The following is a 72089-nucleotide window of genomic DNA, read 5'->3' as shown; positions in this document are numbered from 1 at the left end:
GTGTGTGTGTGTGTGTGTGTGTGTGTGTGTGTGTCTGTGTGTGTGTGTGTGTGTGTGTGTGTGTGTGTGTGTGTGTGTGTGTGTGTGTGTGTGTGTGTGTGTGTGTGTGTGTGTGTGTGTGTGTGTGTGTGTGTGTGTGTGTGTGTGTGTGTGTGTGTGTGTCCATGCATGTATGAATGCTTGTGTATGTATGTGTGTGTGTACTTCAGTCATGTTTATCTTTCCATATGGAAGCAGAGACACAAGAATAGACACAAGAAGAGACCAGGCAGGCACAAGAAGAGACACAAGAAGAGACCAGGCAGGCACAAGCGGATACTAGTGCTCCAGTGGACCTGCGTGCTCTTATAAACTCCCCAATAAACTCCACAATAAACTCCACAGCTGGCAATTTAGAAATTCATGCTAGTGATGGAACAATTCTTGAAAGTGTTGATTGTTTGAAATATCTGTGTTGGAGGATAGATACTGAATTATCTTCTGGAAAACATATTTATTATATTACAAAAGCAATTAACTATAAGTTTGGGTTACTTTACAGATCTAATAATTGTTTTACTGTATCCATTAGGAAGACCTTAGTAAGCCCACTGCTGCTTCAAATACCAGACTATGGTGACATCATCTGTCAAAACACAACCACGACATTACTTGCAGATAAATTTTTGTGTTGCATTATAAGACATCATTGCACAATGTGGAAGTCACTAAATTGTCTGTCACTCCCAAGCAGAAGACAAATGCATTGATAGCAATTTATTTTTAAATATATCAACTTAAATTTCCCTGTATACATTAAGGAACAGCTAACTTTCTAAGACTCACAGAACTCCTTTTGACAACAGCAGCAATTACAAATTCCAAGGGTACATCATGAGGTTGGAGTAAGACCTTTCAGATACAAAGGCCCAACTGACTGAAATAATTTACACACAGAAATAAGGGCATTAAAATCACACTTTGATATTTAAGAAAGGCCTTTTTCAAATGTTAAGATCAAACTGTTTGTGTTTTTAACTAATAGAAACATCACCAAGTGAAAGTATTTCTGAATATGTATATATGTATACTGTATATTATAGGTACTAAGGTATATTAGTTATAATAGTAGTTGCAACAGTAGTTTTTATTAGCTGTAGGCCTATTAGTAATTGCACAAAAGGTTTTCATGCTGTTAATGTGCGTTTTATTATTATGTCATTGTTATTATTAGACAGTAGTTGCCGTATTATTCTTGTTATTAAGTATCATCCAGGCTGTATCACAACCGGCCGCGATTGGGAGTCCCATAGGTCGGCTCACAATTGGCCCAGCATCGTCTGGGTTTAGCCGGTGTAGGCCGTCATTGTAAATAAGAATTTGTTCTTAACTGACTTGACTAATAAAATAAAGGTTCAATAAAAATACAAATAAAATAAAAACGTTTTTTCTTTTTTGGACACAAATAGTGCATCTTAAGAGGCTTCATCCTGCAAAATGCCTAATAACTAAATATACTGAACAGAAATATAAACACAACATGTAAAGTGTTGGTCCCATGTTTCATGAGCTAAAATAAAAGATCCCAAAAATATGTTTACATCCCTGTTAGTGAGCATTTCTCATTTTCCAAGATAATCCATCCAGCTGACAGGTGTGGCATATCAAGAAACTGACGAAACAGCATGATCATTACACAGGTGCACCTTGTGCTGGGGGCAATAAAAGGCCACTCTAAAATCTGCAGTTTTGTCACACAACACAAACCACAGATGTCTCAAGTTTTGAGTGAGAGTGCAATTGGCATGCTGACTGCAGGAATGTCCACCAGAGCTGTTGCCAGAGAATTGAAAGTTCTTTCTCTACCAATGTCGTTTTAGAGAATTTGGCAGTACGTCCAAGGGTTCTGACAACGGCAGACCACTGGTAACCATGCCAACCCAGGAACTCCACATTGGCTTCTTCACCTGGGCTGAGAAACATATCTACCCGTGAATAAAGCACTTTTTGTGGGGAAAAACTCATTCTGATTGGCTGGGCCCTTCCAGGCCCACCCATGGTTGCGCATGTCATGTGAAATCCATAGATTAGAGCCTAATTTATTTATTGAAATTGACTGATATCCTTCTACGAATTGTAACTCAGTACAATCTTTTAAATTGTTGCATGTTGCGATTATATTTTTGTAGTTGTACATTCATAATATACTGTAGTCCAGCCAGAATGTGGGGAGCAAACTTTTATGTAACAGTGCTGTAGAACTGTTCCGTGCATGGAAAGTGGCTCATGTGGACCACTGCATTACAGACGATGGCTTTAAAAAACATCCATTATAGTTCTCTTTTATGCTAAAACACGACATGCCTTGCATAATCAAACACAGCCTCTCCTGGAGAACCAATCGGCTCCTTTTCAACAGCATAAAATCTTTTGACAAGCAAGATGTTCAGATGATTCAAGGAAAGGGGAAATCAGATAATTTCACAAATGTGGAGCATGTCTGTCAATGTGGCTTTTCTCTCCGAGCTTCCCAGGTCCAACAGGATGAATACATGAAACCCTCTCATCTGCTATTAATGGTGCAGTACTCCCACGTCTGACTCAACTCCACACAAAGGTCAGGAAGGAGGGTGGTGAACATCAAGCAGCCGTTAATTGAAAACACGTACAGCTCTCGAGTGGCGTGAAGAGTGAACAGAGATTCTACAAAACAATTTCGATATGTAGGTTTAATTCAAATAAGGGGAGAATTATGAATATATACAGTGCCGTGAAAAAGTATTTGCCCCTTTCTATTCTTGCATATTTTTGATACTGAATGTTACCAGATCTTCAACCAAAACCTAATATTAGATAAAGGGAACCTGATCTTACAAATAACCAAAAAATTGTAATGATGTACGCTGAGAGTCAGGAAGCAGGTTCAGGGAGAATACATTTAATAAATAAACGAACACAACAAGAAACACGAACAGTGCACCAACATGACACAGATACAGAAACAACGATGACTGTGGAAGAAACCAAAGGGTGTGACATATAAAGGGCAGGTAATCAAGGAGGTGATGGAGTCCAGGTGAGTGTCATTATGCACAGATGCAGGTAACACTGGTGACAGGTGGGCACCATAATGACCAACCCCGTGACCTAGAGGCAAGGGAGCACACGTGACAGTTCCCCCTCCCAGATGCGCGGCTCCGGCCGCAGGACGCTGACCAAGATGACGATCCCGGGGATGAGGAGCGGACTGGTCACCTCTGCTAAGGCGCGGGAACCTGTCGATCCGGCTGAGGCGCGGGAGCATGACAACCTAGAGTGCTTCAGAGAGAGCATTTGTGACAGTACCCCCTCCCCGGGGCGTTCGGCTCCAGCCGCAGGACGCCAACCACAGGGATGATCCGGGGATCCGGAGCGAACCGGTCGCCTCTGCTGAGGTGCAGAAACCTGACGAACAGGCTGAGGAGTGAGAGCATGATGAGCCGGCTGAGACCTCCCTGGTTGCCTCGGTTGAGGAACGGGATCCTGTTCACCCAGCTGAGGCATGGGAGCCTATCGAACCCGCTGAGCCCTCCCAGGTAGCCCCGGCACCAACACCTGGACCCGACATCACCTCCAACACACACAAAGAAAACACTCCCTGATGCTTCCCTTTGTTGAGTCGTCATGCTTTAACGATGTACTCTGAGAGTCGGGAAGCAAGTACAGGAAGTGAATACATTTAATAAGTAAACGAACACAACAAGAAACACGAACAGTGCACCAACATGACACAGATACAGAAACAACGACAACTGGGGAAGAAACCAAAGGGTGTGACATATAAAGGGCAGGTAATCAAGGAGGTGATGGAGTCCAGGTGAGTGTCATTATGCGCAGATGCGGGTAACACTGGTGACAGGTGTGTGCCATAACGAGCAGCCTGGTGACCTAGAGGCCAGAAAGGGAGCACAAATATTAATTGTATTTATTTAATTAACAAAGTTATGCAACACCCAATGCCCCTGTGTGAAAAAGTAATTGCCCCGTTACGCTCAATAACTGGTTGTTCCACCTTAAGCTGAAATGACTGCAACCAAATACTTCCTGTAGTTGTTGATCAGTCTCTCACATCGCTGTGGAGGAATTTTGGCCCAATCTTGCATGAGGAACTGGCTTTAACCCAGCGACATCTGTAGGTTTTCCAGCAGGAATGGCTCTTTTCAAGTTCTGCTGAAACATCTCAGTTGGGATTGGGTCTGGACTTTGACCATTTCGAAAACTTCAAATGGGTTGCTTTTGAAAATGTTTTCAGGTAGATTGTGTGTTTTGCATCATTGTCTTGCTGAATCACCCAGCTGCGCTTCAGCTCCCAGATGGATGGTCTGACATTCTCCTGTAGAATTCTCTGATGCAGAGCAGAATTATTGTGTCTTTCTATTAAGGCAAGATGTCCAGGTCCTGGGCATCCCCAAACCATCACGCTTCCACCACCATGCTTGACCGTTGGTTTGAGGTTCTTACTGTGAAATGCAGTATTTGGTTTTTCCCAGACATAATGGGACCCATCTCATGCAAAAAGTTTAATCAAGTTTGCCAAAAAGCACCTGGCATATCATCAAGACTTTTCTAAGAATGTTCTATGGACAAAAGTACAACTTTCTGGATGACATGGGTCCTGTCATGACGTTGGCCTGGGGGTAGGTTTATGACAGTCATAAATACCTCTCCCCCCTTTTTCCTCTCTCTACCCTACTGATGTTACATTTGAAAACCCCTTGGTTAACATAGAGATTCTGGAAACATCAGAAGGTGGGGGAAATGAACTATATTCTGGTAATCCGACCAATTGAACATATGCAGTGGTACTTAATGAATATGATGTTCGGTTGTCATCTGAGACATTCTCATCAATTATAAAATGACAAACTCTACCGAAGCGCAGCTCAGAGTAAATATTTGTTGCATTTTCCTTTTCCAAATGGGCGGTAATTTAGAATGCATAAAATACTGTATTTACGATAGCACAGCTTCTTCCTTTGGTCCTCAGTCTTCCCGCTCTTTCACTCAAACCCAGACCTTTTCTTTTGTGCAACCAGCTGTCATATCTGTTCCGCCCGCTAGGAATGTTTTCCTTTATGACGTATTTTGTAAACAAGGTATGATTAATTCTGTGTATATGTAATTCTGTGTGATTAGTTTGGAATTTAGTAAATAAATAATGAACCCAATTTTGTATTGCTGATTCAACTTGTTAGCCAGGGTTCGTGAAAATAACCAAGAATTTACAACTTTCAGATGAGACTGAATTAAGGTGACGATTAATATTGACTGCTATTGATGTAAAATATTACTAGGTCTTTAAGAGTTTATTCGGAAGATAACAGCTCTATAAATATTATTTTGTGGAGCCCCGACTCTCTATTTAATTACATTTACATGATTAGCTCAATCAGGTAATATTAATTACGGAGAAATAATTTTATAGAATAGCATGTCATATCACTTAATCCGGCATAGCCAAAGACACGACAGTCCCAACAAACAGTTCCTGCTTAAAAAGCCACAAATGTCGCTGAGTTAAAGCAGTGGGCATGCAAGAGTGGGCCAAAATTCTTCCACAGCGATATGAGAGACTGATCAACAATCACTAAGCGCAACATAGCTTCTGCGTGCATATCAGCTAGAAAGATGTGTCGGCATCGAGTAATTGTCTCTGGCCCCCTCCCAGTTAGGGGGAGTGATGAGCTCTACAGCAGAGTCTCACAACTCAATCGCTGGTTGAAAACTGTTTTCTGCCCCTCCCAAAAGTTAGAATTTGTAGATAATTGGCCCTCTTTCTGGGACTCACCCACAAACAGGACCAAGCCTGACCTGCTGAGGAGTGACGGACTCCATCCTAGCTGGAGGGGTGCTCTCATCTTATCTACCAACATAGACAGGGCTCTAACTCCTCTAGCTCCACAATGAAATAGGGTGCAGGCCAGGCAGCAGGCTGTTAGCCAGCCTGCCAGCATAGTGGAGTCTGCCATTAGCACAGTCAGTGTAGTCAGCTCAGCTATCACCATTGAGACCGTGTCTGTGCCTCGACCTAGGTTGGGCAAAACTAAACATGGCGGTGTTCGCCTTAGCAATCTCACTAGGATAAAGACCACCTCCATTCCTGTCATTACTGAAAGAGATCATGATACCTCACATCTCAAAATAGGGCTACTTAATGTTAGATCCCTTACTTCAAAGGCAATTATAGTCAATGAACTAATCACTGATCATAATCTTGATGTGATTGGCCTGACTGAAACATGGCTTAAGCCTGATGAATTTACTGTTTTAAATGAGGCCTCACCTCCTGGCTACACTAGTGACCATATCCCCCGTGCATCCCGCAAAGGCGGAGGTGTTGCTAACATTTACGATAGCAAATTTCAATTTACAAAAAAAAAAATGACATTTTCGTCTTTTGAGCTTCTAGTCATGAAATCTATGCAGCCTACTCAATCACTTTTTATAGCTACTGTTTACAGGCCTCCTGGGCCATATACAGCGTTTCTCACTGAGTTCCCTGAATTCCTATCGGACCTTGTAGTCATAGCAGATAATATTCTAATCTTTGGTGACTTTAATATTCACATGGAAAAGTCCACAGACCCACTCCAAAAGGCTTTCAGAGCCATCATCGACTCAGTGGGTTTTGTCCAACATGTCTCTGGACCCACTCACTGTCACAGTCATACGCTGGACCTAGTTTTGTCCCATGGAATAAATGTGGTGGATCTTAATGTTTTTCCTCATAATCCTGGACTATCGGACCACCATTTTATTACGTTTGCAATTGCAACAAATAATCTGCTTAGACCCCAACCAAGGAACATCAAAAGTCGTGCTATAAATTCACAGACAACACAAAGATTCCTTGATGCCCTTCCAGACTCCCTCTGCCTACCCAAGGACACCAGAGGACAAAAATCAGTTAACCACCTAACTGAGGATCTCAATCTAACCTTGCGCAATACCCTAGATGCAGTTGCACCCCTAAAAGCAAAAAAAATGTCTCATAAGAAACTAGCTCCCTGGTACACAGAAAATACCCGAGCTCTGAAGCAAGCTTCCAGAAAATTGGAACGGAAATGGCGCCACACCAAACTGGAAGTCTTCCGACTAGCTTGGAAGGACGGTACCGTGCAGTACCGTAGAGCCCTTACTGCTGCTCGATCATCCTATTTTTCTAACTTAATTGAGGAAAATAAGAACAATCCGAAATTCCTTTTTAATACTGTCGCAAAGCTAACTAAAAAGCAGCATTCCCCAAGAGAGGATGACTTTCACTTTAGCAGTGATAAATTCATGAACTTCTTTGAGGAAAAGATTATGATTATTAGAAAGCAAATTACGGACTCCTCTTTAAACCTGCGTATTCCTCCAAACCTCAGTTGTCCTGAGTCTGCACAACTCTGCCAGGACCTAGGATCAAGAGAGACGCTCAAGTGTTTTAGTACTATATCTCTTGACACAATGATGAAAATAATCATGGCCTCTAAACCTTCAAGCTGCATACTGGTCCCTATTCCAACTAAACTACTGAAAGAGCTGCTTCCCTGTGCTTGGCCCTCCTATGTTGAACATAATAAACGGCTCTCTATCCACTGGATGTGTACCAAACTCACTAAAAGTGGCAGTAATAAAGCCTCTCTTGAAAAAGCCAAACCTTGACCCAGAAAATATAAAAAACTATCGGCCTATATCGAATCTTCCATTCCTCTCGAAAATTTTAGAGAAGGCTGTTGCGCAGCAACTCACTGCCTTCCTGAAGACAAACAATGTATACGAAATGCTTCAGTCTGGTTTTAGACCCCATCATAGCACTGAGACGGCACTTGTGAAGGTGGTAAATGACATTTTAATGGCATCGGACCGAGGCTCTGCATCTGTCCTCGTGCTCCTAGACCTTAGTGCTGCTTTTGATACCATCGATCACCACATTCTTTTGGAGAGATTGGAAACCCAAATTGGTCTACACGGACATGTTCTGGCCTGGTTTAGATCTTATCTGTCGGAAAGATATCAGTTTGTCTCTGTGAATGGTTTGTCCTCTGACAAATCAACTGTAAATTTCGGTGTTCCTCAAGGTTCCGTTTTAGGACCACTATTGTTTTCACTATATATTTTACCTCTTGGGGATGTTATTCGAAAACATAATGTAAACTTTCACTGCTATGCGGATGACACACAGCTGTACATTTCAATGAAACATGGTGAAGCCCCAAAATTGCCCTCGCTAGAAGCATGTGTTTCAGACATAAGGAAGTGGATGGCTGCAAACTTTCTACTATTAAACTCGGACAAAACAGAGATGCTTGTTCTAGGTCCCAAGAAACAAAGAGATCTTCTGTTGAATCTGACAATTAATCTTAATGGTTGTACAGTCGTCTCAAATAAAACTGTGAAGGACCTCGGCGTTACTCTGGACCCTGATCTCTCTTTTGAAGAACATATCAAGACCATTTCGAGGACAGCTTTTTTCCATCTACGTAACATTGCAAAAATCAGAAACTTTCTGTCCAAAAATGATGCAGAAAAATTAATCCATGCTTTTGTCACTTCTAGGTTAGACTACTGCAATGCTCTATTTTCCGGCTACCCGGATAAAGCACTAAATAAACTTCAGTTAGTGCTAAATACGGCTGCTAGAATCCTGACTAGAACCAAAAAATTTGATCATATTACTCCAGTGCTAGCCTCTCTACACTGGCTTCCTGTCAAAGCAAGGGCTGATTTCAAGGTTTTACTGCTAACCTACAAAGCATTACATGGGCTTGCTCCTACCTATCTCTCTGATTTGGTCCTGCCGTACATACCTATACGTACGCTACGGTCACAAGACGCAGGCCTCCTAATTGTCCCTAGAATTTCTAAGCAAACAGCTGGAGGCAGGGCTTTCTCCTATAGAGCTCCATTTTTATGGAACGGTCTGCCTACCCATGTCAGAGACGCAAACTCGGTCTCAACATTTAAGTCTTTACTGAAGACTCATCTCTTCAGTGGGTCATATGATTGAGTGTAGTCTGGCCCAGGAGTGGGAAGGTGAACGGAAAGGCTCTGGAGCAACGAACCGCCCTTGCTGTCTCTGCCTGGCCGGTTCCCCTCTTTCCACTGGGATTCTCTGCCTCTAACCCTATTACAGGGGCTGAGTCACTGGCTTGCTGGGGCTCTCTCATGCCGTCCCTGGAGGGGGTGCGTCACCTGAGTGGGTTGATTCACTGTTGTGGTCATCCTGTCTGGGTTGGCGCCCCCCCCCCTTGGGTTGTGCCGTGGCGGAGATCTTTGTGGGCTATACTCAGCCTTGTCTCAGGATGGTAAGTTGGTGGTTGAAGATATCCCTCTAGTGGTGTGGGGGCTGTGCTTTGGCAAAGTGGGTGGGGTTATATCCTTCCTGTTTGGTCCTGTCCGGGGGTGTCCTCGGATGGGGCCACAGTGTCTCCTGACCCCTCCTGTCTCAGCCTCCAGTATTTATGCTGCAGTAGTTTATGTGTCGGGGGGCTGGGGTCAGTTTGTTATATCTGGAGTACTTCTCCTGTCCTATTCGGTGTCCTGTGTGAATCTAAGTGTGCGTTCTCTAATTCTCTCCTTCTCTCTTTCTTTCTCTCTCTCGGAGGACCTGAGCCCTAGGACCATGCCCCAGGACTACCTGACATGATGACTCCTTGCTGTCCCCAGTCCACCTGGCCATGCTGCTGTTCCAGTTTCAACTGACCTGAGCCCTAGGACCATGCCCCAGGACTACCTGACATGATGACTCCTTGCTGTCCCCAGTCTACCTGGCCATGCTGCTGCTCCAGTTTCAACTTCCACCTGACTGTGCTGCTGCTCTAGTTTCAACTGTTCTGCCTTATTATTATTCGACCATGCTGGTCATTTATGAACATTGAACATCTTGACCATGTTCTGTTATAATCTCCACCCGGCACAGCCAGAAGAGGACTGGCCACCCCACATAGCCTGGTTCCTCTCTAGGTTTCTTCCTAGGTATTGGCCTTTCTAGGGAGTTTTTCCTAGCCACCGTGCTTCTACACCTGCATTGCTTGCTGTTTGGGGTTTTAGGCTGGGTTTCTGTACAGCACTTTGAGATATCAGCTGATGTACGAAGGGCTATATAAATAAATTTGATTTGATTTGATTTGATACAGGAAGGGTTTGGTTGGAGTCACTGCAGCTAAATGTGCTACAACCAGTTATTTATTGACTGTAAGGGAGCAATTACTTTTTCACACAGGGGAATTGAGTGTTGCAGAACTTTGTTTATGAAATAAATAAAATAATGAGTATGTAATTGTTGTGTTATTTGTTCACTCAGGTTCCCTTTATCTAAAATCAGGTTTTAGTTGAAAATCTGATAACACTCGTTATCAAAATTATGCAAAAGTGGAGAAAATACTTTATCACAGCACTGTATACTTCGAAGCGACAACATGCCAGGTTTCAAAGGATCCAATGCTATGAGGACAACAGCACCCACAACACAGCACTGAAACAACCAAAAACGTACCCCTTGTCTCCTCTGTGGGTCTGGTATTCCTTAGTCATGCCTCACAACCCCAGCCTGATTAATTAAAGTAAATCCAGAGCCTGTCCTAATTACAAACACACGACCTCAATTTGTGTTTATTACTGCCTTGGTATTTCAAAACCAGTCATTAGAGCAAATTGAAATCGGTCACGCAGGCAAAGGACTTGGAGGTCAGCCCTTTTGTGTCAAATGGCCCTGGTCTGTTTCCTTGTTTCCCCCTGACCATCTCCGGGGGATTGGACATCTCCTCTCAGGGGCAGAGGGAGGAGAAACCTACACTTTTTTGAGCAGTGTATATTATATATTTGAGATTCTTCAAATAGCCACCCTATGCCTTGATGACAGCTTGCACACTCTTGGCATTCTCTCAACCAGCTTCATGAGGTAGTCACCTGGAATGCATTTCAATTAACAGGTGTGTCTTCTTAAAAGTACATTTATAAAATGTATTTCCTTCTTAATGCGTTTGAGACAATCAGTTGTGTTGTAACGAGGTAGGGGTGGTATGCAGAAGAGAGTTCACAGAGTTCAAGTAACAGACACATCTCAACATTAACTGTTCAAAGGAGACTGTGTGAATCAGGCTTTCATGGTTGAATTGCTGCAAAGAAACCACTACTAAAGGACACCACTACTAAAGGACACCAAGAGAGACTTGCTTGGGCCAAGTCACACTATCAATGGAGTCCAAATTGGAGATTTTTGGTTCCAATCAATTGTGTCACCTTTTTGTCTCACATTTTTTACAGTATTACTTTAGTATTCTGTACAGGTTTCCTTCTTTTCACTCTGTCAATTAGGTTAGTATTGTGAAATAACTACAATGTTGTTGATCCATGGTAAGTTGGTGGTTGAAGATATCCCTCTAGTGGTGTGGGGGCTGTGCTTTGGCAAAGTGGGTGGGGTTATATCCTTCCTGTTTGGTCCTGTCCGGGGGTCAGTTTTCACCTATCACAGCCATTAAACTCTAATTGTTTTAAAGTAACCATTGACCTCATGGTGAAATCTCTGAGCAGTTTCCCTCCTCTCCGGCAACTGATAGAGGAAGGAGGCCTGAATCTTTGTAGTGACTGGGTGTATTGATACCATCCAACGTGTAAATAATAACTTCACCATGCTCGAAGGGATATTCTTTTTTTTCTTTTTTTTACCCATATACCAATAGGTGCCCTTCTTTGTGAGTTATTGGTAAACCTTCCTGGTCGTTGCAGTTGAATCTGTCTTAAATTTACTGCTTGACTGAGTGACCACTATTATTGCATCGAGTGAGTCCATGCAACATATTATGTAACCTGTTAAGCACATTTTTACTCCTGACCTTATTAAGGCTTGCCATAACAAAGGGCTTATATACTTATTGACTCAAGACATTTCAGCTTTTCATTTTTTATTAATTTGTAAACATTTAACATAATTCCACTTTGACATTGTGGGTTATTGTGTGTAGGCCAGTGACAAAATATCTGAATGTAATCCATTAAATTCAGGCTGTAACACAACAAAATGTGGAAAATGTCAAGAGGTGGAATACTTTCTGAAGGCACTGTATGTTTCTCAGTTAAAAAGGCTAATTTGGTCCAACCTGTTCATAGATTACACTGACTTGTGGGGATTGGATGCCAATTAGATAGTAACAAATAGTAACATACGTATTTCAATGAGCCTTGACCAAAACCAGCACGTCTCTCTTCCCACTTGCTCAGATCAGCATGGTTTCTAATTGCGTAATAACGACATATCAAGTAAAATAGAGTTATGGATTCTAGATTCCTATTCCGCTCCAGCCATTACCACAAGCCTGTTCTCCCCAATTAAAGTGCCACCAACCTCCTGTGCTGCCAAGACACAACAACCAACATGAGGTCACACAATGACCTCACTACTGCCACAGTCATATTGCTCATCATCTCTGTCAGCCCTTCCCATTGGTGGTTTAACTGTCAGCATTCCATCACATTTGATATGGGTCATTCTACAGAAGTACTGTAGTGCAAATTGGGGGCTAGAATTTTTTTTCTAATTTTCAGCACATGTCTTCCAACATATGTCAGGTATATACTGCTCACACACTTTGTATTGCATATTTGAAATATTTACCTGAATTCGACACCCCCCACAAAATGTGTCACTACTGAAACATAGTTTTAATGGCTGTAACTGGCTTATAAATCAAATCAATCAAATTGTATTTGTCACATGTGACAAATACAACAGGTATAGATTTAACTACTAACTTACTCATGAGCACTTTGCCAAAAATTCAGAGTTAAAAAGTAAGAACTGATGCATCCTTAAATAGCCCAGGGCCATATTTCAGGCACGAATGGTGAACTGATGCAGAATTCAGCACTAGTAGAAAAGTAGTTTGGAACTAGGGAAATATATTATCAGTGCCTTCCAGCATCTTGAAAAGGCTGCTGTGAAATAGCTTCAAGCACAATAGACAGATATTCGCAACCATCTACAAACACACACTGTTACACACACTCAGACTGGAAGCGGTAAACATGGGTGTGCCAGTTTTCGCGCAAAAGTTGCCATTTATAAAAATGAAACTACCCTCCCGCAAACTTTAGAACATACGTACACACAGTTTCTAGTGGTTGAAGTATTGCATTGCAAGGAGCCTAGTATTTGGGGAAAATGGGCGGTTATGATGAACACGCTTATTCACAACATAAAGCAGGTTCATCTTCACCTCTCTGACATTTTCTCCTGAGGTGCTGACCTGTTGACCTTCCATAACCACTGATTTTTATTGGACTTGGTTGGTCATCTATGAACATTTTAATACATTGAAGAACGATATAGCCTTAATGGACATGTACTCTTTTAATATCCTCTCTATGTTTCTTTCTAGCCACCATGGTTCTACATCTGCATTGCATAAGTGTATAAGTGTATATGCACTTTGTGACATCTGCTGATGTGATTGATTGAAAAGATGCAATCATTTGCCGTTAGTGAGAAGAGAGATTTTCTTTATCTTTGCATTCTAACATAATTAGAAATAAGTATCTATGGCCAGATTGTTCTTCAAGATGTTCAAACATTCATAGATGACGAGCAGGGTCAAATAATAATCAGTGTTTGTAGAGGGCGCAATAGGTCAGGACCTCAGGAGTAAATGTCAGTTTGCTTTTCATAGCCGAGTATTCAGAGGTCGAGGCAGCAGCAGTGGTAGAGAGAGCGAGAGACAGTCGAGAAAAGCAGGTCCGGGAAAAGGTAGCACGTTTGGTGAACAGGTCAGGGTTCCCTAGCTGCAGGCAGAACAGTTGAAACTGGAGCAGCAGCACGACCAGCTGGACTGGGGACATCCAGCAGTCATCTGGCCAGGTAGTCCTGAGGCATGATCCTAAGGCTTAGGTCCTCAGGGAGGAGAGGGGGAGAGGAAATTAGAGAGGAGCATAATTCAATTCACACCAGACAACAGATAATACAAGAGAATTACACCAGATATAACAGACTGACCCTGGCCCCCCAGCACAGACTATTGCAGCATAGATACTGGAGACAGATAGCGGCGGGTCGAGGGACGCTGTGGCACCGTCCGATGATACTCCCAGACAGGATATAACCACACCCACTTTGCCAATGCACAGCCTCCACACCACACCAAACAGACCCCCAACTTACTACCCTGAGACAAGGCTGTGGATAGCCCACAAAGATCTCCTCCAACACACGAGCTAGAGTAGGAACAAAACCGGACAGGAAGATCACATCTGTGACTCAACCCACTCAAGTGACACACACCTCCTGGGACGGCATTGAAGAGCACTAGTAAGACAGAGAAAGCCCTGCCTCCAGCGGTTTGCTTAGAAATTCTAGGAACAATAAGGAGGCCTGCATCTTGTTACCGTAGCGTATGTGTTAGGCACTAACTGAAGTTTATATATTATATATTATGATAAAGACATTCTAAAGATTGATTCTATACTTCGTTTGACATGTTTCTATGAGCTGTAATATAACTTTTCGCCCCAAACTTTCGCCTGGACTTGCCTGTGCGTCGTGAGTTTGGATTGTGTACTAAACGCAGTAACCAAAAGGAAGTATTTGGACATAAATGATGGACTTCATCGAACAAATCAAACATTTATTGTGGAACTGGGATTCCTGGGAGTGCATTCTGATGAAGATCATCAAAGGTAAGTGAATATTACTAATGCTATTTCTGACTTGTTGACTCCACAACATGGCGGATATCTGTATGGTATGTTTTGTTGCCTGAGCACTGTACTCATATTATTGCATGGTGTGCTTTTTCCGTAAAGCTTTTTTGAAATCTGACACAGCGGTTGCATTAAGGATAAGTTTATCTAAAGATCCATGCATAACACTTCTATTTTCATCAACATTTATGATGAGTATTTCTGTAAATTGATGTGGCTCTCTGCAAAATCACTGGACGTTTTGGAACTACTGAACATAACGCGCCAATGTAAACTCTGATTTTTGGATATAAATATGAACTTTATCGAGCAAAACATACATGTATTGTGTAACATGAAGTCCTATGAGTGTCATCTGATGAAGATCATCAAAGGTTAGTGATTCATTTTCTCTCTATTTCTGCTTTTTGTGACTCTTTGGCTGGAAAAAATGGCTGTTTATCAGTGAGTTGGTACAGACCTAACATAATCGTTTGGTGTGCTTTCATCGTAAAGCCTTTTTGAAATCGGACACTGTGGTGGGATTAACAAAGTTTATCTCTAAAATGGTGTAAAATACTTCTGTTTGAGGAATTTTAATTATGAGATTTCTGTTTTGAATTTGGCGCCCTGCACTTTCACTGGCTGTTGTCATATCGATCCCGTTTTAATCCCGTTTTAATCAGCAGTTTTAATCAGCAATTGAGTTGTGAGACACTGCTGTAGAGCTCATCACTCCCCCTAACTGGGAGGGGTTTCTGTGTTTAATTTTCCGTTATTTCGCAAGAGACAATGTACACCAAGTTTACAAAAACGTTGCTAATATTGAGTTCCACCCCCTCTACTCCGAATAGCTCGTTCCATCTCATCCCACTATTTGCAGATGGATACACTGCTGTCATGAAGGGATGCACCTTATTGGAAATTATGTTCAAATATCCTGTGACATTCAAACATTTGTCACTTTTATCAAGGGACCCAATGTGTGGCATGAAAACACACCACCACCAGCCTGCAATGTTGACATGCTGCATGATGGATAATTGTACTCGTGTGGTTTCATCCAATCAGCTTGAAACAGCAAGAACCAGGAGTAATCAGACCAGGCAATGTTTTTCCAATTCTCCAAAGTTCAATGTTTTCGTTCATTAGCCCAACCATTAGCATACTGCATAAGCATCGAATAGCCCAAGGGATATGCACATTTTCAGGGAAGTTAGGAACCACTATACACAGGCAGTCAAGAAAGCAAAGGCTAGCTTTTTCAAACAGAAATTTGAATCCTGTAGCACTAACTCCAAAAAGTTCTGGGACACTAACGTCCATGGAGAATAAGAGCACCTCCTCCCAGCTACCCACTGCACTGAGGCTAGGAAACACTGTCACCACCGATATATTCGCAATAATTGAGAATTTCAAGAAGCATTTTTCTGCGGCTGGCCATGCTTTCCACCTGGCTACCCCTACCCCGGTCAACAGCCCTGCACCCCTCACTGCAACTTGCCCAAGCCTCCCCCATTTCTCCATCACCCAAATCCAGATAGCTGATGTTCTCAAATGACTGCCTCGCCTGGTTCACCAACTACTTCTCAGACAGAGTTCAGTGTGTCAAATCGAAGGGCCTGCTGTCTGGACCTCTGGCAGTCTCTATTGGGGTGCCACAGGGTTCCATTCTTGGGCCGACTCTTTTCTCTGTATACATCAATGATGTCGCTTTTGCTGCTGGTGATTTTCTGATCCACCTCTACGCAGACGACACCATTCTGTACACTTCTGGCCCTTCTTTGGACACTGTTAACTAACCTCCAGACAAGCTTCAATGCCATACAACTCTCCTTCCGTGGCCTCCAACTGCTCTTAAATGCAAGTAAAACTAAATGCATGCTCTTCAACCGATCGCTGCCCACACTTACCCACCCTTCCAGCATCACTACTCTGGATGTTTCTGACTTAGAATATGTGGAAAACTACAAATACCAAGGTGTCTGGTTAGACTGTAAACTCTACTTCCAGAGTCACATTAAGCATCTCCAATCCAAAATTAAATTCAGAATAGGCTTCCTATTTCGCAAAACAAAGCATCCTTCACTCATGCTGCCAAACGTACCCTAGTAAAACTGACTATCCTACCGATCCTCGACTTCGGCGATGTTATTTGCAAAATAGCCTCCAACGCTCTACTCATCAAATTGGATGTAGTCTATCACAGTGCCATCCGTTTTGTCACCAAAGCCCCATATACTACCCACCACTGCGACCTGTATGCTCTCGTTGGCTGGCCCTCGCTTCATATCCGTCGCCAAACCCACTGGCTCCAGGTCATCTATAAGTCGTAGCTAGGTAAAGCCCCGCCTTATCTCAGCTCACTGGTCACCATAGCAGCACCCACCCGCAGCACACACTCCAGCAGGTATATTTCACTGGTCACCCCCAAAGCCAATTCCTCATCGGCCGCCTTTCCTTCCAGTTCTCTGCTGCCAAAGATTGGAACGAACTGCAAAGATCACTGAAGCTGGAGATTCATCTCCCTCTCTAGCTTTAAGCACCAGCTGTCAGAGCAGCTCACAGATCACTGCACCTGTACATAGCCAGTCTGTAAATAGCCCATCCAACTACCTCATCACCATATTGTGAGTATCGTTATTTCCACACTCATCTTCTGCATATCTATCACCACAGTGTTCAATTTGCCAATCTGTAATAATTTTGCCACTATGGCCTATTTATTGCCTCACCCCTTTTCCTTCCTCATTTGCACACACTGTATATAGACTTTCTCTATTGTATTATTGACAATGTTTTTGCTGAAAGAATTGGAACTCTAAGATCGTCAGCTGCCATACCCTTTTGTGTCAAAGTGTTTGTGTCAAAGTACGATGAATTGTGCATTATTTTATGGGTCTTTGGGGACCAGTGTTGTACTGGACTATCAGTTGACTAACTGCAGCCCGTCTGTTGCTCTGCACAAATCGTGTCAGCCTCCTTTGTCATTTTTCATCAATTACCTACTGTATATTCAACCACTGGCCTGCCATTGGCTGGATGTCATTTGGGTGGTGGACCATTATTGATACACAACTGTTGAGCGTGAAAAACCCAGTTCTTGCAGTTCTTGACACTCTCAGATCAGTGAGCCATACCTCATTCATATGGGCCATCATGTTATGGACACACACACACACACACACACACACACACACACACACACACACACACACACACACACACACACACACACACACACACACACACACACACACACACACACACACTTTACAACCATTCAAAATTATATTTTCCCTAACCCTAACCCTAACCTTAACCCTAATGTTGACCTGCAAACATGACCCTAACCCTAAGCAACAGTCATTCAGCAATCAAGCAATCGATCAAACATCATCCAGGAATCCTGGACAAATACATCGGGAAAGACATAAATATAAAAACAATGGAAATATTGCACATCCCAATGAACTAGAAAACTACAAAATACAGGATTAACGGCCTTTGAATGACTGGAAAACCCATAGAAAATGGATATGATGTTTATTTGATTTTTTTCACAGGCAACATAGCACAAGATTGAATTGTCACCATGTCACCCAAAAAAATGAGACCCTTACCTCAGATCATACAAAATACTACAAATATTGCAATGAAATCTATTTAAGTGAATCAACACCAAATATCAAATTGTCTACTGTTTCCCTCTCCTATTCTGAATCTTTACTGTGATGATGGTAATACAATTACTGTCAGGTAATGCTTTAAACATTTATGTTCAAACTCAACTTTGATAACTGTTCAAATCAAATATTTACAAAAACACAATGCTTATAGGGCAGCCTAAAAGGGTCCAACGATGCCCCAAAAATACTATAAAATCAAATAAGCAGCTTTCAAAACCTTAACATAAAGCCATTCATGTATCTATTTCTTATTTATCTTCCATTGAGAAATTGATTAGACCATTCATAATAAGAACATTATAACACCTCAAATAACGCTAAACTAATGAAAAGAGCCTGCACTATAGCCAGGGTTCTATAATACCCCAAAAGTACTGTACACTCAAACAAGCAAACAGGCACATTTCTAAAGCTTGACAAACTAATTCACTCATTTGTATAGTTAATTAACAGCTCTCACAACTGAAACATATAAATAATTCATAGGTTATTTATGTGTAATTACCATTTTACCATGTACTTGCAAACACGTAGGAATTTAAATAATAGTAAATACTAGCACCTAGTAATGTCTATAAGTGTAAAATAAAGTGTTACCAACTTGGTAAGTCTACCTTAGTCTGATCTTAAAGTTTAATCGTAAACCCTAGCTGTACTGTATTGTACCGTATATCAGCGGTTCACAACCTTTTCTGTTCTGGGGACCACCAAATCATCTTCAAAAGAACTACCATTTGCGGAGTCACAGAATTCTTTAACTTAAAATATCTTATCAGTCAAATTTAGAGTACATTTTATCTTATCAAAGAATGTAACAGATTACAGGACTATTATTGCAGATGTATGTTTGTAAAGCTCTTATACTGGTGGGAATTGGCCTATATGGATAGCGCTAAATTGAATTTGTTTTTTACAGAAGAAAATGGAAAGCATATGCATAACCATGGTAGCAAATATAAGGGAACAGTTAGGAGATTTTGGGACAATTATTAGACTAAAGGTAAGGAGACAACAGTTCACCTGACAAGAGACTGAATCCAAACATTACATTTTATGTGCATTTTACATTTGCCATACTTGTCGCAGCATTTGTTATTAACAAAATCTGAAAATACTCTGGATACATTCAGTAACATGACAAGAATATTTGTGGAAAATTTGGGGTAGGTGCAACACAAGACAAAAAAAATACAAGGGTTTAAGGTAGAGGTCTAACTGGTGTTTCCAAGTGGCCACACACCTCTCCAAAGTGTGCACAGTTCCTAAATCATTTCAATGCACTTTTATGACTCAAAGAAGAGCTCCTAGCTCTGCCATTGAGCCCTGCATCCCCTCCTTTTCACATTAACCCTGCAAACAAAAAACTTGTCGTTAGAATGTCCCCGGATCATCATGAAACAGACACCTAAAGTGGTCAGGATGTTGTGTCATGGTCCCCTGGAGGTTTTGTTTGGTTCCCGCTTTGTCCCGGGACATCCCCAATTACGTTTTTTAGGTCATTCTTGGGCCGTTGTGTCATGGTCTCCTGGAGGTTTTGTCTAGTTCCCGGGTTTGTCCCGGGGACATCCCCAACACAGGAGGTTGGTGTCACTTTAATTGGAGAGAATGGGTTTCCAGGTGTCTATTGCCATTCCATTTGCTCCGTTCCAGCCATTATTATGAGCCGTTCCCCTCTCAGCAGCCTCCTGTCGTCCCCAAGGATGTTTTAGTATGTTATTGGGACATTGTGTCATGGTCCCCTGGAGGTTTTTGTCCCAGGTGTCTCAAACAATTAGAAGTAAAGTAATGAAATGTAATGTATAGCATGTTACTGTACAGCCACTCGGTGTGTTTATCAGTGTCCAAATCTGTCATTTAAGGGGCAACACAATTTGCATTGTAAAAATTCATGTACAATTGCTTATAATACCATATACTATACTCCCCTATGGCATTATGTTTGGAAGAAAAATATAAAATAATAATAAAATAAATTAAGAACCACTTGCACTACCCCATGTTGGTAAGCACTGCTCTATATTACTGCTCAAATATGAGTAAAAAGATTCACACCAAAACACTGATTATGTCAAGAGAATTTGTGCTGTAGTCCCTCATCATCTCTTACTTTGACTATAATGTCACAGACTATTATTCACAAAACATTTTCTTGGTTGCGCTCTTCGTGGTTGAGGTACTTGATTAGTCGTGGTGGGAGGGGCAGTTTTTTGATGTACCTCAGTCTGTGGATTCCAACCTGCTGGCGAATCTTCAGCCTGCACAGCTGCATCAGTGGACGTGAATGCCCTGGAAGACAATGGCAACAGATTCAGTAATACTGTATGTGACGCTTGAATATAGAAAGTACATAACATGTGCACAAGTCATTCCAAATAAGTGGCTGTTTGGGCAGTGTCGAGTGTGCATGCATGAATTCCCACCTCATCACATCAGTAACCCCAGTTGCCAAGGGCATAACTTTGTGTTGAATATTGGGGGGGTTCAGAGTCAATGGATTCAGGGTTTGACACCCTTGTAGGGGGGTTTGGGGGCATTCTACCCCCCAAAAAAGAAGTAAAAAATAAATAGCTGTGAAATGATCCTTTCTGGTTAATTCTTAAGGGAAAATACATACAAAACCTTTCTGATAATTTGGACAATCACAACTGAAATACCAATAATTTCTGTATTACTTTACACTCTTGGTCTAACTAACATAATTCAGAAAGTCACCACCAAACCCCGGTTTATCTACATTTAAATATCATAACCCATTATTTTGTTTGTGTACAGTTCACCACACTTTTCATCATCTAAAATAGATTTTCCCCCTACAGAAATTAGGCTAACAACATACTGGTCCATATTATCAGGCTGGTGTGTAAATTTAGGTTTGTAGTGAGCTAAATAACTTGTAGCCTAACTGATGCAGCATGCAGTCTGGCTGCAGCATACTGGCATTTGTGCATTTAGCCAGATCAGTGCTTCCCAAACTTTAGTTAAGTTGGTTCTAGAAGTATTCTAATGATGATTATTAGGTTGCATAAACATGATTTGTACTATCCCCCCAGAATTTTGGCCATTAATAAGGAGGATAGGCTTTCGATGCTGGCCAGAGTCTGAGAGGCAGGCAGGGCAAGCTGCACTGAGAGAAACAGGCTTGCTTGAGCCTACTGCCTGAGGTTCAGATAATTATTTAAAGGTTGACAATACTTCCACCGTTGTCATTGAGCTCTCAAAATTAACCGTTACCAACTACCACTTGTTTTGAAAACTATGTGAGATGTGCATCACTTCACAATATAAACTTTCCCCATTTGACAAAATATAATTTTCAATATATTTATTTTTCGTGCTTATGAATTTACCATAAAATTTGACTGTACTAATTTATTTGTTATAAGTTAGCTCACAGTTTTGAGGGTTTGCTAAGAAGAGAGAGATGAGAGAGAGAAAGAGAGAAAGAGAGGAGATATTGCACATTTCTCTGTTCTCCTTACAAGCCATGCTCAACTTTTTCCCCCCTCTGAGGACCTTTTTTTTTTTTACCTTCATTTAACCAGGCAAGTCAGTTAAGAATAAATTCAAACCAAAAGCATAATTGGTGGCGGGGGGATCCAATCATAAAATGAAGAATTGAGAAGCCCTGAGTGCTGTAAAGCAACAGAAAGCCAGTAGCTACTTGACACTTCACAGTGGGAAAATTATTTTGAATCAATCAAATTCATTATGGTATGTTATTGAGGTGTTAAATAGACCTGTCCATCCCCATACCCCTCACACGTTTTTATTTAACTAGGCAAGTCAGCTAAGAACAAATTCTTATTTACAATGATGGCCTACAGCAGCCAAACCCTCCCCTGTCCCGGACGATGCTGGGCCAGTTGTGATACAGCCCAGGATCAAACCCAGGTTTGTAGTGACACCTCTAGCACTGCGATACAGGGCCTTAGACCACAGTGCCACTCCGTCCCTTATGAGCCTGCCAGCAGCTGATAGCTAGACATTAGCTCTCGGATCCAGGTCATGGCACCACTGTAACAGGCTGGTATGAACCCTGCTTATTAGCCACGCATAAAGTCCTGCTATACCAAAATGCTACCCTATGTTGTGTAGTATATGTAGGTGTGTCTGTGTGCATGTACAGTATGTGTACAAGACACTCACTTGCTTTCTCCTTGATGACTTCCCAGTCCTCCAAGCTATCTAGGTGCTCAGTAAGTCTGGAGCAGAGTTTCACATGGCCAACGTAATTCAGGAGTACATTTATGATGGGTCCTGCCCAGCGTGTAGAGATTACCTCACAGAACTAATGATGGAAACACAAAAAGCAATGATAGGCTATGGTACATTGTATTTTTTAGTCTCTACTTTACAAGAAGTGTCCCAAATACCTATGTGCTAACATGACAGCATAACAATTATAGGCGATTACAGTGTAGGTAAACATTATTACATAGTAAATCAAAAAAACATTCCTTACCACAGGACACTTCAATGAGTGACTATAAAGGGGGAAAAAATGTATCTCTGTTTCTGCATAGATCTGATCATTTATTGACGGTACATATTATGAAACAGAGTGCTCCTTTTTCTTTATTTCAACCCGTTGAAGTGTCCTGGGGTAAGGAATGTTTTTGGGATTTTCAGGTCCCTCCGTCTAGGAACTGATTACCTTTTTTGTTCAAGCTGGGCTAAAGCGCGTTTGGATACACTTTCTTGCCATTGTTACATAGTACTTACAACTGTTGCCGACAGCATACCACCCTGCATCCCACTGCTGGCTTGCCTCTGAAGCAAAGCAGGGTGAGTCCTGGATGGGAGACCAGATGCTGCTGGAAGTGGTGTTGTAGGACCAGTAGGGGGCACTCTGGCCTCCGGTCTTAAGATCGAATCCCAGGGCAGTGAACGGGCCATTTCCCTGTTCTGTCTTTCGGATGGGATGTTAAACGGGTGACCTGACTCTCTGTGGTCATTAAAAATCCCCCTTATTGCAAGAGTAGGGCTGTTAAAGCTGGTGTCCTGGCTAAATTTCAATTTTGGCCACCTAATAATCCCCCTCATTCTTAATTGGCATTATATTTAGAATGTATGTAAATATATTACACATATGCACATACTAAACATTTCATTGTTATTTTGTTTACCTGAACGGGTTCCCCAGTGTTTCTGAGTGTATTGGTATTGTAGCGCAAGTCATCCCTCTCAGAGGTCTCCTGATGTGGTGGGTGTGGACCACTGCCATAAGTGCAACTAAAACAGGAGAGGGCGTCGCAGCCATTGTCCATCAGATACTTCAGCATGGACAGGTACTTCATACCGAATATGAGGGTGGCCGGGAACGAGGTGGGGTGAGTGGGTACGTAGGCGTTGACATTGGCACCGTGCTCCACCAGCAATGTGACCAATTCGATACTACCCTGCCTCAATGCTACCAGTAGCGGGTTGAAGGTGTCCAGGTTTGGGATGGCGCCGGCATCTAGAAGCATGGTGGCTGCGTCCACATTGCCGTTGGCGACGGCGAAATAGAGAGTCGTGCTACGATGGTCCTCATACATCATGGAGCGATCATCTGACAGCATGGCGTTGACGTCGTAGCCGGCCTCAATCAGGATCTCCACAACTGTGTCCCTGTTGCACTCGGCGGCCAGGTGGAGGGGACTGACTCCACTGCGATTCACTCTGTACTTGCTGGTGACTTTGATCAGCAATGACACAATACTGAAATAAATAACCACACAGAGGAAATTAGGGGGTGCCCAGAGTGGAACATTACTATTAGGGTTAAAGCATTCCCTTAAAACATTCCTAAAGTTTTCATGTTTTTCAGAAATCACAGTTAGAGTAACCAGGGAGAATAACCTCCCTGGTTACTACCCTTCTGATTGCAGGAATCCTCCAGCAGGAATCCTCCAACCGGAATCCGAGGAATCCAAGTCTCCACAAGAAATACTGTAGACACAAGGCATACAGTACACATTCTTTTCCGAAAAATAACATATCTTCACAGCTTTGTTGTGGTGTGTCTAGAATATGTGTCACAGTTCTGACTAAACATAGCATTTTGCCTTGTGTACTTTACTAACTGAAAGATTACCGTAGCATTTTCATTGGTTGAGAGTCCCTTTCTAACTTCTGTTCCTTTCAGTTTAGGTGCGGAGGTGCATGTGAGATGTAAATCAGTGGAGTTGGAAACAGAAACTAGGGGGTAGAGTACAGCGGCGATCGGTGCCGTTTAAGATGAGGGAGGACAATGTATATTTTTTTATGAGCATGGCCTTATTTCAATTACAGCATACTGGGTGACTGTCATTCATATTCCATTCAACCAGCTCAATGCAATATCGATAGGTTTAGGCTACTATAGGATACTCACATTTTCCTTATGCCCATCATGAGGTTGCTACAACCTAGCCTATGAATGAAAGTTTCTAACGTAGGTGAACGGGTCAAGAGAAATTTTAGCAATCAAGGTGACAGACATTGACACGTTCAATACCGCCTTTCACATTCTTGTCTCCATCTAGCTGATCTAAGGTGTAATCATTAGTTCAACAGTTGCAACAAGAGTTTCTATTGGACAATTCAGGTATGTTTATCCCCATTTCTAAAAGTGGCAGTAATATAGCCTCTCTTGAAAAAGCCAAACCTTAACCTGGAAAATGTAAAAAACTATCAGCCTATATCGAATCTCCCATTACTCTAAAAACAAAATGTAAAATCTGTTACGCAGCAACTCACTGCCTTCCTGAAGACAAATAATGTATACAAAATGCTTCAGTCTTGTTTTAGATCCCATCATAGCACCGTGAATGCACTCGTGAAGGTGGTAATTGACCTTTTAATGGCATCAGACCATGTTCTTGCCTGGTTTAGAACTTCAGAAAGATATCAGTTAGTCTCTGTGGATCGTTTGTCCTTTGACAAATCAGTTGTAAGTTTTGCCGTTCCTCAAGGTTCTGTTTTTGGACCACTATTGTTTTGACAATATATTTTTCCTCTTGGTGATGTCATTCGAAAACACAATGCTGTACTCATCAATTAAATTGCCTACCCAGAAAGCCTGTGTTTCTGACATTAGGAAGTGGATGATGGCAAAGGTTTTACTTTTAAACTCAGACAAAACAGAGGTGCTAGTTCTAGATCCCAAGAAACAAAGAGATCTGGTGTTGGATCTGACAATTAATCTTGATGGTTGTACAGTTGTCTCAAATAAAACTGTGAAGGAACACGTTATTCTGGACCCTGATCACTCTTTTGACAAACATATCAAGAATATTTCAAGGACAGCTTTTGTCATATTCTTAACATTGTAAAATCAGCAACTTTTTGTCCCAAAAATTTTCAGGAAAGCTAATCCATGCTTTTGTCACTTCTAGATTATACTTCTGCAATGCTTTGCTCTCCGGTGACCCGGATAAAGCACTAAATAAACTTCAGTTAGTGCTAAACACAGCTGCCTAGAATCCTGCCTAGAACCACATGTTTTTTTATCATATTACTCCAGTGCTAGCCTCTCTACATTGGCTTCCTGTTAAGGCTAGGGCTGACTTCAAGGTTTGTTGTTAACCTACAAAGCATTACATGGGCTAGCTCCTACATATCTCTCCGATTTGGTCCTGCCATACATATAATTTCTAATGAAACAGCTGGAGGCAGGGCTTTCTCCAATAGAGCTCAATTTTAATGGAAAAATTCTGCCTATCCATGTGAGAGACGTAGACATGGTCTCAACCTTTAAGTCATTACTGAAGACTCATCTCTTCAGTAGGTCCTATGATTGAGTGCAGTCTGGCCCAGGGGTGCGAAGGTGAACGGTAATGTTCCTCTCTAGGTTTCTTCCTAGGTTTCTATATCTGCATTGCTTGCTGCTTGGGGTTTTAGGCTGGTTTTCAGTATAACACTTTGTGACTTCTGCTGATGTAAAAAGGGCTTTATAAATACATTTGATTGTGTAACGGTTGTCTTCCTCCTCCGACGAGGAGGAGTAGTAGGAAGGATCGGAGGACCAATGGTAAGTGGTAAGTGTTCATGATATTTATTAAAACTCAGAACACTAAAGAACAAAACAATAAAGCGACAACGAAACAGTCCTGTATGGTGAATACACAAAACACAGAACAGAAAATAATCACCCACAACTCACGGATGAAAACAGGCTACCTAAGTATGGTTCTCAATCAGGGACAACGATTGACAGCTGCCTCTGATTGAGAACTATACCAGGCCAAACACAGAAATACCAAATCATAGAAAAATTAACATAGACTGCCCACCCCAACTCATGCCCTGACCATACTAAAACAGAGACAAAACAAAGGAACTAAGGTCAGACCGTGACATTACCCCCCCCCAAAGGTGCGGACTCCGGCCGCAAAACCTGAACCTATAGGGGAGGGTCTGGGTGGGCGTCTGTCCGCGGTGGCGGCTCTGGCGTTAGACGTGGACCCCACTCCACCATAGTCTTTGTCCGCCTCTTATCCCGCATCCGTGGCCTCTTTAGAGCGGCGACCCTCGCCGCCGACCTCGGACTGGGGACCCTAGCAACAGGTCCCGAATGGAAGGGCGATTCCGGCAGCGCCGGAGTGACGGGTGATTCCGGCAGCTCCGGAGTGATGGGCGATTCCGGCAGCACCGGAGTAACGAACGGCTCTGGCAGCTCCTGACTGACAGGCGGTTCTGGCACCTCCTGACTGACCGGCGGCTCTGGCAGCTCCTGACTGACCGGCAGCTCTGGCAGCTCCTGACTGACCGGCGACTCTGGCAGCTCAGGACAGACAGGCGACCCTGGCAGCTCAGGACAGATGGGTTACTCTGGCAGCTCAGGACAGACGGGCGACTCTGGCAGCTCAGGACAGACGGGAGACTCTGGAAAGCTCTGGACAGGCGGGAGACTCTGGAAAGCTCTGGACAGGCGGGAGACTCTGGCAGCTCTGAACAGGCGGGAGCACCTGTCGGGAGGAGACGGAGAGACAGCCTGGTCGAGGGGCTGCCACCGGAGGCCTGGTGTGTGGAGGAGGCACCGGATAGACCGGACCGTGGAGGCGCACTGGAGGTCTCGAGCACCAAGCCTGCACAACCCTACCTGGCTGGATGCTCCCCGTAGCCAGGCCAGTGCCGCGAGGTGGAATAGACCGCACTGGGCTGTGCTGGTGAACCGGGGACACCATGTGCAGAGCTGGTGCCATGTACCCCTGCCCGAAGAGACGCACTGGAGACCAGATGCGCTGAGCCGGCTTCATGGCACCTGGCTCGATGCCCACTCTAGCCTGGCCGATACGAGGCGCTGCAATGTAACGCACCGGGATATGCCTGCGCACCGGGGACACCGTGCACCTCACAGCATGCCTGCCCGGTCCACCTCTCTTCACGGTAAGCACGGGGAGTTGGCTCAGGTCTCCTACCTGACTTAGCCACACTCCCCGTGGTCCTCCCCAATACATTTTTGGGGCTGCCTCTCGTCCCAGCCGCGCTGCCGTGCTGCCTCCTCATATCGCCGCCTCCAGCTCTGCCTTGGGGCGGTGATATTCCCCAGCCTGTGCCCAGGGTCCTTTGCCGTCCAAAATCTCCTCCCATGTCCAGGAGTCTGGAGATCGCTGCTGCTGTCCGTTACCACACTGCTTTGTCCTTTGTTGGTGGGTGATTCTGTAACGGTTGTCTTCCTCCTCCGACGAGGAGGAGTAGTAGGAAGGATCGGAGGACCAAAGCGCAGCATGGTAAGTGTTCATGATATTTTTTATAACTCAGAACACTGAAGAACAAAACAATAAAGCGACAACGAACGAAACAAAACAGTCCTGTACGGTGAATACACAAAACACAGAACAGAAAATAATCACCCACAACTCACGCGTGAAAACAGGCTACCTTGACCATACTAAAACAAAGACAAAACAAAGGAACTAAGGTCAGAACGTGACAGATTGATTGATTGACCTACAGTAGCTACAGGACAGCAGCTTAAGTTCAAAGCTACAGTCTAGGATCTGGGAATTATGGTAATTTCAATTATTGATCCATTGATTCTATTATTGGATAATATAATGTATAAATGTACACCAAAGTAATTATTTATCTTGCCTCATTTTATGAGCATCAGTTGGTGACAGAGGTCTCAGAAGAGTTAGGCAGCCAGGCGAGACAAGTCTGTGACAGAGGTGAGGTGCATTTTTGCAGATACAACACTTTATCCTCTCTGTCCAGCAAACAATGAACAAGCCAGATGCTAATTTAAGGCAGTCTGACAAACCTCCAAAGTTGATTTCCAAACTGTATCAAGAGTTGACAGAGGCTTTTCCCGATGACACAAAATATGTCGATCTAAAATGTGAGGAAGACCTGGGGATGAAACGATACAGATATGTTAGAATGCCCAGTCATGTTCATATAATCTGAGACATAAATTACTGCAGTTTAAGACCATCCAAAGAACCTACTATATGCTAGTGAAACAGAATATCATGCACTCAGAAATTGTATTAATCTGCTGGAGGTGTAAAGCTCAAAAGGGGACATAGTTGCATATGTTGTGGCCTTGTGAAGGCTGGCTGAATTCTCGCAAAGAGTATGTACTTTTATCTCAGCATGTCTACAGATTCTCCCTTGTCCCTGTTTCTGTTTGCTTGGAAATGTTTATACTGGAAACCGAAGAAACTATGTAACCTAGCATTTATATGGGTTCCCAACTGGCGCAGTGGTCTAAGGTACTGCATCTCAGTGCTAGAGGCATCATTACAGTCCCTGGTTCACAACTGGCTGTGATTCGGAGTCCCATAGGACGGCACACTATTGGCCCAGTGTCGTCTGGTTTAGGTTTTGGCCGGGGTAGGCCGTCATCGTAAATAAGAATTTGTCCTTAACTGACTTTCCTAGTTAAATAAATAAATAAAATAGTGGCTAATAAATGCATTGCCATTAATTGGAAGGTTGATTATCCTCCCACAATGTATGTAAGAAATGTAAAGTTATGTACATTATCATTAGATTTGTTTTAAGATTAAGGATACACTGTGCAACTTTCATAGGGTCTGGATGCCTTAGATGGAATACTGTATTGTATTGAAAACATGCCCACATCAGGGGAGATTTAGACAATCCCTAGCTGCTGGGCTGCTCAGTCCTTACTTTTGTCACTCTGGGCTTGGCCTAACACACCTGAAGCCGTTAATGAATATTTCACTAAGATCCTAAAGCTGAGTGGGGTGTGTTGGGTTGGGGCGCTACAGGGTCGTGCACCCCTAGAGGCAGGATGACACAGCTATATTGTGTGCAAGTAAAAGGAGCTCTATAGTACTATTAGGCTTATGATATGAATTCTGTGGAGGGTGTACTGTTTCTGTGTGTTGATGTGTGTTTGGAAGTTGTGTTGGGGAGAGAGTTGAGTTATTGACGAGACTGGTGGGGGTCCCGTGTGCAGTTAGCTCTGGCTGGCTGGGCCGTCTGGCTGATGTATTAAAGACAATCTTTCTACTTTATCTGTAGGAGTTGTTCATTTGTTGGGCTATTGGATAAAGGTGCAACACAACATTGATTAATGAATTATCATGGATCTAGTTCAGTCTTATCTATCACTTAAACATTTAATCATATCTTCCCTAATGTCTGTGGGCATTTTTGCTTATTTCTGTTGTTCTAAATAGATATGGCTAAAAGGGCCATTGTGTAGAAATGCAGGAAATGGGCTTTAGATGCCTGAAAATATGGGAGGACACCCAAACCCCCTCCCAAGTTATGTGTCCTTCTGCAAATGGCACTGCTGAGTGGTTTAAAAAGTCTGTTCTGTGCAGATGGTCAGGGGCTGGAACATAGTTATAATAACTTGTACACTGCAAATTGACTGCAAGTAAAAGCACAAACAGATAACATTTTACAATTATGTTATCATTTCAAAGCTTGATTACATTGAGACACCATTATGTATCTCTATTGATTTCAATTCTTGGTGAGTTTACAATGTTTTTAGTCCAATAACGAATCTAATAACAAAGAAATAACATCGCTCGCTATTTTAAGCTAATTTGAGTTCAAATGGCGCTTCTGGGAAGTACACCTAGTTTCCTGAAACGAGTCACGTTTGAGCAATTATATTTACTTTTGAAACGTAAGTATATGGGGCGGCAGGGTAGCCTAGTGGTTAGAGCCTTGGACTAGTAACCGGAAGGTTGCAAGTTCAAATCCCCAAGCTGACAAGGTGAAAATCTGTTGTTCTCCCCCTGAACAGGTAGTTAATCCACTGTTCCTAGGCTGTCATTGAAAATAAGAATTTGTTCTTAACTGACTTGCCTAGTTAAATAATGGTAAAAATATATATATTTAACACACAAGTAGTTTTTTTTACCTTTTGACTTTCACTTTTACTTGAGGCCTTTTCTATTAAGGTATCTTTACTATTACTCAAGTATGGTAACTGGATACTTTTTCCACCACTGCTTATGTAAACAAATCCAAACAGCTGTGCTGCTGGGCAGGTCGGTCTCACTGTCTGTGTGTTCTCGATAGAGCTCAAACAACGCCAATGTTTATCCCGTGTTAGTGGGCATTGTAGAAATCAAAAGCCAACCTTCATGTAAGTCATGGAGAACTCTTGTACACAAAACTCTGTTTTGGACGATACTGACTTTATGACTGGAATAAATGTTTCTGACTAGTTGTGATGCTACATATGCTGTTTTCGACAAGAGAAGTTAGTTCTAGAGTTCAGTTCTGCTTTAAGGGTGCTGTGAAAATAAGAATTTGTTCTTAACTGACTTGCCTAGTTAAATAAAGGTAAAATAAAATAAAAATTTGTTTTAAATATTTGTTGTATTCCCATGTATCAAGGTATTGTAAGGTAATTGCAGGTACCCATCAGCTCTTCGTTGGGCAGCAATATGTAGTGGCAGAAGTCCTTTCTTGCCCGCTTTGTTGGCATCAGCATCCTGAGAAAGAAGAAGCTCCACAATGTCCTCATGGCCATTCTTAGCCGCTTCATACAGAGCGGTGGCCCCATCACTTGCCTCACTGTTGATATCAGCACCTAGAACATATTCAGTGCAACTGACAGTTAGAAAAGTCAACAAACGATCCATAGTAAGAGCTACATGACAGTTTTATGTGATCTGCGCCCTTTGGCCGTTCTTCAAGGCATTCCTAGTCGATCACCAAACATGTCTGTAAAAAAACAAACGATAAAGGCTGTGATAAAGACTTGTGCTCCCTTTCTATCTTGCTGTTGGCGGTAGGTGTACTTGATTTAGAAGCCCGGCGCACAGGATAAGCAAAGTGCTCCCATTATTAGCAGCTCGTCATGTCTCTTTTAATATCAAGGAATATTTAACTTTTTCTGGTCATAGGAATAACATGAATTTGTGCATGAGGCAGATGCGGTGCGACTCGAGTTTTGCCATGTGGTAGAAGATGGTGTCCCCTCTCTCTGGTCAGTATCACCAGAAAAAAGGAAGGAGAGGGCAGGGACCGTGAGAGGTGGACTCTCTGCTGCTCTCTCCCTCCCTCTGTTGATACTAATGCCGTGTTCAAAACAACTGGGAATTGGGAAATCTCTGACTTCCGTCTTCAGTGCGTTCAAGACAACTGGGATATCGGGAAAAACGAGATCCGACTGTGAAAAGTCATTTTGAACGGTCATCCAAGTCGGAAACTCTAGCATCTTTCTAGACCTCTGATTACTGACATCTTTCTGGACCCATATTTACTTTCAATCTCTTTTCGATTTTGAATTCGATTATACCTTCCGGTAACCTGCCTCACCCAATGTGATACGGAATCGCTATAATTCTTTTATTTTTAGAACACATTCAAGAACCTCCAGAAGCTAACCAGCTAACTAGCTACAAGCTATTTAGTCATTGTTAGCCACTGCTAGCGGCTTTTACCTTCTGCACAGCCAGGCAGTTTTTTTTTTGCCTGGATAATACTCGCCAGTCTAGCTTCCCTGTCCCATCCAACGCTGCCCCCTGGACACTGTGATCACTTGGCTACATAGCTGATGCCTACTGGACTGTCCATTGATCACGGTACCCCATTCTGTTTGTTTATGTTTTATCTGTCGGCAGCACTCAGGCTCTGTGTGTAGTTCATCCGACCCTCTCTGCCTAGTCAACGCCATTTTACCTGCTGTTGTTGTGCTAGCTGATTAGCTGTTGTTGTCTCACCTACTGTTTTAGCTAGATCTCCCATTCAACACCTGTGATTACTGTATGCCTCGCTGTATGTCTCTCTCAAATGTCAATATGCCTTGTATACTGTTGTCCAGGTTAGTTAACATTGTTTTAGTTTACAATGGAGCCCCTAGTTCCACTCTTCATACCCCTGATACCTCCTTTGTCCCACCTCCCACACATGCGGTGACCTCACCCATTACAACCAGCATGTCCAGAGATGCAACCTCTCTTATCATCACCCAGTGCCTGGGTTTACCTCCGTTGTACCCGCACCCCACCATACCCCTGTCTGCGCATTATGCCCTGAATATATTCTACCATGCCCAGAAATCTGCTCCTTTTATTCTTTGTCCCCAACGCTCTAGGCGACCAGTTTTGATAGCCTTTAGCCGCACCCTCATACTACTCCTCCTCTGTGATGTGGAGGTAAACCCAGGCCCTGCATGTCCCCAGGCACCCTCATTTGTTGACTTCTGTGATCGAAAAAGCCTTGGTTTCATGCATGTCAACATCAGAAGCCCCCTCCCTAAGTTTGTTTTACTCACTGCTTTAGCACACTCTGCTAACCCTGATGTCCTTGCCGTGTCTGAATCCTGGCTCAGGAAGGCCACCAAAAATTCTGAGATTTCCATACCCAACTATAACATTTTCCGTCAAGATAGAACTGCCAAAGGGGGAGGAGTTGCAGTCTACTGCAGAGATAGCCTGATAGCCATACTTTGTATCCTGGAAGGATATTGACCTCATCCCGTCAGTTGAGGATGCCTGGTCATTCTTTAAAAGTAACTTCCTCACCATTTTAGATAAGCATGCTCCGTTCAAAAAATGCAGAACTAAGAACAGATATAGCCCTTAGTTCACTCCAGACCTGACTGCCCTCGACCAGCACAAAAACATCCTGTGGCAGACTGCAATAGCATCGAATAGTCCCCGCGATATGCAACTGTTCAGGGAAGTCAGGAACCAATACACGCAGTCAGTCAGGAAAGCAAAGGCCAGCTTCTTCAGGCAGAAATGTTCATCCTGTAGCTCTAACTCCAAAAAGTTCTGGGACACTGTGAAGGCCATGGAGAACAAGAGCACCTCCTCCCAGCTGCCCACTGCACTGAGGTTAGGTAACACGGTCACCACTTCAACAAGCATTTCTCAATGGCTGGCCATGCCTTCCTCCTGACTACTCCAACTTCGGCCAACAGCTTCCCCCCCCGCAGCTACTCGCCCAAGCCTCTCCAGGTTCTCCTTTACCCATCTGAAAGAGCTGCAAAACCTGGACCCGTACAAATCAGCTGGGCTTGACAATCTGGACCCTCTATTTCTGAAACTATCCGCCGACATTGTCGCAACCCCTATTACCAGCCTGTTCAACCTCTCTTTCATATCGTCTGAGATCTCAAGGATTGGAAAGCTGCCGCAGTCATCCCCCTCTTCAAAGGGGGAGGCACCCTGTTACAGACCTATATCCATCCTGCCCTGCCTATCTAAGGTCTTCGAAAGCCAAGTCAACAAACAGGTCACTGACCATCTCGAATCCCACCGTACCTTCTCCGCTGTGCAATCTGGTTTCTGAGCCGGTCACGGGTGCACCTCAGCCACCTCACGGTACTAAACAATATCATAACTGCCATCGATAAAAGACAGGACTGTGCAGCCGTCTTCATCGACCTTGTCAAGGCTTTCGACTCTGTCAATCACCATATTCTTATCGGCAGACTCAGTAGCCTCGGTATTTCTGATGACTGCCTTGCCTGGTTCACCAACTACTTTGCAGACAGAGTTCAGTGTGTCAAATCTGAGGGCATGCTGTCCGGTCCTCTGGCAGTCTCTATGGGGGTGCCACAGGGTTCAATTCTGGGCCGACTCTTTTCTCTGTATATATCAATGATGTTGCTCTTGCTGCGGGCGATTCCCTGATCCACCTCTACGCAGACGACACCATTCTGTATACTTCCGGCCCGTCCTTGGACACTGTGCTATCTAACCTCCAAACGAGCTTCGATGCCATACAACACTCCTTCCGTGGCCTCCAACTGCTCTTAAACGCTAGTAAAACCAAATGCATGCTTTTTAACCGTTCGCTGCCTGCACCCGCACGCCTGACTAGCATCACCACCCTGGATGGTTCCGACCTAGAATATGTGGACATCTATAAGTACCTAGGTATCTGGCTAGACTGTAAACTCTCCTTCCAGACTCATATCAAATATCTCCAATCTAAAATCAAATCTAGAATCGGCTTTCTATTCCGCAACAAAGCCTCCTTCACTCACTCCGCCAAACTTACCCTAGTAAAACTGACTATCCTACCGATCCTCGACTTCGGCAATGTCATCTACAAAATAGCTTCCAACACTCTACTCAGCAAACTGGATGCAGTTTATCACAGTGCCATCCGTTTTGTTACTAAAGCACCTTATACCACCCACCACTGCGACCTGTATGCTCTAGTCGGCTGGGCCTCGCTACATATTTGTCGCCAGATCCACTGGCTCCAGGTCATCTACAAGTTCATGCTAGTTAAAGCTCCGCCTTATCTCAATTCACTGGTCACGATGGCAACACCCACCCGTAGCACGCGCTCCAGCAGGTGTATCTCACTGATCATCCCTAAAGCCAACACCTCATTTGGCCGCCTTTCGTTCCAGTTCTCTGCTGCCTGTGACTGGAACGAATTTCAAAAATCGCTGAAGTTGGAGACTTTTATCTCCCTCACCAACTTCAAACATCTGCTATCTGAGCAGCTAACCGATCGCTGCAGCTGTACATAGTCTATCGGTAAATAGCCCACCCAATTTTACCTACCTCATCCCCATACTGTTTATATTTATTTACTTTTCTGCTCTTTTGCACACCAATATCTCTACCTGTACATGACCATCTGATCATTTATCACTCCAGTGTTAATCTGCAAAATTGTAATTATCGCCTACCTCCTCATGCCTTTTGCACACAATGTATATAGACTTTTTTCTACTGTGTAACTCTGTGTTGTCTGTTCACACTGCTATGCTTTATCTTGGCCAGGTCGCAGTTGCAAATGAGAACTTGTTCTCAACTAGCCTAGTTGGTTAAATAAAGGTGAAATTAAAAAAGTAAAAAAGTAAAAAAAGTAATGATTTGACCTTGTTTTTTTCCGAGTTCCCAGTTGTCTTGAAAGCATCATTACCATCAGAAGCAGATACCATCAGTCCAGTAAAATAAAAAAGGTACTTATTTGCAAATTATTTCAATTCATGCTCAGCTGTGCCTCGTAAGTGCTACACCAACTGATCTATTTCGTAATCAAAGCTCGAGTTTTGAAATATAATATGGTCTGAGAAGAACAATATTGGCAGGCCAGGCATGTTGTAGCTAATATGCTGTGAACATGTATTAGGCCTACTCCACAAACCTCAATCTTACAGAATAATTGTTAATATTAGGTTAATGTAACATTTTTTAAGTCATTAAAAAACATCTGAGTGGTAACTCAATGCTTGCTTATTGACTGCGAAAGTAATCTTGACTCAGAAAAGGTTGGTGACCGCTAGCCTACAGAGTTCACCCATTTTTCCAGGGGAAAGACATACCTTGTTTAATGAGAAATCGAAGTGTTTCCTCGTGTCCACTCTGGGCTGCAGTAAATAGGGGCGCGATACCGTACATGTTGGTTGGGCTGAGCTTCGCCCCGGCCTGGACCAAGATCTCACAGATCTCCACGTTGTTGCGGCTCACAGCCTCCTGGAGAGCTGTACAGCCCTGAATGCAGTGTTTGTTCACCACAGCACCATGATTCAGAAGCATGACCACAATCTCAGCATTACCACTTTCACAAGCTGTGGAATACAGTCAAAGATGAAGTAAAAAAGAAGAAATCCCAGACATTGTTAGTCATGGAAGACAGTGTTTCCTAAACACGGGTTTGGGGGTATTCCCAGTGTATGCAAGACAGCTTAGAATGGTATTGGAAGAGATGTTCTGTAATGGCAGATTTGGAGTGTAGCTGTATTTCTCATATCAAGACATCCCTGCCCCCCCCCCCCATATACCTTTCCTTTCTCATGAAGTGTGCACTTGTTCACTTGTATTCCCCACAAATCCTAAAGCATTAGATCGGTGTAGGCTTGGGCTGGAGGAATTCTTGTACCAGTCATTTTCTTTCAAATCCATGAAGGGCAAGTTTTTCATTCAGTTTTTTCTCACAGAGTGCTGATCTTGCTGCCCAACACATCATTTTAGTATCAGTCAAGTAGCCTATGACTTAGTACGCTTAAAATATAAGGATAATTACAAAGAGATAGGCATATAATATAGGTCTTAGTGGGTCTCTATGGCAAATGTGTTACCTTTGTAGAGTGGGGTCTCTCTGTCCTTGTTGGCAAGGTCTGGGTCAGCCCCCTTCTCCAGAAGCATCTCTACACAGGCCACCTTTTCCCTGTACACCGCCAAGATGAGAGCAGTCTGGCCTTTCAGGTCACACTTGTTAATCATACTAGGTTGAGCTTGAAGGGTGAAAAAAAGAACACATGAGATAACAATGAGACTAGGCTATGCTTTATTTTATATTGTATTTTAGTCGGGTACTTAGCTGGGTTTTAATTGGTAAAATGGTCAAATACTTGGTAATTATGTGGGAAAAGGGGTGTTCCGAGCCGAGAAAATATAAATTGCCTTCAAGCCACTGATGCAGACCTTTGGAACATCTATATATTAAAGTCTAATAAATCTATGTAGTATAGCCTACACCATCACAACAAATCCATTATTTATTTTAGACAGATCTAAAGAAACATGAGATGAAGAAAATGTTGTCTATACCAGAAGAAAAGAATAGCGTACTCTGAGTTGTCGTTATGTTAGGTCCTGATCTGCCCATGCCATATGGCTGTGAGGTACACTAGTTCATTTAGCAGACAAGATTTGCTTAGAATTCCGTGGCATTGTTTCATATTATTTTATATTATTAGTATTAGTATTATTATTAAGAATACAATTGAACATAGCTGAATAAAATAGAAAGGATATTTTCTCCATATTTTCTTTCCAACAATTTGAGGGAGTGTGCACATGCATCTATTCTGTGTTGAGCGCTTAACAAAGAAACAGGTGCTCCTACAGTGTATGCTTCATTTAGAGTTATTTATGTAACTTTAGTTGTGATACAAACGTTGGGCTATACGTTTTGAGTATTAATACATTCTAAAGCTGCATGATGAGACGAATGACTATTTGAAAAAAGTTGCATGAAAGGCATGAGCTCTGCTTTGTTTGTTTTTTTGTGCAGACTGTACACACTTCATCAGTCCCTCATTCACAATTTGACAAGCATTTGATAACGCCATCCTCTTTGTGTGGCCGCAATGCCCCCTAAAAAAATCTGTGCCTTTTGCGGCCAGTGGCCATTGTGCCCTTGGGCTGAATCTAATAATTATAATTCCCTTTTCCCAGCTACATGCTCCAAAGCACCTCTCACTGAAATGGCTCTCCATCATGTGATCAGGTCTTTCTCAAAGGTTACAAGTTAAGACAGACACACCGGGGACTCAACTGCATGCGTCCTCATCCAATTCCGAGGTGCATATTGAAGATATAGGAAAAACTGTCCACATTTACTTTTTGTCAGCCAACAAGATGAGTAGGCCTAACAAACAGCAGAAAATCACTAGCCTATGTCAATCTTCTATCCCCCATAGTAAAAAAGATGACTTATCTATTCTGTGCAATAAATAAATATTTCAAACATAGTCTGGGACAGTTGTGGAATGGAATAGATCCCAAATGAATGCAACCACTATCATCCCAAAAATGTTTAAGCAATGAGGCTGACACAACAGATCAGAACGTTTAGCTTAAAAATGTTGATAATCTATTCAACTATATCTTCACATTATAAGCGCAACATTACGCACATGGCAGTAGGCTATCAGCGGAAATGTTCCATTAGTTAGAAAACACCACTATCGAAAGTGAATGCAAATGTGATTATGCATGTAATGCTTTTATTATGAAGGTGCATTTTTATGGTGAAAATTATCTCCCAAAACTTGAAACTCATGTGCTGTGTATGTATGCCAGTTAGGCTTTGCACCTGTTGGAAAGTGGATTAATGTGCTTAATTCTAAGAAGTTATTTGAACCATTATCAAAACATATAGGCCTATGGCCTAGAATGCACGAGGTGTGTGACCTTGATTTGAAAAAGTCGCAAAAACAATGCATGCGTTTCTTGCCTTACTGCACACAAACTGGGCATCATTCACAAGTGATAATTTATCATTCACATGTGACAGGATAATATGGTCTATTCTTGATTTATTATTGTCTTTACATGTACTAAAATGTATTTTTATTTAGAATGGACCATTATCATGCACCTGTCGAAACAGGGATAGAGGGAAAAATACATGTCATCTGTATGCACTTAGAGAATGAAGGACGCTTTTACTGTGGTTCATGTTCATGCCAGTCAGGTAGGCTATATTCCTGTTGTAAAGAGAAGCAATGTACTTAATATTAGGAACGTTGTGAAATAAATATAGTAAGCCTAGCCTATAGAAAGCAGAGTGATGGCCTCCACTTTTTAATAGAGGCCATCACTCTGTTTTCTCACGCAATTGCATAGCCTATAGGAATGTTGCAAAACATAAGCTCATGGGATCTCATGAAATGTTTGATTACATTTGCAATGATGTGAGAGTGATTAGAGGGACAATAGAGTGCTGAGTACCAGACAGTTAGCAAGTTTGGTAGGCTACTAATGACCATCAGCAGCATCAGCGCTTGGAGAAGCCTAATATCCGTAACTAAACTGTCTTGTGGAATTTGACTGCCATCGTGACTCGTGACCGCCGGTGTGGCAGTCTTAAGGTCACCGTAACAGCCCTAGTTACCACTACAAACGTTCTAGGTAAATATCAGGTCAACTAGCTGAAATAGGATTGTAAAATAAAAGTGTTACCAAAAAGGACAACAACAATGATCCCCAAAATTACTGTACTAATGTTAAACATTAACCTATCGCTATACATGTTCATACATGGAGTTTTGAATTGCACTTACCCCCAAGAAGAACCCTAACACACTGGTCTTGGCCATAATATGCAGCCTCGTGCAGCGGGATCCATCCATACTTGTCAGGCCACAGTATGTTATTCGCATTGTTTTTAGCCATAGCTTGAACCATAGTCACATCACCATTCAGGACTGCTTGCACAATAGTGTCCTGTTCCCTAATAGGCAAACATACCCATCATCATCCACTTGCTTTTTTTCTCTAGCCCACATGTACAATACAAGACATTAAGCGGAAATCCAGATCATTCTCAAACTCAGTAACTCTGTCAGTGATGATTTTTTAAATGAGGTAACTTTGAGTTATGGATAGTGGATTAAAACAAAATTCACTCATCCTTAGTTAGGGTTTATGGTGTTGGAAAAACATTGGTTACCTTAAAAGGGGAATTCCACCACTTTATCTCAAGCACAATAGCACTGTCTACATTTGTGGAAATGGCGCTGTGGTTAAAAGATTATATAAAATAGTGCAATTTGAGGATGTCATCAAAACTAAAAACGTTTTTAAAAGCAGGGATTTGTAAACACTACTAGAATGGTGGTGACACGGTGAGCAGGAAAAGGCCCTCCCATGGCTAGAAACCTGTTGCAGATTTAGAAAATCATTGTTGTGCACTATTATTTAGTTGTATTTGTCATTTTCTTATCTTGAAAAGTGAAAGTGGTGGAATTTCCTTTTAAGAAGATCATTCCCAGCAGGTTTGTATCCTATGAGCTGGAAAACGAACATACAATAAATGCCGTCACATATTAATACAAACATCATTACATATCCTAGTGTTCATGTCTTGGTGTGAAGGGAAGATGCGTTGCTAAGATACCCTTTGTGAAAGAAGACACTTACTCCTCTGTCTCCAGCACATACTGAATGGAGCCGTCGCCTCTGTGCATTGCCAGCATGCGCTTTCCATTGCCTGTGACAAAATGAGTCACCACAACCTCATCACATTTCCTTCTTTCTTCACATTTCCTTCTCCTGCTACAATAACAGTGAGATATACTCAGTTGACAGTCACAGTTGACTGCTGCAAATGTGTACGTAAAATGAACTAAGCTAATACAGTGGGACCCTAAGCTCATTGGATATTGTGTGTTTCTTCAAAGTGAAATGTTTGATTCTCATTGCTGACATGCTTACTATGAGAAGCTCTGTATCAATCACTACAGTACACACATCTAAAATACCTGTCTTCAATTCTAGTTCTTATCGCCACTATAATGTTCCTCTGAAAGCTTTTCTTAGGGGTAGGCTTGAGACTGTTGCAGGGCACTAAAAAGTTAGTTTAATATTCTTTTAAAAAACTTGTACCATGCTACAGGTTTTTGCGACAAACTATCGCTAGGAGATGCTATAGCAACGTGTTGCACAAGCACACGCAATGCTGCAATTGTCCTGCCAATACTGTAACATGACCTAGTTAAACCTTATGAACCCTGCAATCTTGCATCCAACTCAGCACAGAGACTTGTTTTCATCAGTGTTGCTATTTTTCAACCTTGGTGACATGTGAACTTCAGACCATGCTATTTGGATGTATTCCCAAAAAGCAGGTTGGGTAAGGGATCAGTATCACGAGATTTGATGGGACAGGTGTTTGGCACGTGGCCCACTGGAATCAATCAGACCAGCCTGTAAACGAGGTGTTGTATGTCAACAAACGATACTCTAGGCGTCTCGGTTTTCCAGCTAGCAGTAAGCGGTTAAATAGTTTAGTCAAGTTAGCTAAGCAGACGTAAACACCTCACAAGTCAAGTCATTCGTTTGAGAAAACAGTCACTCTCATGCATATCTGCAACCTAGATATGATATCGAATGGCAAAACCCACAATAAACGTAAGGTTAGATGATTCGGAAAACATTTGCATTGATGGAGTCTGTACAGTGACACATAGATGCATATGACTGACTAGAGCAACATAATAATCAGAGAACACTTTCCTTGACCATGTCTTGACTGGCAACATTTTTTATTACGTTGTCCTTGTGCCATGTAGTGACTTGTAACAAGTAACAAGAACTTCGCTACACTCGCAATAACATCTGCTAACAATGTGAATGTGACCAACACAACTTGATTTGATTTGGAACTACTTTGTAATGACCAGATAATTATTGCTGTACACTGTAACTACAGATATGTTATGTAATATGGACAGTTATAGTGCAGCATGTCATTATGCCATGAAATTGGAATTGTATGTAACTATTCATAGCCTACAACTTAATATAAATGGTGGCCCAAAACCAAAAGTGGATAATGAAAAAGAATGAAGGCTCTTTTCAGCTGGCACATACGCGTCAGTTGGGTTTGCAGTAGGCGGCCTATGTCTTGGTTCCTGCCTCGGTGTGTTTGGCCTGGTTGGGGATGGATTTGACCTATACTGGACTGTTCTTCTGCCTAGAGCTGTTGGGCTGTTGCTGGCTTCACTTGGTGAAGTGGCATTGTGTGCATCACTGAGGCTGCGTTCGATAGCCAGCAGAATGAGCTCGTCATCTGACAGGTTGTTGTAGAGACTGTAGTCATCAAACCCCATTTTGTGGCCCGGCGTGGAACCAGGGATAGATATGCTGGCAACTGCCATGTTGGATCTGGAGAGAAAAAGAGAGGATACAGTGTATTTTTTTATTTTTTATTTATCCGTTATTTTACCAGGTAAGTTGACTGAGAACACGTTCTCATTTTCAGCAACGACCTGGGGAATAGTTACAGGGGAGAGGAAGGGAATGAATGAGCCAATTGTAAATCACTTATGTATGATGCATTATGTCCACCATGTTGGATCTTGAGAGACCCATTCCTAATCAATATACACCAGGGGTGGCCAAGCCTGATCCGGGCGGGTGCTGTAACATCTTCAGTCTAGAGACCATGATTAAAGGGATAGTTCACCCAAATTACAAAATGACATATTGGTCTTGATTGTTCAGCTAAATTAATTTACTTTAAGATGATTTGGACTTGACGTGCGAAAATGTTATTATCGGGGATATTGACTCGCATTGGTCTTGTTCCAGAAATGCAAAAAAACGTATAAAGTGTAGACATTGCCCATGTCTTTAAAAAAAAGTTACAAAGTATCACTGTATTACCGTGTCCATACTGCTTACTGTGTAGGACAATCAAATGTAATTGGGGTGAGATTTCCCTTTAATTTTGACTGGAACACACTACATCATCCCCCTAAGTCCAATGTAGGACATATATTACATAGGGTGGTTCCAAATACCCATTCCTGCTGAAGGGGTTTTGACCTTTTCACTACTTTCCAAAAATCTAAAAGCATTGGATTGATGAAGGCATGGTCTTGGGAGTTTCCACCATATTTTTTTCCCACTAGGCTTTTCCTTTCAAATCAGTTAAAGGAAGTGAACAAGTGCACACTTTGGGAGAAAGGAGAGATAATTGGAAAGTACTGTAGCCAGAGACTATGGGATTGATTCAATTGAACCTACAATGTGGCATTTATGAAGCAGTCCCACTGTCATCCAATTCTAGAATGGTTTTGAGTAAATTAAAGGAACATATGTGCAAGTGGGTTTGTCAATTAAGGTGAACTCCCTCCTAAGATAGCATACCATGCTTGAAGGAAAAACTTTTATTGAATGAGTTTGTTTAGGTTGGGTGAGGCTGGGATTATGTTAAGATTGGATAATGAAATTATGATATGCTCCCCTTTCAAATAGTCTACACATTTCATTTTCAAGTGATTTGGAAATAACCAAGGGTTGGAACTGGTTCAGGGAACAGAACCGAAACCCCTTTTTTTTCTTTTTTTGGAATAGAATCAGAACCACAAACGAAAGTGATCTAAACTGTTCCCGAAGATAATCGTTATTTTAAAAGTATGGGAACCAGTTAAAAACATTATTTTACATTACAGGCATTTCTTTACTGTCCAACAAGCGATTTTTCATTCGAAAATAATGGATTCAACTTTTAAATACTCCTTAAGGATACTATAGTTGTCACATTATCACAATTTATTAACTAGTAAAAGTAAGTGTGTTTATTTTAATTATTGTGCTGCACTGCACACTAGCTAGCTGTTCCAACGTTAAGCCAACTTTCTGATGGTCTAAGACATTAAAAGTTCCTTCATATAAGCCACTCCTCAGTAGATATAATTCTATGAGCATAATTCAGATGATACATGTCATAACAACAAGATACCCACCACTTCAAACCAAGCCTCCTCCACCTTCTCTCACTCTCTTTCAGTTGCATCTAGCACCCTACACTCATCTGTCCAATGCCTTTAAATAGCTTTCCTGATCCATAGCAAGCTGATCTATCCGCAGTGATTGGTGGAGTAATTTAATGTTGAGCTAAATGTAAAAACAAATCTATCTCAGAGGTTTAAAAAGGAACAGAAAGGTCCATGTAGGATTTTTTTACACAACAACAAAAGTGCACCAAAGTTGCCAAATAACAATGTAAATAAAAATATGTCTTACCTTTCTCACAAGCTCTTACAGTTTTCCAAAAAAGAGTGTCAAAGTTTCGCTCTCCGGTTAAACTCCCCCACTAAGACTTCTCCACTCCTCTCTCAGTAGATGTTTCTGAGACAGGGCTTCTGATCCAACCATCTGGAATATTTCTGGGAGCTTCACATGATATCCATAGGGTAGTGGGCCAACTTTTCCTCTCCCACCTTCATAGCTCAGAATACTCCTGAGAGGCAGCTGGCCTAGATAGCACTGAACAACAAAACAAATAGCTGGAACTCCTGGGAGTAACAGCGAGGAATCCCAAAACATGGTGAGTATCTTACTAATCAGAAAATGTGTTAATCATATAATATGTGTATATTACAATGACTGACTGTGTTCAATGGAAACTGTGAGTTGTCCCAAGTACAGTGTTCAGGCTTGTAATCCTCCTGTGCTAGGTCAGACTCTTGTTGTGTCTGTGTCAGGTTTGGTTGTGGCGAGTTGGTCTGCCTTGTTCCTTGTGTTGAGAGGTCTGGTATTGTGTTGTGTTACAATCAATGTAATGGAAAGAGGTGTTTATTGCGGATGCCTGTTTCTTTTTAGACAAACAAATCCATGGAAAAAGGGTCAAGTTTATCGACAAGGTTGACTTCTTCCCATTTTTTTGGCAGGTCAAGCTGCATCATGTGTTTGTTTCATTTTGATCCGAGGGCACTTTGCATTTATTTTTGTATGAGGGCAAGGTCATAGATACCCCACAAGCTGTATTCCAGCATACCAGCCACTACAGTTACAGTCATGTCATCAGTCTTTTAATACCACGTTGAGTGTAGAGCTTAGGGGTTAAGTCAATACTGACCTCTATACTAAGGTTAGGGGTTAGTTCAGTTCTCGCCTAAGAAATGATTGTAATGAAGAACAAAGGCTGTTCACAATTTCAAAGTGGAAATATAAGTGTGAAAATGTGCATGCCTATTCTGAACATTATTTTGTAAATTACATCAAAATAGAAAACAACTAACTTGTCAGTTGCTGTTTACTTGAGTAAATGTACCTCTCCAATTAGATCTTGGATTAAAACTTAACTTAATGTTAACCTGTAGTGACACCCCATCCCGTGAACGGGACCGTTGTCATCATCTGACACTAATTAGCATAACGCAACGGACATACATCTTCCTGGAAAAGTTAAATATATTGGAACACAGCTTAGCCTTTTGTTAATCACCCTGTCCTCTCAGATTTTCAAAATATGCTTTACAGCCAAAGCAAGACAAGCATTTGTGTAAGTTTATCATAGCCTAGCATAGCATTATGCCTTGCTAGCAACAGGCAACCTTGTCACGGAAATCAGAAAAGCAATCAAATTAAATTGTTTACCTTTGATGAACTTCAGATGTTTTCACTCACCAGACTCCCAGCCAAAGTTCATTTTTTCCCAAAATATTATTTTTGTTGGCGAAATAGCTCCGTTTGTTCTTCACGTTTGGCTGAGAAATCGCCCAGAAATTGCGGTCACCACAATGCCGAAAAATATTCCAAATTAGCTCCATAATATCGACAGAAACATGGCGTTGTTTAGAATCCATCCTCAAGGTGTTTTTCTAATATCTATTCGATAATATATCCGTCGGGACAATATCTTTTTCACTAGGATCGATTGGAATAATGGCTACCTCTGTATTTTACTCGAGAATCTCTCTCGGAGCCACCATGTGACCACTTACGCAATGTGGCCGCCTACGGCTATTCTTCAACAGAAATGCGTAAAACTACGTCACAATGCTGGAGACACCTTGGGGAATACGTAGAAAGCGTAAGCTCGTTGATGGTACATTCACAGCTGAATAGGGAGTCATTGGAACGCAGCGCTTTCAAAACCTGGGGCATTTCCGGATTGGATTTTTCTCAGGCTTTCGCCTGCAACATCAGTTCTGTTATACTCACAGACAATATCTTTACAGTTTTGGAAATGTTAGAGCTTTTTCTATCCAAAGATGTCAATTATATGCATATTCTAGCATCTTGTCCTGACAAAATATCCCGTTTAAAACAGGAACCTTTTTTTTCCAAAAATGAAAATACTGCCCCCTAACACCTTAAGTGACAAAACAAATCTTACATATACATTAATTCAACATTGTTATGTCTGTAACCAACATTTGCTAAAGCAATAGTCCTGTCACACTGTTTAGATGGACAGTCTCAGAGTTTCTTCTTTGACTACTATAACAATACTTTTGACCAGCTGAAGCAAGTCACACAATTTTTCTTCAGGCTAGCAGTAGCCAGTCATGCATTATTTGTTTGCCTATTTTGTTGATCATCGAATAGGAATTAGTAAGTAAATAGTGCACTTTCAGCTGTGGGGATCATTTCTTTGACTTCTCGAATGCAAACACATTCAAATATCAAATATCAAAGATTCACCATCATATTTTTATGCTTATGCATCCTTATTTCTATGCCAAACTTCCCCGGTTGTGCATGGTCAAAATTCCCCTTTCTAGTAGGGGTGTGCTGAGTACTCAGACAAAACGAGCATTGTAATGGAAATTGACAATTTTTCGAATATGTTTACGATACGACACATTTTTGTAATTATACTTGATCAGGATGAAGTCATTTTCAGCTGCCAGGACGCATCTCTCTGTCACTAAATCTGTGCTGCGCTGTGCAATCTAAATAACTAAATTGGCTAGTTTGGCTGTCTGTAAAGAAATGTATGTGGTGCATGTTACGCTTCCTGTCATTATTGGATTTGAGCAAGCATCGCTCCCCCTCCCTCTCATTTCCCCCAATGTCTTTGTCATTATGACCTGAGCTAAACCCATGCACATTTTTACAAAGCGACAGATCAGTAAAAAACTGAATGACAAATATATGGGGCAAATGAATGACCTAAATCTGTGTCTGGAATAGGCTCAAATGCAGGCAGCAGTAGCCAGCCATGCATTATATGTATTTCATTGATAATCGAATGGGACTAAGTAAGTAAATAGTGCACTTTCAGCTATCAGGATCATTTCTTTGACTTCTCGAATGTGAACACATCAAACCGTTCATATCAAAGATCCATCACCATATTGTTATGCTAATGTATCCTTTTTTCTATGCCAAACTTCCACTGTTGTGCGTGGTCAAAGAGCTACATTTTTATGTCATCTGACCTTTCTGCATCAACATAATGATGTGGCCGGTGCAATATTGCTTCTTGGAAGTCCAATATCTTAACAACTTGACTGCTGACATGCAAAACATTTTGGGACTGTATCAACAATGGACTAATGAATATCGTTTTCCTTTAAGACTTTATTTATACAGTGTTTGACATTGTATGGCTCTACTTCAAGCAAGTACTGATGATATCATTAGCATTAAATGAGTCTGTCAATAAATCTTTTCTATGAATATAAAAATTAACTTCTTTTTTTTACATTAAACACTGAAATAATTCCACCCACCTGTGGCAACAGACCTTTGTACACAATGCAGTACTGAAATCACTATATTCAACTATATAATGGATAGTTCTGGCCAAACAATCTGATTGCCTGAGAAGCATTCCAAGCTGTGGTTTATTTTCTGATACAGGCAACTTCACTGCACTTTAGTCAAATAAAATCTCACTGTGCAGGGTAAACAATTAACTTAGTAATCAATAAGAGTCAGAGTTGCTATTGCTAACCAAACCCAAATACCTACAAGTACATACATTTACCCATAATTTACAATAGATTCATTTGAATGTTACTCCTGCCATTGTAATATCAAATCAAGCCTATTATGCAGTACATAACTGTGCAAAGAAACATTCCCCCTTCATCTCAACTGGCTTACAATATAAAAAACAATCACATTTATTGAAAACAAGTCACGGAATCTGTGGACTTAGAGTCAACTAAACAAAAATAGAAAACAACTAATTTGTCATTTGCTGTTTACTTGAGTAAACTTACCTCTCCAATTAGATCTTGGATTAAAAGTTAACCTAATGTAAAGTGACAAAACAAATCTTACATAAACATTAATTCAACATTGTTATGTCTGTAACCAACATTTGCTAAAGCAATAATCCTGTCACACTGTTTAGATGGACAGTCTCAGAGTTTCTTCTTTGACTACTTTTGACCAACTGAAGCAAGTCACACAATTTTTCTTCAGGCTAGCAGTAGCCAGTCATGCATTATTTGTTTGCCTATTTTGTTGATAATCGAATAGGAATTAGTAAGTAAATAGTTACATTTACCCATAATTTACAATAGATTCATTTGAATGTTACTCCTGCCATTGTAATATCAAATCAAGCCTATTATGCAGTACATAACTGTGCAAAGAAACATTCCCCCTTCATCTCAACTGGCTTACAATATGCAAAACAATCACATTTATTGAAAACAAGTCACGGAATCTGTGGACTTAGAGTCAACTAAACAAAAATAAATTCCTAGACATCCTGGAAATGTACCTTTTCATAGTTGAGGAACTTGATTAGTCTTGGTGGGAGCGGCAGGGTGTCGATGTGCCTCAGTCTGGGGATTCCAATCTGCTGATGGATCTTCAGTCTGCACAACTGCATCAGTGAATGTGGTGGCACTGAAAGTGCAAAGTTGCTTATTAACCAACATGAAAAAAACTATAGTACTGTAGTATCCCAGCAAACAGGGGACAATCTAAGGACATTTGGCTATGTTCTCAATAGGTCCCTTTAAGAGTTTTGGCAAGATGTTAACCCACTGACGTTCTGAGAATGTTCTAGGAATATTAAAACATGACATTAACTTTGGGACACTAAGAACACGTTCAGCACAGGTTCCGGTTTGGTCGCAGTTCCCAGTAGGGAACGTTTCGAAAAGGTTCCTACTTGGTTCTGATAGGACGTTATCCATGGGCCATTCAATGACCACAAGGGGACGTTTCATGATGGTCAAGGGGATGTTGCATGATGGTCCCAAGGCAACCTGCTCTGGGGACCTTTGTGTAGTTCCCTGAAAGTTACCAGGTCATCACTAAGGACCATTTCAGGACCTTTTCAGGATTTACATTTGACTAGTTATTAGGATGTTGCATGATGGTCCAAAGGGAATGTTCTCTAGGGGACCTTTGTGTAGTTCCTTGTAAGTTACCAGGATTTCATTGAGGACCATGTTTGGACATTTGTAAGATGTTCTCAAGACATTTGTTTTACCAGTCGTCAGGACATCATGTGATGGTTCCAGGTGTCTCAATCCATTACAAGTAAAGTAATGAAATTGTATGGGGTTTTAAGGTAAGTGGTATGCTGTTCAGCTAAAATAGTCAAACAAATACTTCATCAATCAAAATATGGTCACATTTTAAATGATCCCTTAGTACTGACTCTTCAATATCACCCCACCTGGGATTTGAACACACAATCTCTTTACTGGGATACAGTTATATGTATATGTATGTATGTAGTAGTATTTGCAGTCAGAAGTCCCCTACACATTAATGACCTATGATTAAAAACAAAAAAACTGTGTTTTAAGTGAGAAGTGGGCATTGGTCTGAAGCCTGAAAAAGAAAGGAAGTTCACATGGACACCGCAATGCCTACTCCACCCATGCTCTACCAAGGTTTTACAGCACCACAATGCCTACTCCACCCATGCTCTACCAAGGTTTTACAGCACCACAATGCCTACTCCACCCATGCTCTACCAAGGTTTTACAGCACCACAATGCCTACTCCACCCATGCTCTACCAAGGTTTTACAGCACCGCAATGCCTACTCCACCCATGCTCTACCAAGGTTTTACAGCACCGCAATGCCTACTCCACCCATGCTCTACCAAGGTTTTACAGCACCGCAATGCCTACTCCACCCATGCTCTACCAAGGTTTTACAGCACCGCAATGCCTACTCCACCCATGCTCTACCAAGGTTTTACAGCACCGCAATGCCTACTCCACCCATGCTCTACCAAGGTTTTACAGCACCACAATGCCTACTCCACCCATGCTCTACCAAGGTTTTACAGCACCGCAATGCCTACTCCACCCATGCTCTACCAAGGTTTTACAGCACCGCAATGCCTACTCCACCCATGCTCTACCAAGGTTTTCTAGCACACAGCTTTGGCGTACAACTGTAGCTATGCTGGTCTATTGTACTTCAAACTATGTGTAGGCAGGTTGCTTAGGATTTAAACTTCTCAAGCAGCCTAATTCATACTCTTGGGTGGGATAATAGACTTTACTGTGCTCAGCTATTTAAATCCCCAATCTTCTGGTCTCCGGGTGGTAACGATAACCATTACGCTGCTAACCCTGTGGTAACCATGTAATCAGTATTGATTGAACGTTATTTTATCTTGCTTGGTTACATTTGTTTTGTCTAAAACAGTTGATGTTTATAAACTGTCTCATTTATACCTGACCAAGTTAGAAGTATGTCATATTCTTTTCGCTGAGCACAGGTAGCACAAGCAAGCAATGAGATCCCACTAAGCAGTTACAGATGGTCAGTGCTATCTTGAATCCTAGACCTCTGTCCAGCTGTGTGGTCAGGTGCGGCAAAGAAGGACATAAGCAAATTACAGTTGGTCCAAAACAAAGCAGCACATATTGCTCTTAGATGTACATGGAGTGCGAATGTAAATTACCTGCATGTCAATCTCTCTGGGCTCAAAGTTGAGGCGAGATTGACTGCATCATTATTGGTCTTTGTGCGAGGTATTGATGTGTTGAAGGTACCGAACTGTCTGTTCAAGCAGTTGGCACACAGTTCAGACACTCATCGGTATCACACAAGACATGCAACCAGACGTCTCTTCACAGTCTCCAGGTCCAGAACAGTGGCTGGGAAACACACAGTATTAAATAAATTCATGACTTAATGGAACTCTCTACCACCCCAGGTAACTCAAGCTAGCAATAACAACTGATTCAGAAAACTGAAAGAATACATTGCAACACGACGGGAACTGTGAATAGACACAGACATGTTTAAGCATTTTGTATTGTATTTTACACCGTATTATGTATGTGATACGTGGTTGGGATATGACAGGGATATGTGTATGTCTCCCTTGGCTGTCGTAAGATGAATGCACTAGCTGTAGGTCACTCTGGATGGGAGCGTCTGCTGAATGGATAAATTGTAATGTAAATGTAGTTCTATGTACACTGACTGTACAAAGCATTAGGATCATCGTCATTTATGCTGCTGCTCTTGCTTTTCACTAGAGTGGCACGTGTAGCTTGTTTTGGCCAAGCATAAGTCATCAAAGCGGCAATAGGCTACAGACATAGAGCCTCTATGTAGCAAAAGTTAGGAGATATCTAATCAATGGAAGACGGAATTAAAGTGATGGAATTAAAAGTTACAGGGAGGCTGCTAACTTAATATTTTGAATGGAGTTGTTGTTGTTTGTGACTGTGTAGGACGAGAAAGTGCAGGCAGCCTCAATTAGCCTAGCTAGCTAGCTTATCTAGCTTTTTCCGTTTTGACGCAGTCAAGACAGCTCCTACGTAATCATTTGGGATGTGAAATAACCTAACTACTGCAACTATTAGTGTACTATAGTGCGAGTTGGCTTTTTTGGTTGCTGTCTTTTTCTCTCCCTCCTCCCTGCACCCCGTGTCAGTTGCTCACACTCACAGTAGCCTACATACACAGTATGGCACCCTGCTTCCCTCACTCGGATCGGATCAGACCAGGTTTGGATCGGACCAGGTCTATATGGAACGAGTCTTGTTGTCCTTTGGTCCATTTGGAACGGGTCTCTATATATAAAACATTTATTTATAGTGGCTTCTGAAAGTATTCAGACTACTTGCTTGACTTTTTCCACATTTAGTTCAAGTACGTACCAGCCTTACTCTAAAATGTATTCAATCATTTCCCCCCCTTTTCCCCCTCAGTTTTAGTTTTACTTTTACATATGTATTCAGACCCTTTACTCTGTACTTTGTTGAAGCACCCTTGGCAGCGATTACGGCATTGAGTCTTCTTGGGTATGACGTTACAAGCTTGGCACATCTGTATTTGAGAAATGTCTGCCATTCTTCTCTAAAGAGCCTCTCAAGCTCTGTGAGGTAGGATGGGGAGAGTTGCTAGACAGCTATTTTCAGGTCTCTCCAGAGAAGTTCGATCTGTTTAAGTCTGGGCTCTGGCTGGGCCACTCAAGGACATTCAGAGACTTGTCCCGAAGCCACTCCTGCCTTGGCTGTGTGCTTAGGGTAGTTGTATTGTTGGAAGATGAACCCCCGCCCCCAGTCTAAGGTCCTGAGCGCTCTGGAACAGGTTTTCATCAAGGAGTTCTCTGTACTTTGCTCTGTTCATCTTTGCCTCGATCCTGACTAGTCTCCCAGTCACTGCCGCTGAAAAACATCCCCACAGCATGATGCTGCCACCAAAATTCTTCACGTAAGGATGGTGCCAGGTTTCCTCCAGACGTGATGCTTGCCTTTCAAGCCAAAGAGTTCAATATTGGTTTCATCAGACCATAGAATCTTGTTTCTCATGGTCTGGGAGTCTTTAGGTGCCTCTTGGCAAACTCCAAGTGGGTTGTCATGTGCCTTTTACTGAGTGGCTTCCTCTGCCTCGACACAATTGCTGCCAGTTTTAAAGCTTTTGAAAAAGCTAACATAAGTGCATGTAACAGATGGGAGCAACAATACATAGTCTGCTGCAATCTTCAGTTGGCTCATCTTCACTAGTGATCATAAACCAAGGCTTTCTGAAGGCCAAGTTGTGCTTGTGCTGAAAAATGGTTAATTACTCAGCTTCATTATCTGTTCACAATGCAAGTTAGTGACATCTGCTGGACAGCAATAAATTGCAGAGTGCGATTATCAGATATGTTTTTTTCCCTCCACTGTTTTTATCAAAACTCTGTGGCGCAGTAGTATGTTGTTGGCTTTAGTAACCTATAATCAGTTGGAATACCAGGTTTGCATCTTACATCATGCTTCCCTTATGGCCTGAATCTATGTCATTATTTAGGATGCTTAACAACCCCCTAGAGCCCATGTCCGCATCCCCGTGTAGATCAAATCATCATGATAAAAAATCGCCATAAAAAATCTGTCAGTTGAAGATTTTTTTTGTTGCATTGGATGCGTCTCAATCCACGTCATCCACGTTGTGTATAAACTACAGAGTATTTATCCCAAGACCAATGCAGTGTGATCACTGTAAAGCTTTTGGACATGTTTCCAAAAAAAGTTTGCAGAAGGGAGAAGCAGAGAGGTCCAAGTTGTGGAAAAGATAATGTCATGTGTTTTAAAAGTGATGAAATTGTGACATGTCGCAAAAGTAGTGAGAACCATGAAGCCACCTCTTTGGAATGCCCGACAACGGTAAAAGATAATGAGGTGGCCAAATTCAGGGCTGTCCAAAACATTTCATATACAGCGGCTGTTTAATGGGTTGAGGCTTTGAATGGTGCTCATGAAGAGTCCATTGTGGTGGATAGGCCTTCACTGCAGGCTGCAGGGGTTGCCTTTCACCATCAGGACCCAGGTATTTTAAAGGTTAAGAAGGTGGACTTTGTGGCCTTTATAGCTATGGTGATTAATGGCACTGCAAAGGTGGAGAGAAGGTCCAGGAGAATAGACATCATTGTGGATGCGTTGGAGCGGTACCTGGGACTGAAAGATTTCTCGGAGGAGGAGTTGAATGGAGTATTGTCGCAAGCCGTACAACCCTCTCAGGACCTAGAACCCGAGAAGGGAGATGAAGAAATGAAGAAGTGGGAGTTTTGATTTGTTTTTGTCAATTTACAAATGTATTTGGGTGGAATCATTTAGTTTTCCCTATCATGTACGGATGTTATTTTTACCTTGTTTTTTCAACCAGTCCAGTTGGTGGCGGCCATACACCTTTTTGGGTTGTAGTCCGCCATAAAACCCACAGGAGAAGAAGAAGAAGAATGTCAAAACAAAAATTAGACAGTGCATGTCAGAGTAAAAGACCAAGGAACTGTCCGAAGATCTCCAAGAGAGAATTGTGATGAGGAATATATCTGGGGAAGGGTATAACACCATTTCTAGAGTTTTGAAAGTTTCCAAGAGCACAGTGGTCTGTCCGACCAAACAGAGCAAATGGGCAAGAAGGACCTTGTTCAGGGAGGTGACCAAGAACTCAATGACCACCCTGACAGAACTACAGAGTTCCTTGGCTGAGATGGGAGAACCTGCCAGACGGACAACAGTCTCGACAGCACTGAATACAAATCTTGGCTTTATTGGAGAGTGGTGGAAGCCACTCCTGAAGAATAAGGCACATGGCAGCATGCCTGGAGTTTGCAAAAAGGCATGCGAAAGACTCTGAGAGTATTAGGCAAAATAATATGTTGCTTGATGAGACAAAAATGTAACTCTTTGCCCTGAATGCAATATGGGGTATTGTGTGTAGATGAGTGAGAAAAAACATCCATTTAATCCATTTTGAATTCAGGCTGTAACAACAAAATGTGGAATAAGTCAAGGCGTATGAATGCTTTCTGAAGGCACTGCAGGCCTACTATGCTGTGTTATTATATGTAAAATGCAAATGAATTATTATGTGAACTTGCGAGACATCGATTCAGCTTTGATCTAACTTTACTAAACAGGGTTGGGTTAAATGCAGAAGACCCATTTCGATTGAATGCATTCAGTTGTGCAACTGACTAGGTATCCCCTTTCCCTTTCCTTTCCCTTACCATTGCGAGAAGTGTTCATCTTCTATTTGTAATAATAATTATAACTGATGAGTAGGACTATTAAGCGTAGGCAACAGATCTTGATGACTGTTATTTTAAGCGATTGAGTCCCTTTGTGGTGCTGATAGGACAGCCTCAGGATTTTGCAACGGATGTGGTGCTGAAGGAAGTCTGAAGGATAGCTCTGCCATTCAGCCAGTTCAGGAACAAACAACAAGAATCCATCTTTTGGTGTGGTGTATTCATGCATCTTAGTAAACTTGCCCACCTTGACATACCAAGCTAGAACGGGCCCTGTGTCTCAACCAATAGCCAATGTAGGTTAAATATCCCAAGCAGGGCTACAGCATCTTCCAGAGAGGGTCAGGCTCCCTGGGCTTTGCTGTGGCCTCTCTGGTTTGGGTGACCTCAGAAGAAAAGTGTCACTGTAACCAAGTGGTCACATATCGTTCTGGACTCTTCTGCGCAAGACGGGGTCCATGGAGTTTTATGAACATCAAGTAGACACACAGTGAATTTGGATCCTAGATCTCAATGGTCTGATGATTAGTTTCATTTGGCTAAACCCCCTCTTACTCTGCCAAGCTGCAGGGTATGTACAATTCAAAGGAGGCTGGTTGGAGGAGCTATAGTAGGATGGGCTCATTGTAATGGCTGGAATGGAATCAATGGAATGAAGTCAAACATGTGGTTTCCATATGTTTGATAGCAGTCCATTTCAGTCATTACAATGAGCCCATCCTCCTATCAATCAAATTTCAATCAAATGTATTTATAAAGCCCTTCTTACATCAGCGGATGTCACAAAGTGCGGTACAGAAACCCAGCCTAAAACTCCAAACAGCCAGCAATGCAGGTGTAGAAGCACGGTGGCTAGGAAAAACTCCCTAGAAAGGCCAGAACCTAGGAAGAAACCTAGAGAGGAACCAGGCTCTGAGGGGTGGCCAGTCCTCTTCTGGCTGTGCCGGGTGGAGATTATAACAGAACATGGCCAAGATGTTCAAATGTTCATAGATGACCAGCAGGGTCAAATAATAATAATCCTATGGCTCCTCCCACCAGCCTCCACTTGTACAGTTAAGCAGTGGAATTACCTCACATGCACATGTTCTCCCCTACTGTGAACAAAGTTCCTAAAGCCATTGATGGTGGAGGCACACAGGAGGGAGAAGCATTGGCACCAATTGAGAGGCTCTGGCCAGCTCTCTCTGCAGCATGTTTGCCTGACTTGTCAGGTGTATGTGGGCTTGGACTGCTCGTCAGTTGCACCTTTAAATGCTTGTGGTTTTGAACAGGCGGCTTCTTAAGTTTTTATATTTGCATTGTAGTCATTTAGCAGACGTGTTTATCCAGAGCGACTTGCAGGAGAAATTAGGGTTAAGTGCCTTGCTCAAAGGCTCATCCATAGATTTTTTCATCTAGTCAGCTCGGGGGATTCAAACCAGCTACCCTTCGGTTACCAGTTCAATGCTCTTAACCACAAGGTTACCTGCCACCCAGGCTGGATAGGAACTGCTGGTAATCATTTTTCAATGTTCTGATTGGCCAAAGTGGTCAAGCCTATGACCGACCACCGCAGTACACACCTATAGTTCATCATTCTCGACACCACCAGAGAGAAGACAGGGAAGAAACCACCATTTACCTAGAGTGCTTTACATTACATAGGCTATTTATCGATTTTCATGGAAATTGTGGTAATTAAATAGAATGTATTTAGGATTTATCAGAATAAATGTTCCAGAAATAGTTTTACCAGCTCTGTGTAATCTCAAATTGAAAAAAGTGAGGGTACACTGCTCCCCCACGCTCTGGCAGCACTACAATCCTGCTCCTCTTTCCTATATTAAGAGGCTTAAAAGCATATCATTCTGATATAATACTTTCTTCATTGAGAATGTGTGCACAGTTGAAATTTGGCCATAGACTCAATGACTGAAAAATGCATATTTCAACGTTGGTTTATAATGACAAGAATAACTAATAACAACCAACCCATTTTTTTTAATGTCGGACCAATTATCTGTACGTATTTGTTGATTAACCTCAGCTTGAATACCAACATACCAACAACATCTACAGTAGTTACAGGCTGCCAGTTGTGTTGTTGAGCAACCAAGTTGCTGGGCCTGGTTTTAGACAGAACTCTGTTAAAGTATGTATGTTAGCATTGTTCAAAATGCAGCAAAATGGTACCACCCCAATCCTTTTTAATTGAGTACATGAGAGTGATAAATCATACATTTTATCAAAACTGTTGCATCTACAAGCGTATTCAGTCTGAAAGTTGGCAGGTCTAATGGTCACTTTATGGATGAGGTAGTCTCGTTCTTATCTGACGCCCAGATGTTGAGCAAGAAATTCATTTTTTTCCCTATTGCTAATGACCCTGTTAATAGGGATCGGCGTCCCGTCAACGGGGCAGTTGTAAATCATGCAGCGCCTTGTGTCAACTGCCTAGATTTGGGAGAAACAACACATGTTGTGTCTTATATCGGCTGAAAGCTAAACTCTTGTTAATATAACTGGACTGTCCAATTTACAGTAGCTATTACTGTGAAAAAATGCCATGCTATTGTTTGAGGAGAGCTCCTAACAACAAAACACTTTTTCATCGTGATAGGTTTGATAAATTCACCTCTGAAGGTGAAATGTATACTTACATTTTGCTCTGATTTATCATCCAAAGGGTCCCAGAGATAACATGAAGTGTCGTTTTGTTAGATAAAATCCTTTTTCATATCCTAAAAAGGTCCATATATCATGCATGATCGATTTTGTATTTCTACTCGTTCAATTTGCAAAGAAAGGAATCTGTGAAAATCTCACCCTAAACGTTGTTTCAACCAGTCAAATCGCGTATGTAGATCCTTGAACATAACCAGACTTCACTATATCATTAGGGGTGTAGTATATCCTATAGGACACCATATTTGGTCAGAGAGCGACGCCTTCGTGGCACGCCGATGACGTGGGCGGTCTTCACTTGAACGACTCTAACTTTGTCAAATAAGCACCAATCGGTACTAGCTAGATAGCCAATGAGCTGGGCTTTACGGGAGTATCTGGAAACCATGTATCTGTCGTAAAATGTGGGACCTTGCATTTCAAAGATGGTGGTAGAAAATAAACGTTTGTTTTTTTCTTTGTATTATCTTCTACCAGATCTATTCTGTTATATTCTCCTACATTCAATTCACATTCCCACAAACTGTTTCCTTTCAAATAGTACCAAGAATATGCAAATCCTTGCTTTAGGGCCTGAGCTACAGGTAGTTCGATTTGGTGTGTCATTTTAGGCAAAAATTGTAAAAATGGGGGTTATCCCTAAGACGTTTTAAAAATCTGGTATGTGGTTTTCTGGTATGGCCGAACAGCTCATGACGAGAGCTTTCTCATGCATCTCTGCACTTTTCTTTGGGACCTTCAGGTGATGTCCTCGGAACAACCCTGGAACTAGACAAAAATCTCTAGGGGACCAAGACAGAAAGTCCTGACAGCATCCTAAAATCACCCATGGGGAAGACGTCCTTGGGACAAACCAGGATCTAGACAACATTTCTAGATGACCATGACACAATCAGAGATGTAGTAGAGGGTAAACACACATAAATGCCATTTATGCATCTTATAATTTCTGCAATAGTGTTTACGCACCCTTTTATTTTGTAAATGAGCATTTACCCACTTATATTGCATTCACAGCAGGTGATTTCAGGGGGTAGGTGATTTCAGGGTTTGTGTGGGGAGGGGGGGTAGGAGATTTCAGGGTTTGCGTGTGTGTGTGGGGGGGTTAGGTGATTTCAGGGTTTGTGTGTGTGTGGGGGGGGGTAGGTGATTTCAGGGTTTGTGTGTGGAGAGGGGTAGGTGTTTTCAGGGTTTGTGAGGGGAGGGGGGGTAGGTGATTTCAGGGTTTGTGTGTGGAGGGGGGTAGGTGATTTCAGGGTTTGTGTGTGTGTGTGGGGGGGGGGGGGGGGGTAGGTGATTTCAGGGTTTGTGTGTGTGGGGGGGGGGGGGGGGGGGGTAGGTGATTTCAGGGTTTGTGTGTGTGTGTGGGGGGGAGGGGTTGATTTCAGGGTTTGTGTGTGGGGGGGTAGGTGATTTCAGGGTTTGTGTGTGGAGGGGGGTAGGTGATTTCAGGGTTTGTGTGAGGGGGGGGGTAGGTGATTTCAGGGTTTGTGTGTGGGGGGGTAGGTGTTTCAGGGTTTGTGTGTGTGTGTGTGTGTGTGGGGGGGGGATTTCAGGGTTTGTGTGTGTGTGTGTGTGTGGGGGGGGTTGATTTCAGGGTTTGTGTGTGTGTGTGGGGGGGTAGGTGATTTCAGGGTTTGTGTGTGTGTGTGGGGGGGTAGGTGATTTCAGGGTTTGTGTGTGGAGAGGGGTAGGTGTTTTCAGGGTTTGTGAGGGGAAGGGGGGTAGGTGATTTCAGGGTTTGTGTGTGGAGGGGGGTAGATCTGAGTGTGCCTGCATCTTTGTGACCGAGTCGAATCATGAACAGTTGTTTGTTCTTTATGTTCGCATGCACCCCCCGGATCTTCCTTGCTAGCAGCACATTCACCACTATCTCAACCGGCTAACTCCGCCCACATGCAGGTTGCTGCACAGGCCGAGGGCTAGTAAGACGTGAAACAAACTACCCCAGCTCGGAGTCAGACTCATCAGAGTCAGTTCACTGAGGCAATAGATAATCTTTGGGAGAGACGTGAGCGAGAGACCTATTAAGTTAATTAATAATGTTTTGGTGGCAATCAGCTTTGAAATCAGCACATTTTGAGTTATGGTTTGCGTATTATCAGTACTAGGGGTAGTGAATTCATGTTGGCTTTAAGCTGGCAAGGAAAGTTAGTCTACAAAGCTGAAAGCTACCGGTATCTTCTTGCATTGTAAAGTGTTCTAGCCTGTATGGACATAGCTTTGCAAACAGGAATGAACCGTTTAAATATTTCTACATGCCATGTTGCATCATTCAAGTGTGCAGTATGAATGGGGAGCTGACATGATGCTGCTCAGACTCCTAGTGCAGCCTAAGTGGAGCAGGCACGGTGCGCTCACGCTGTAACGGGTACATTGGCTTGTATGCTACAGTTTGACAGTAGCAACAAAAGTAACAAAAATTCTAGTACCCATTTTTCATGTTCTAATATTGAGAACTGAAGTTTCGGTATATTGTGTAACTCTATGGTGTAAGCTCACTTACTTGCTTTCACCTTGATCCCTGCCCAGTCACTGTAGCTATCCAGGTTCTCGATCAGCCGGGAGCAGAGTTTCACATGGCCAACGTAATCCAGGAGCACATCTATGATGGGTCCTGCCCAGCGGCTAATTGTCGGATCGGAGATTGCCTCACAGAACTGAAAATTAAGGGTTCAAATTGGATTCAAAGAACAACCCGAAATGGAATTGGAAACCATCTACATTGCACATAAACCCAACCTACCTGGACGCAAGTGTTGCGTCGTGCTTCGTCCTCATCAATAACGTAGCGCAAAGTTTCGCCAAAGATGCTGACCCTTCTTGAAATGTTCAGGGGTGGGTGTGGCTTGCTGCCATATGTGCAATCAAAACAGGAAAGGGCATCACAGCCATTGGACATCAGATACTTCAGATAGTTCAGGATGTGCAGATACTTCATACCGAGCATGACCACTGCCGGGAAGGAGCAGGGGTGTGTGGGGATGGACGCATTCATGTTAGCTCCATGCTCCACCAGAGCGGTGATCATTTCCATGTAACCCTGCCTCACAGCAACAAGAAGAGGGTTTAACATATCAAGGTTGGGGTTAGCACCTGCATCCAGAAGCATTTCAGCTGCCTCTAGGTTGCTGTTGGAGACTGCAAAGTAGAGTGCTGTGCTGCGATGGTCCTCATACATTTTGGATCGGTCTTCTGCGAGCTGGAAATTGACGTCATAGCCTGCCTCGATAAGGATCTCCAGGATCCAGTCCCGGTTGTGCTCGGCAGCCAGGTGGAGGGGACTGATGCCACTGCGTTGAACTTTGACCTTGCTGGTGGCAGGGATCAGCATGGACACAATGCTACAGAAGGGAAGCACAGGGATCAAATTGAAAGGGAAATGTTTGGCTTGAAGAGAAACCAATGCTTTAAATTAACCAATCAATCAATTTAATTGCACTCACTCAAAATGTCCTTTCTGGACAGCAATATGAAGAGGCAGGAGGCCAGACTTAGTTGATCGGTTAGCATCTGCTTTATGAGATAGAAGCAGTTCCACAACTTCCTTGTAACCATTCTTACTTGCCTCGTACAGAGGTGTTTCCCCCTTCCTTGCCTGGCAGTTTATATCAGCACCTACAATATACAAGGGCATACACAACATTTATACAATGTTGAAATGAAGGAAAACTGGCAACACGTTTTCCTTCACCAGCAACAGATGGTCTGCATGCTTAATGGTTATTTTCAATTATATTCATGCCATTGTAAAGAACATAATACTTTCTCCAAGATGTAGGAAACCCATCAACAAGGGTTTGGACATTAAAGTAGAGTTCAGGTTCAATATGTTATGAACTTGTTGTGCTTACGATCCCAGACTGCATCTTTAAAACAATCAATTAAAAATTATCTTGATACTGGCATGTGAAAATTTGAAAACGACTCACCTTTTCTAATCAAGAAGTGCAACACGTCCAATCCCCCATTCTGTGTTGCCATATAGAAAGGTTCCATCCTGTAATTATTGACTGCATTAAGCTTGGCCCCGGCCTCCAGCAACATCTGGCAAATTTCCACGTTAGCATGCCCGGCTGCTTCATGGAGAGGTGTCACACCCTGAACACAAGCCTTATGTACTGAGGCTCCATACTTCAGGAGGTGGTCTACAATCTCCACATTGGGCTTCTCGCAAGCTGAAAACGCATTGTGACAAACAACACAGGTCATTTTGGTTGGATATTGCTGTTTGTAAAACATAAGCTGATTGTGTAACAGTGGTGGACTTCACCAGTATGACCAGTAACCTAGCTTGAGACCTGGAGACTTGTATTAGCCCCAAGAGCTAACACCTACAGATGTCAGATCTTAATATGACCCATTTCGTCGCAGGAGGAAAATAATCCTGCAGCAGGAGGATTTGAATGTATAATTCATATTTTTAACCTGCCGCCAGAGGGCAGCTGGAATCGGTGTTTGTAGGCTATACAATAAATTAGTCTGCAGGTCCACTGGGCGTCAGTCAAGTAGCCTATATAGGCTGCGTGTCTCGTGTGAATTCTTATGTGGATTATAATAATATGTCAATATTTGTATGGGTAGATGTATTTTTCTTTTGGGAAAATATTTTTTTATATCAATTATTTTATTATATGTTGAAGGCAACCAATAGTCAGACTAAATGTTTGGTTGTGTCAGTTCCTGTGTGGTCCAGCAGGTACAGCTAGTGACCATGGCATACATATGTCAAAGTAGGCATGGGTTCAAACCTGGCCCACTACTAACCTTTGAATTTTTGGAGAAACTACTACTTTTCTAGTTATTCTCTATGGGCTGTACTTATACTCTTACTCAAGTAATTTCTAATGTCCAGAGCACGCAGGACCCCCTACCGGTGAACTATGAACTTCAAACTCGAAAGAATCATGATTCTACAACTCTCTCGCTCACGATATGGGGCTTGTTATTGGTGCTGTCTATTGATACCTTTGAAACGAGGTCTAGTTGCGGCCACAACCGGACTAGATTGTGAACCACTCTTGGCGTAATGACACTGCTCGGCTTGCCTGGCTACCCTAACTCCGTGCTCTGCCCCAAATGCTATGCTACATCCACGGACGATAGAGCAGCGGGAGAATTCAGAATGAGCTGTAAGGCAACTGCTTGATGCCGCGAGAGAGATTAGCACAATATTGTTAGCGACCTGCAACAGCCCCCAAACAATTAGTTCTCGAGTTCGAGTTTTGAGCAGAGGCAGGCTGAGTGTGTTTTGGTTGTATGAAAAGCTGTGTCCATCAAGTAACATTCAATAAATGAATAGCATTCGTTCTTGCACCATGTGATCAATTATCAGTTCTAAACATGTCTATTTCCTGTCGTGTACATGATAGACAGTTCCTTGTTGGAGCACATCTCTGTAGCTGCTGAGCTGGAGGAGCATGTATTAATCCTGCTGTAGAATTCATTGCAGCCAGCAGACTAAAATGAACGAGAAACTTTGAAAAAATTCATCGTGACTCTTGTCAGTAAAAAAAGTCATTCAAAAAGTAAGAATTGTTCGCGAACTGCACATCACTAGTCTTCACTCCTGAGGATTTCTTGTTCTTTGGTTCTTAGCCAGATCAGCGATCAAAGATAAACCGCACTTTAATGACCTTCTGCCTTTGTAATATGATATATTTCTGGAGTAAGATAAGCATTTCGAAGATACACTATATACACAAAGTATGTGGACAAATTTGTGGATTCGGCTATTTCAGTCACACCCGTTGCTGACAGCTGTAAAAATCACATACACAGCCATACAATTTCCATGGACCAACATTGGCAGTAGAATTGCCTTACTGAAGAGCTCAGTGACTTGAAATGTGGCACCGTCATAGGATGCTCCCTTTCCAACAAGTCAGTTTGTCAAATTCCTGCCCTGCTAGAGATGCCCGAGTCAACTGTAAGTGCTGTTATTGTGATGTGGAAACATCTAGTAGCAACAACGGCTCAGCTGCAAAGTGGTAGGCCACACAAGCTCACAGAACAGGAGCACCTAAAAATTCTGTCCTCGGTTGCAACACTCACTACCGAGTTCCAAACTGCCTCTGGAAACAATGTCAACACAATAACTGTTTGTCAGGATCTTTATGAAATGGGTTTCCAAGGCCAAGAAGCCGCACACAAGCTTAAGATCAGATGCGCAATACCAAGTGTCGGCTGGAGTGGTGTAAAGTTCTCCGCCATTGGACTCTGCGGCAGTGGAAATACAGTCTCTGGAGTAATGAATCATACTTCACCATCTGGCGGTCTGACGGACAAATCTGGGTTTGGCGGATGCCATGAGAAAGCTGCCTGCACCAATGCATAGTGCCAACTGTAACGTTTGGTGGAATAGAAATAATGGTTTGTGGCTGTTTTTCATGGTTCGGGCAAGGCCCTTTAGTTCCAGTGAAGGGAAATCTTAATGCTACAGCATGCAATGACATTCTAGATGATTCTGTGCTTCCAACTTTTTGGAAGTTTGAGGAAGGCCCTTTCCTGTTTCAGCATGACAATTCAGCCGTGCACAAAGCGAAGTCCATACAGAAATGGTTTATCGAGATCGGTATGGAAGAACTTGACTGGCCCTAAACTCAACCCTATCAAACACCTTTGGGATTAATTGAACGCTGACTGTGAGCCATGCCTAATCGCCCAACATCAGTGCCCGACCTCACTAATACTTTTGTGGCTGTATGAAAGCAAGTCCCCACAGCAATGTTCCAATGTCTAGTGGAAAGCCTTCCCAGAAGAGTGGAGGCCGTTATAGCAGCAAATTGGGTGACCAACTCCCATCTTAATGCCCATGATTTTGGAATGGATGTTTGACGAGCACGTGTCCACATACTTTTGATCATGTACTGTATAATTCTGCTGTTGCAATTGTGTTTTGAGGACAAGTGTAAATCAAATGTCTAGGTAGATAACTAGCTAGCTTTGACTAATCCAGAATGTCACATAAAAAGCTACACATTGGGGGCCTCCTGAGTAGTGCAGTGGTCTAAGACTCGGCATCACAGTGCTTACTGTGTCACTAGAGATCCTGGTTCGAGTCCAGGCTCTGTCTCAACTGGCCAAGACTGGGAGACCCATGGGGTGGCACACAGTTGGCCCTGTGTTGTCTGGCTTAGGGGAGGGTTTGCCCGGCAGGGATATCCTAGTCCAGTCACCCTGAAGCTTGCTGAGCGCAGTAGCACACGGTTGTAAGGTGTTTCCTCAGACATATTGGTGTGGCTGACTTCCAGGTTTAGCAGGACTTGTGTCAAAAAGCAGTGCAGCTTTGTTGTGTTTCAGAGGACGCACGGCTCTAGACCTTCGCCTTTCCAGAGTCCGTACAGGAGTTGCAGCGAGGGGACAAGACTGTAACTACCAACTGGGGAGAAAAGTAAGTTAAATCTCCTGTTTTTAGCTCCCCATATGATCTATATTTGTCAGCCAACTAGCAAACTTGTCTGTGGCGTAAAGAGTGAACAGATTAATCAGATGTGTGTGGCAATAGCGAACTAATTAGTTTGGCAATAAACATTAGGTTGCCACTAGGTAAGCTGGCTAAGCTAGCTAGCTGCAGAGTCAACCATGTAGCTAGCTAAAGTTAGCTAGATCAGCGGGTCAGTCCAATGAGCATCCTCCCATGCATTGCACTCTCTCTCTCTATGTCTCTCTCTGTCTCTCTGTCTGTCTGTCTGTCTGTGCCTAAATGTCATATCAGTAAGCTTTTTGTGCCATGTATTAGAAATCACAGGTTTTTGTGTATGTGTGTGTTTTTATTTACAGCTTGTCGCTGTAATACCCTTCAAAAAAGGAGAGGTTCAGAAGAGAAGGAAGATGGAGGGTAAAACCGGTTTTGTCTAGAAGGGATACAGCTTTTGTCAAATTTACTTTTCATAGCAAGTTGGGAGAATGAATGTAGCGAAGTAGTTTAAGCTTAGAAAAAGGTTTAGGGTTTGCTGAAATGCAAAAATAATACACTTTTGATTTCAATTTGACAAAATCTGTATCCCATCTAGACATGACCGGTAAATGACCTTGGCAGGAAAAAGATGATTGAGTTGACTATCACAATTGATATCTGTACTTTTGGATGATTTATGTTATGTTCCCCAGCAAGAAAACCAAATAATGTCGCTTACCAAATTATTCTAACCTGAACATACAGTGGTTCTTTCTTTTGAGCTTTTGCCGTGACCGTTTGTGGTAGATGGTGGCAGATTGTAGTAAATTTCATCATTCTGGCAACAATGGCTGACACTTAAATAACCTGCCATAGAATTCTGAAGTCACACGATGATATGGTGTGTGAACCTCCCGCTATGACTTGGAAAACCATGCAGTTTCTTAGGCTACAAATGAAACGAATTATGATTAACTTCACAGGGTGGTGAAAGTGCATGGCGATGAGCTTGATTCTCCTTTCCAATAAATATCGAGGGTCTTATTCTGGTGACATGATGATCGATGCTTGACTGCCGTTTGACAATTGAAAATATTCTCGCTCTTATCCATAATAATCTCATCATGTACGATAGATTACATTACCGGCACTGTATCTGCCAGCGGTTAACTAGAGCTCAAGTGTCAAGAAAAGAGGAGGCACATTTGCTATTTAACGCAACAGTTTGTAGAAAAACTATAGGTAGAGTTGAAAATGTAATGTAAACACATTGAACTTCAGATTTTTATTCGGTAGATGAAAACTTAAGTGAAAAGGTACATTTTGTGTGCACTTTGTCATCACGCACAAGTCTGTTTGGTGGAAACATACCACTGGTGGGAAATGCGCATATTTTCTCAATGCGGATATTTTCATGAAACTGTCGCCAATTGGATGGAAACCTTGCTATAGAAGTATAGTATTTACCTGGCACTTTGTTTAAATGGAAACTAATCTTGGTATAGCCTACCCTACTGACTGTTATTATTTGATTATTCATGTTATCCATAAGTGTCTGGTATGGTTATTTCTTATCAAGATCTGGGGTAAATTAACCCTGAAATGTGTAACTACATCAAGTCAATCGGTGGATTGCATCATTAGTACCAGAAGAGCTTGGGCCGGAATCGAATCCTTGGGATACACTAGACACACTAAGTTAAAGCCCAGTGGAGAACAATATCCAGTGTTGGAAAAAAAAACTATTGTCATACTTGAGTCAAAGTAAAGATACCTTAATAGAAAATGACTCAAGTAAAAGTAAAAGTCACCCAGTGAAATATTACTTTAGCAAAAGTATTTGGTTTTAAATATACTTAAGTATCAAAAGTAAAAGTAAAGGTAGAAATAATTTCAACTTCCTTATATGAAGCATAACAGACGGCACCATTTTCTTGTTTTTTAAATTACGGATAGGCAGAGGCACAGTCCGACAGATCAGGTAGTAGGGATGACCAGGGATGTTCTCTTGATAAGTGCGTGAATTTGACCATTTACCTGTCCTGCTAAGCATTCAAAATGTAAGAAGTACTTTTGGGTGTCAGGGAAAATGTAAGGAGTAAAAAGTATATCATTTTCTTTCGGAATGTAGTGAAGTAAAGTACAGATACCCCACAAAACTACTGAAGTAGTAATTGGAAGTATTTTTACTTAAGTACTTTGCACCTTTGCCAACATCTATATTGTGTTATTAAAATGACAGTTGTTGATGTGTATGGCTGCATTTCAGATACATTTTGGTACATTTGAATGTTGCAGTAATAGGACCTATGCCTATAGTGTTTGAGGAAACGAGAACATTATTTTAAGATAGCGAGCCCTGATTCCGATGACTTGACTGCCCCCGCATGAAGAGAAAGAGAACTACTTCTTTTTAGGCACTAGCGGGGCTCATTTGAAATTCTCCTTGACAAAAGAGTGATCAAGTTAAGATCTAACATCTGTAGGATTTATTTACCTTTGAAGAGTGGTGTTTCTCCATTCTCATTGGCAATGTCTGGATTGGCACCTCTGTCCAGAAGGCACTCCACACAGTTCACTTGGTGAAAGGCGGCAGCCAAAAGAAGTGGGGTCTGATTGTAACTACCACATGTGTTCACCATACCAGGATGGGCTATAGGAACGACAACAGAACTTTGTGACCCAAGAAAATGAAAAATAATCAGCATGTACTGATAAAGGATCTGCCTGAGATTCAAGACTTGTGTATATAAAATAGAAACCATTCTCAATTACACTTGTCTTTATTTCACTCTCACCTCTTAATATAATCTTGAGGCATTCTATTTGACCGTAATATGCAGCTTCGTGGAGAGAAATCCATCCTCCCTCATTTGGTACCAAGAGACTCATTGGGTTGCATTTCACTATCTCTTTCAGAGCCTTTAAATCCCCATTCTTGATCACATTCACCAGAGGTCTTGCATCTCTAAAGCATAGGCAAAGAGGAAGGGGAAATTTGTTATTCAGTTTAGTGTCATTGTGGATCTTGCTAAACATTAGCAGCATCAGGAGACACATTTGTGGAACACCCTTATTACTGCTGTCCCTGTTTAGGAAATGTATCAATACTCACCATCGGATTTCTATGTTGGGCATTTTGGAATTATAATACACCTGTGCACCAACTTAATGCTCATCAAAATAATAATTGTTTTCACACTCATTTTTTCTGGAGTACATACTGTCAAAATAAGTTAAAGGGTTGACAGACTCACATAATAGGGTCTGCTGATGGAGGGTTTGCAGGTGATGGGTTTGGATGTGGGTTGGCTGGGTTTGGATTGGCTCGGGGAAAGTCATACATGTGCCTTGTTGCAGAGGGGAGCCTGACACGGGTCGTAAATTGGTTTGGCTGGTAATTGGGTTGTCGATCCACAGATTGTGATGATTGAATTGACCCAATAGAGTTGTTGTCCTCAATGAGGCTGCGATCGATGGCCAGCTTCATCAGCTCCTCATCTGACAGGACACTGTAAAGACTGTAGTCATCAAAACCTGTAGGGGTGACCATTGCTCCAGATATGGTCGATCTGGTTGCAAGGATACAAAAGTCACGACAATGAAACTCACTAAGATGTAACTGCATTTTTAAAACTGCATTCAGTACGTAACCAAAATCACCAACAGCATGTGCACGTCAAAGTAAAATTGCTAAAAATGGAAAAAAATACATATTTTCTATGAAAACCAATATATGACTTCAGTCAAAACTAGAGATCATTAAGGATTCAGATTTTATTGGCGCCATATTTAAGTAATAGCATACATTTCAGCTTCAATGTTGGTATCAATTGCAGAAAAAATGTAATTAGCCTGTAATACTCATGTAACTTGAGTGTGTCAACAAGATGCGAAAGACTGCACAAGTAGTTGCTGAAATTTGCTGCACATGTACTAATGTCAAAGAGGTCATTCAAGACAACTTTGAGTTCAAATATTGCGTATAATTTTTTTTTGCCAAGTCAGTGTTGTGGGCATATAGTGTATTGTTTTAGTCTAGGACTAACACACCTTTATTCTACTTGCCACCAAGCTCTTGATAAGTGTTAATGCTGGGATATAACATAAATATGCACATCATAGAACCCATTTCAAACAGACAGTGGGAACTGAAGTCAAAAGCGTAAGGGAGAGCAAAATGCATATTTCTTTAAATTGATTTGAAGCTTTACATAATTTGTTTACAAAGTCTCCTATGGCAACATAAACATAAACAATGGAGCAGTATATCTTTAGTTTTTGGTTATGATAACGTAACATACATTAGCTGTACCAATCTCATTATATCACATTCCTACATCATATTCCATTCATAAATGGAAATGACAGAAAATCTTAGACTGTAATGTTGATTGCAAACCACATGGTTAGGGTTAGGGTTAATTCATGACATTTCTTCATGTCATTTCTTTGACATGAAAAAAAGTAAAAAGTAATAATAAATATAAAAAGTAATAAATAATAAATAATAAAAAGTAATTCAACCATTTCTTTCAATGAAGTCATTGTTTTCTAGACCATTGTTTTGAGAGAGTGCAGTTATAAGATACATCTGAGCAATAACTTACTAGCTGGTTACCAAAGTAATTTTGCTGAAGGAAAATTAATGAACAATTAATGAAAATATGCATGCATTAAGTCCTTATACAGCTTAGTAAAACATGGTTATTAGCATTAGTCAAGTTTAAAATAAAATAAAAAGTACAGACATGCTATCGCTACCTTTTAGAGTCGGCAGTGTGCAGTCAAAACACTATAACTGTAGACCAGTAGTTGTTAGATTGTAGTTATCGAGAGGTGATGAGGATTTGAAAAAGTATTTGACTCTGAGTGGTCCACCATGTGAATGAAGAAAAAGCAGCAGCTCCAATGTTCATGATATATTCCAAAGTGGGTCTTGATTTCATGTTTTGGCAAGCTGACCTATGACCACAAAGTTTGTTTGCATGTGTTGCTCAGAATAGGGGTGCCCTTCTTCAGATATGGCATGGTTTATGCTGACAGCTAAGTTCCCAGAGGGGGGTGGGGGAGTGTGTGTGTTTGGGGGTATTATTTAGGTTATACCAAGGATCTATCTAAAAAAACATTATTAAATAATATTTGTCACATGTTTTTAGCAGATGTTATTGCGGGTGTAGCGAAGTGCTTGTGTTTCTAGCTCTAACAGTGCAGCAATATCTAACAAGTAATATCTAACAATACACACAATCTAAAGTAAAGGAATGGAATTAAGAATATATATTTAGATATTTGATTTAACATTTTAGGACCCTTGTAGGTATAATATATATATATTTGATGAAACATTGAATTTGGCCTTACTACTATTAGCTCATAGAAACGCATTGAATAACACATTACTACATGGCAAAACAGATAGTCAAAAATAAATCAAAAGGAATTATGTTTTGAAGTGTCTGTCCTATATCTGAGAGATATAAGAAAGCTCAGGAAATAGTTTAAAAAAATACCCTTAACACTTTTTTGACCACAAAACTACTTCAATACGTCCATTCATTTTTAAACCAGTGTTGTGCTACCTTTGTACGTGTTTATGAAAGTCTCAGAAGGTGGGGTCATATTAGTTTGTAGCCCAAACCATCCATATGCTACAGACAGAAGTTGGCACATCGGAGTTACCGACTTTAGACAAGTCCCGTGAAGCTTGTGGGGCTCGTTGAGCAAAAAGGAGAGTCTCTGTTCGTGAGAGTCCCAGCTTTCCATAGTGGGTCCTCAAGATGTACTCAATGTACTGTACAGTACAATACAGCAACCTTGTCTGGACCTATCTCCACAAATGTGATTATGTGCATAAGTTTATGTTTTGTTTGCCAAGCTGTTTGTTTGCCTAACCCTAACCCTCTATTCAGTTCCCTCACATTATACTGCATGTGCGCTCAGAAAAGTAGAGCCCAAAGTTCAGCAAAGAGTTTTCCCTTCCCTTTTACAGTAAGTGGCACACATTCAAAAGAAAGTCCATCTGTTAGCTTAGTAGAATCCCCCACCCACAAAGACTTAGACTCTTAGGAGTAAAAAAATGAGAAAATGTATGTAATGGCTATAATCAAAGTGTTTATTTTCGAAGACGCTTTCATTTCAGCGCATCTAATTGATAGGTGAGAATTGTCTGTTAATTGAATGATTAGAATATTCCGCCCTGAAACATATAATTGTATGGAATTGATTAGAATGTATAAAATCATAATCAATAAATGTGTAGTCCAAGTCAGAATTAGGGTAAAACAATATGTCTTTATGGTATTTTCAACACAGACTGTCTGAGCTTGGTGCCGACCTGACTATAGATTGGGAGAGAACAGGGAGTACATGTCAAGAACAAGGTCACAAAGCTCTGGCGGCTGGGCAGCAGGACATGTGTCAAACATGTCTGTTTGTGTGTGTGTACTAACCTTTTGTATAAGCTGAGTCTTTGACTAATTATTATTATACCCATGGTCTTACAAACCTCGGGAATTGGTCCGAGCTATTGATTGATTGCTATTATCACTGGGATTGGAAATTCTCTTATCACTAATGTGTAAATATTTCAACTGTATTAAATTCTTACTTTTTCAATTGCACAAAAAAAATATTTATTATATTTTGACTGTCAAGATGGTGCATTAAATCCCCAACCAACAAGTTGGCATTCCTATAGATGCAAGGAAAAGCTTTGTGTTCCATTGAGTCCATTTCAGCCATTACGGAGTGTTTACATTTTGTGGTTCTAACCTTAAACATGCATCATGCAAAAATCACTCCTCCATTTCCTGGTTGCTAAAATTCTAATAGCTTGCCTAATTTCTGTTTATGTGACAAAACCAGCTGTCATTGTGCAGAGAATCATTGTACGATCTAAACCGCTGTGAAATATATTTTCCACAACTAAAAATATTGTATTTTCATCTGTTTGAAGCTGGTGTACAGAACTGAAAGTAAAAGACACACAAACTAAACTAAGAACGGAAAGCATAGAACTGGCGCATATAGAACAGATCTACAGCTTCATAACATTGCTTTCAATTAGAAGGACAGGTCTATAACTCACATTTCTATGTGAATTTGGTTGGTTCACCCAAAAAGTTACATATTGCAGTTGAACTTCTTTGGGGTAGGGGGGAGTATTGGGTAGCTTGGATGAAAAACGTGGCCAAATTAAGCTGCCTGCTACAGTCGTAAAAGCTAGAATATACATATAATTAGTAGATCTGAATAGAAAACACTCTGAAGTTTCTTAAACTGTTTGAATGATGTCTGTGAGTGTAACAGAACTCATATGGCAAGCAAAAACCTGAGAAAAAATCCA

General features: G+C 41.9%; 1 protein-coding gene across 5 annotated transcripts; it reads right to left on the bottom strand.

The window, feature by feature from the left end:
* Nucleotides 1–18202: 18202 nt before the first annotated feature.
* On the bottom strand, nucleotides 18203–69663 carry LOC109866340 (ankyrin repeat and SOCS box protein 2-like). 5 transcript variants are annotated; one of them, XM_031800646.1, is made up of 10 exons: nucleotides 53594–54326; nucleotides 48450–48577; nucleotides 41846–42139; nucleotides 39535–39704; nucleotides 36823–36978; nucleotides 36067–36312; nucleotides 31185–31356; nucleotides 23489–24062; nucleotides 22509–22650; nucleotides 18203–20648 (listed from the first exon to the last, which is right to left on the bottom strand). In XM_031800646.1, exons 2-10 carry the CDS (start codon nucleotides 48455–48457, stop codon nucleotides 20497–20499), a joined length of 1914 nt encoding a protein of 637 aa, XP_031656506.1. In that variant the 5' UTR covers nucleotides 48458–48577; nucleotides 53594–54326; the 3' UTR covers nucleotides 18203–20496. The 5 variants fall into 5 exon arrangements, 4 of the variants coding, with proteins under 4 accessions (XP_031656506.1, XP_031656505.1, XP_031656507.1 ...); XM_031800645.1 differs by lacking the exon at nucleotides 53594–54326 and adding an exon at nucleotides 50608–50744; XM_020454980.2 differs by lacking the exons at nucleotides 18203–20648; nucleotides 22509–22650; nucleotides 23489–24062; ... (3 more) ...; nucleotides 39535–39704; nucleotides 53594–54326 and adding exons at nucleotides 59849–60002; nucleotides 60089–60686; nucleotides 60789–60960; ... (3 more) ...; nucleotides 67999–68313; nucleotides 69506–69663 and having other exon boundaries at nucleotides 41961–42139.
* Nucleotides 69664–72089: the final 2426 nt, after the last annotated feature.

Source organism: Oncorhynchus kisutch, linkage group LG21 (assembly GCF_002021735.2).
Source record: "Oncorhynchus kisutch isolate 150728-3 linkage group LG21, Okis_V2, whole genome shotgun sequence".
Taxonomy (NCBI): Eukaryota; Metazoa; Chordata; class Actinopteri; order Salmoniformes; family Salmonidae; genus Oncorhynchus; species Oncorhynchus kisutch.
The sequence above is the reverse complement of the archived record's forward strand: the minus strand, read 5'-3'. Positions and strand labels throughout refer to the sequence as shown.

Excerpts from the sequence above, each read along its gene's own strand:
- LOC109866340 (XM_020454980.2), bottom strand. The coding sequence starts at position 68,294 with ATGGTCACCCCTACAGGTTTTGATGACTACAGTCTTTACAGTGTCCTG. Across the intron at positions 67,395-67,539 it reads CCTCAAGATTATATTAAGAG|CCCATCCTGGTATGGTGAAC; the intron begins GTGAGAGTGAAA and ends TCGTTCCTATAG. Across the intron at positions 42,140-48,449 it reads AGTTCCTCAACTATGAAAAG|ATCCAACATGGCAGTTGCCA; the intron begins GTACATTTCCAG and ends TTTTCTCTCCAG.